Source organism: Eptesicus fuscus, chromosome 4 (genome assembly GCF_027574615.1).
Source record: "Eptesicus fuscus isolate TK198812 chromosome 4, DD_ASM_mEF_20220401, whole genome shotgun sequence".
Classification (NCBI taxonomy): domain Eukaryota; kingdom Metazoa; phylum Chordata; class Mammalia; order Chiroptera; family Vespertilionidae; genus Eptesicus; species Eptesicus fuscus.
In genome coordinates, this window is record NC_072476.1 from 87,737,740 (window position 1) to 87,809,828 (window position 72,089).

Here is a 72,089-nt window from a genome sequence, read left to right on the forward strand (position 1 = left end):
TTCAGGGAATAGACCAGTGGATTTGCTGCTTCTTGGCAATGCTACACAGATGGCAGGCCTATATTTGGCCTTCCCTTTGTTCTTTTTCAGTTATTAATAACTGGGTTAATTACAATAGTATCAAAGTCACAAACAAAGTACTCTTAAAACACAAAGCCTAATTTTAACATTTTAATGTTCTCTTTTCAAAAGATTCTTCTATATTTGGCTTAGTCATAGATCCATTTAGGAAAGGAATGCACAATTTCATTTTTTGTTTCAGTAATTTCAGAAAAATCAGTTTATAAGTACAAAATTTTGTCTTAAGGAGGAAAAAAAAAACACCTTTCCTTATACTTGGCCAGCCTCTTTGTCCTATATTTGATTTTTTTACAGTAATTTTCTGAGCTTATAATTTGCTAATTATAAAATAATCCAATTGGAAGTTTAAATAGGATGTTGGTTTTACTGCTTAGTATACCATGGTCAGGATTGGGCAGTAGAAAAGGGAATAATTCTTACATTAATTGCTTATAAGAGCACACTGAGTTTATTTCCAGTATTGATGCAGACATAGATAAGTCTGGAAAATGAATTTGGCCTGTAAAGTACTTCAACAAGCAATTTTTGTTTTACTTATTTTGAATTTTTTGGAAAAAACTCTGAATAATCTACAAGTTAACACCTTGCCTGACCATGATATTTTCTTAGCCCTCTAGCCTATAGGATTTGACCTTTTCTTAAGAGTTAAGTGTCTTTCTATAAATGTGTCAGGAAATAAAAGAGCAGCAGGTTTTATTGTCCCCATTTTAGACTGTGGGGGAAAATTGACATTCAAGGAACAAAATGCCATTGTGGAGGCCGGGTGAGCCGACTCACTGTCATGCATTAGCCATGATTCCAGATGGGCTCTCTGAAGTAAACCTCAGAGATGACCATGGACTTTCAGACTCATGGGATCTCACTGCAAGGAAATCACTTGGGTCAGTCTTTAATTACTTTTTTTTTGTCAGATTCTGACCATCCTGTGCAGATTGATCTTTCCTTTAAGATGCCCAATGAAAGAAAACATTTCTGTGTAATGTCCTTTTAATAGTTCTTGTCTTGAATGTTGATCACTTCTATCTCTGTGAGTGGATGCCAGCTGCTCCTTTAAGGTACATGGTTTCTGCATGTATATAAGGTTTATGTGTGTGTGTGTGTGTGTGTGTGTGTGTGTGTGTGTGTGTGTGTGTGTATACATATTCCCTGAAGATCCTGGGGATATATATATATATATATATATATATATATATGTATATATATATACACACACATGCACACATATATTATATATGATATGTATTGCCAATGAAAAAAGGTCCAGCCTAAGAAAAGTCTTAGAAGAGTTTATTTGAGGCAAACTGAGGACAATTTCTGGGAAGCAAAATCTCAGTGGGTTGAGGAAATGCTCTTGTGACTAACAGTTTTGCAGCTTATTTTGTACATTAGAATATAAGGAGGGTTACATAAACTGTATTGGTTGTAAATGAAGGGGGTGGGAAAAAGCAATGTGGGCAAATCTCTGAAATTGGATTAAAAAATGGAGAGACACATACTTTTACTTTGGTGGGTACAGGATAGTTAACATTTACAGCACATGGGGATAGTGTTCTGGCAATGAGATAACAATGAGGGGTTCTGTGGACTCCTGGTCTGGTGCTGGTGTAGTGCCTGAGAGGTCTGGAAAAGAAGGTTACTGTGACATTTCAAAGGTATGTTATCTTAGATGCACAAAGACAATAGACAGGCTCACTTAAGGTAAAAATCGACCTTTGTCAAGGAAGCTACAGGCCTAGGGTGTGACTACCCGCCATGATCCATGTTTGGTTAGAAATTTGTATGCTCAGACCACTCTGTTTTTTTGTTTTTCAGTTTCTAAGTTTTTAAAGGCCCATCATAAGGGCCACCCCTGAGCTAGTCGGGTTTAGTATGTGGCCCCCCCTTTTTTTTTAACCCATAACGTACTTTCAAACTATATGCAATATAAGAAACCTTACTTTATGTTAATTTCCCAATATTTACCTTCAGCTCCTGATCTGCAATACATTCATGAACAGCAGAATACAGTAAATGATAAACCCTTAGGTATACAATTAATTTTTCCCTGTTCTAAAACAGGTAAACAGAGCCCAGTTTCCATCTCCCTTAATGTCTCACTGCTGAATAACAATGCACTACATACCACATAAAACACAGGAAATGACAGTGACAACATTTCAGAGATGACAGGTGACTCCCTGGAGAAGACAGGTGCAGTGGGTGTGGAATGAATATGTACGAAAACTTGGGGTGTATTTATTGCAAGCAATAGAGGAAAACAATAGTCAGCGAGGGAAGGAAATGCTAAAAACAAGAATAAAGAAACAGGCTGCAAAAGAAAGAAAGAGAAAACATTTTAAAAAAAAAGAAGAAACACAGGCTGACCATAACAAATGCACATGAAATAAGAGCAAGCAGGTATTCAGAAAAAAATTTGTTTGGTCTGGGGCTGCCTGGTTAAATGGCCTCCAAAGTTCTCTCTCTGAAGACCACCTCAGACCAAAAAAAGAAAAAAAAAATTACACATTCGTACAGTCTTATGAGCTTCTCTCCTCACTAAATCTTGGAGAATTTTTACTCAGGTATATAACCATGTGTGGCTTCGTATTTTCAATATGTGTATGTTTGCCTTTGCCCAGAACATATTCATGAGCCCAAGGAGTCAAAACCACACTCTACATCTCATTCATCCAACTGAAACTCTCTCCTTCCTCTTGCTTCCAAACAGAGGGCCATTCTTCTACAGGTTGCAGAAGAGTGATGGTGGCATTGAATGTTGTCATTGTCCCCTTCCGTGTTTGACCAGCAGATAGACATGGATCACTGATATGCAGGGTCATCAACATGGGAAGGTATGAGTGGTTGCAGGGTTTCAGGGTGTTACTCTGATTGTCAGCATGTGTTTTAGGCTCTGCATCAGGTACACTTTATAACATGACCAGACAAGGTGCTTCCTAGGTCTGTATGATTTTTCCCATTGCCTAAACTCAATCTGTAATGATGAAATCCACTTCTTAGCCTAGTTATAAGGAAAGAGAGAACCCTGCTTCAGCCACCTCTTTGCTTTGGAAATTGTTACTGAGCTGCTTTCTCAGATTTCTCTTCTGTTGAATCTGCCATCCATCACTGTTGAGTGCCCAGCATGCCTGACCCAGTGATCGGGCACAGGAGGGTGATGCAGAGAAGAGTTGTAGACATCCAAATAATAAACACTATGCACCAGGTAGGACCCAGAACTATAATGAACCACACAGTATTTTTGTGCAAAATGAATGTGTGAATGTTGGCACAGAATGGAGGCGCTACTGAAGTCTGAGTGGAGACCATCTTTCTTCACCTCAACCTTACCTCAGGTGAACCTGCTTTATTTCTAGTGTCCCTTGAGGAGTCAATACTAAAGGATGGGCTTTTCCCTAGATTTCTTTTGTACTTGACAAGCAATAGCCAAAGACTATCGAATCTAGTTCATATATATTCCCTGACAAACTGTATTTCCACTGTCATAACATTCATTGCCCTGAATTTAATTTCCTCTTTAGTGGTCCCAATTGCACTGCTGACTATGGATAAAGTCCATCCAGATCATTTCTGGCTCCTCATTATTATTATTATTATTTTTTTTTACCTCAGTGCCTGTTATCTACTAGTCACTCAGGAAATAGTGTTTTAAATATTAGTTAATGTTCTTATGTTGTTTGCTATAAAGCCTGACACAAGCTATCTCTAAATAAACTTAACAAAACAAAAATGAGGCTAGTAGAATCTTCAGGGAACAACTAGAAATGAAATTAGCTGTCAATTGACATTCCAAGAATACTGTTTAGTTTTTCTTTTCATGCTGAGGTCTGAACAGACCTTGTTGTAAATGGGTCGTTCAGTAAAGGTGTTCTTTACCTTATGGAATCACTCCTCTGGCTGATGCTGAGCCAAGCTAACAGGCTCCTTGAGGGAAAACAGGTTGAGCTTACTTGAAAATTATGAGTTTGTGGTAGGAGGATTAAGTAAAATGCTTGTTCTTGGTACGTTCATGGAGTTGAAGCCAATAACCCAATGATGTGGTCATCTTTCCACTGATGTCATTGTGACAGTGGGTGAATGACTTCTAACTGCCCTATGGCAGATATATATATATATATATATATATATATATATATATATATATACACACACACACACACACACACACATACATATATATATGTATATATATACATATATAATATATATATATGTATATATATATATATATATATATCAGTATTACAGAGGTCCCCATTTCCCCTCCTTTCCCCTCCTCCATCCAGTCCCTCCCCTCCCCAGGCCTTTACCACCCTATTGCCTGTGTCCATGAGCTATGCATATAAGTATATAAGTTCTTTGGTTTATCTCTTCTCACCCTCCCGCCCCACACCACACATACTTATACACATGCCAGTCTGTTTGTTCCATGCCTCCATGTCTTGGGTTTTATTTTGTTGGTCAATTCATTTTGTTCATTAGGTTCCACAGATAAGTGAGATCATCTGATATTTGTCTTTCTCTGATTGGCTTATTTCACTTATATAGCAGTTATTATTTTTTAAAATATATTTTATTACTTATTTCAGAGAGGAAGAAAGAGAGACAGACAGACAGAAACATCAATGATGTGAGATAATCATTGATTGGCTGCCTCCTGCATGTCTTCCACTGGGGATTGAGCCCAAAACCCCAGGCATGTGCTCTGATGGGGAATGGAACTGTGAACCCCTGATTCACCTGGTTCATAGGTTGACACTCAACCATTGAGCCATACCAGATGGGCTAGCACTTATTCTTGATGGAGGTATGGGATGTAGCCACCTCAACAAACATTTAATAACATGAAAGGCACCATGCTAGACATTTTGGTTGGGGGAAGAAAGAAAGATGTAAAATGGTGGGAATAATATTTGAACTCAAATTGCTGACAGTCTTTGGTTTATCTCTTCTCACCCTTTCTAACAAGGAAAGAAAGGAGTGCTAATGCACAAACAGACATTATTATATAGTATGGGACAACTATTATAAATACAGTGTTCTGGTCATTCATGGCAGGGAAAATTGCATATGGTGGCAGATTCAAGAAAGTCCTCACAGAAAATAGAAAGTTTTGTAGTTCTTGAAGTGGGGCTGGATTTCCATGGGTGGCCACACTGGTAGGAGGTAGTCATCACTGGCAAAGATGATAAAAATCACAGATATAAGAAAATGTGGGATGGTGCCAGAAAACTGAGTGGCAGTCTTGCATTTTAGCCAAATGAGTCAGCTGCAGGAGGTAAATCTTTTGGAAGCGCATGTTTTATCTTAAAATGTCTACTTCATAATGCATCTGTCTTTAGTTAAAAGCAAATAAATATTTATTACTTATAATTGACTAAAATAGGTACATCAAAGATTCTGGAGAGTATCCTGTGGTGCTGAATCCCCCGTGGCACATTGCCATGTATACATGGGATAGTAGTTCCTAATGTGATAAACATGACCTTTCATTTACTCATCAAATTCATCTGTAAAGTTTACTGTATTAACTCAAAACAAACTTATCCACCTTTTAAAGAAAATCAAACTGAGGCTCAGAGATGATAAAGTGCTTTCCGAGATCATATGTCTAGAAGAGAGAGGCCTGGGATTCAAAACTGGGCAACAGAGCTGTGCACTGATTAGAAAGCCTCTAATAAAATTATACAAACTTCGAACTTTTTTGGAAATTAAAATGAGCCATATAGCTAGACTAGTACATACTTATTGAGTCTAAATTTGTTGCTGATATGCAAAGGGTATTTTTCCTAATACTGTTTGTACATACTGCCTGTGCAGGTACAAGTGTGGTATGTTTTTATGTCCACATAAGTTGCAGTTTTAAATCATTCGACTTTACCAGCAATTATGATTTTCACTCCAACAATGTAAATTCTGAATATAAATACCATCTGACCAGAATGTTTTAGGGTTAGCAGTTGGCTTCAAACACAGGATGTGCCAAGGCAATCTAACTCTAACGTGCAGCAGAGATGCTCAGAAAGTGCAAAGTCGGGGCATGGAATGCATTCCCTGAGGCTCGTCAGCATTTGCGATAAAACCCTTGGTTAGATAGCTGCTGGAGATGACCTGTCCGTCACAGTCCCTTAGGAGAAACCACACTTCTTTGCCTGGGGAAGGCGTCAGCAGACAGAGTGTGGTCTTTATAGTCTTGTCTTTTGTTGGACAAGAATCTTGGGAAGCTCAGGTATTCTAGTCCCAAAATCTGTCTAGATATAAAGCCAGAAAACGATGCTGCTGACAACCTTTAATGGCCCAACATGGGACTGGCAGAGATCTAAGCCCTACAGAGTGGCCGATAATTGGTTCCTAGATTTTCTTTTCATACTTCTATTGATGACTCTGAAAATATTATCAGTCTCCATGGGTTTTAGTTATTATATTTATGCTTTTGAATATGGCTTTCTAAGCTGATTTTGCCAAAACATTTAAAAAGCCATCAAAAAACCCTTGGTCATTTTCCTAATTTTTATCAGTAATTAGGCTATAACAGGACCTCACTTTTGTCTATTTTGTAGAACTGTTACATTGATTTTCTTGTTCCTTTGAACATTAAGAATGATTGTTTTCAAATAAGTGGCAAAAATTATTAAAGTCACCCCAGAGAGTGTTTCACATTTGAGAAGAGTGACAAGAACAATCCAATTTTCCTTAACTGAGATGGAGAAAAAATAAGGTGAAGTTCAATATTAATTATCACCATGTGGAAATATAGGGCTCAAGAGGTGAATCTTGGTTTGAAGGCCAGGCTGCACAGATGAAGGAGAGGTTGAGCCCTAGAAATCATTCATGACCAGACTTAAGGTCCTAGGATATGGGATCCCACTTCTGGGAATATATGCTAAAATCCCTGAAACACCTAACAGAAAGAATATATGCACCCCTATGTTTATAGCAGTGATATTTACAATAGCTAGGATCTGTGCCCATCAGTAGATGAGTGAATAAAAAAGCGGTGGCTCATTTACAAAATGGAATACTATACAGCTATAAAAAGAAGGATCTCCTACCCCTTGAGGAGGCATGGATAGAGGTGGAGAGTATCATGCTAAGTTAGATAACCAGTCAGAGAAAGACAAATATCACATGATCTCAATAATATGTAGACTCTAATGAACAAAATAAACTGATGAACAAAAATAGGTTTAGAGACATGGAAGCATTGAAGAGACTGACATATCTCAGAGGGAAGGTCGGGGGAGAGATTAAGCAAAGAACTTATATGCATATATACATGGCCTGTAGACACAAACAATAGTGCAGTGAAGGTCTGGGGTGGGGCTGGAGCCAGATGGAGGAGAACCAAGAAGGGAAATTGGGGGACATCTAGTAATATTCTCAACAATAAAATAAATAAATAAATAAACTCCTTGTTTTGCATACTCACAACTATAAACCTATATTTGCCTACCCTTGTATTTAAATTGTTAATAGGTCAAGTTTTTGAAAACTTCTAGTTTACAATGTCATCCTATCAGGTACTATCCAATTGAAGTTGCACATTGAAGACCATTACATTCTTTCATGTTTCTCTCAGTTTTGTTATTAGTGTATTATCATTATTGTTAATGTCCTCACTGTGAATAATGTCTTTTAGACAACATGATTAGAGAAAATAATCTTGGTTCAGCTATATGCTTAACATGACTTATGTTAGAATAATTCTAAACTTAAATGTAATGACTTTCCACTAGGAAATATTAGGTTTTCAGAAGCAAATGGATATGTATATACACTTGATATTTCCATAGAGGCTTTTTCTTAAATGGCTTTTTTATATTCTCTGGCTTTGACTAATCGATTTTCATTAGGCAGTGAAATTGAAGAATATATGCTATTATACATTTAGTCCATATGAATAGTGTAATTTAGGTTTTGAGAACACTCCAATGAGCACATTTATATGGAACATTATGTGGTAAAAATTCTGGGAGGCAAATGAGTCAACCCACAGGAAATGAACATCTCAAACTCTATGTAGTGCATCTAAGATGTCTTAGAGAGTTGGGATAATTGCTAAATATAATGATCTTTTGATTATTATTTAACCATTGATTAACTATACAGCAATATGGAGACATCAACAACCACCACATAAAATGAAGGCTGGCAAAGCATAAAAGACATGGAGAAAAGAGTAAGTTAAAATGTCAGTTGGTACACGTGCACTTTCCAAAAGGGAAAACTTGCTGTACTTGACTATTTATAGCTTTGACTTATGCTTTTTTTAAAAAAAACGTATCTTTGGAGGAAAGAGCTGTATAGGGAGATTTTATTTATTTTCTAGCTTTTTTTTTATTTCATGAAGAAATAAAAAGAATGAAAAATCACCAGGACTCCTTTTTCTGGTTCAGTGATTTTCCCTTTGTTGATAAAGATAAAAGGCATGTGTGTTTGCTTGCTTGTGTGTGTGCGTGTGTGTATGTGTGTGCATGCACATGCATCAGGTTAGGTAGAGGACGTGGGGGTGTAAGTAGTAGAATGCGGATTTCCCTCTCTATGCCTGTTTCTCTTACCTTTAACAGTGTCTTCTTAAAGGAATTGAAAATAAAAGGAATTGGACCATGTTTGGAATTGGGAAGGCCTACAGTGGTTAATGGAGTAAAGTGGGAAAAAGGAAACCTTGGTGTCCTCAGATGGCACTGGGAGTTGACTGCAAATGCCCCCAGAGGAAAGTCATGTCCACTAAAGAGAAACTTCGTATTGGGCCTGAAGAGCTCCGTGGCCTGCCTGTCATGAATAGTTTGGAATCTATTTTCCCAAGGAGTCAGCCTATTTGCCTTTCTCAGCTCCTCACCTAAAGAGGGAAGAGGCAGCACCCACAAGCAATTGACATCCATGTCAGGACTAAAATTAGAGACCCTGGACAGGGAGCTGCCAGCCATCTGGCTGCACCATCCCATCTGGTCTGGGCCACTTGGGAGGTTTCCGAAGCTACAGGAGCAGATGGCCAGCACCTCCCTCAGGTCTGCCATTAGAATCATGGGGGGCTGATTAGTTTTCTGGTCTTAAGAGGCTGGTCATCACACAACTCAAGAGCCAAAAGAAAAATTCCCCAGGTGGGGGCATAGGCACGAGGAACCACCTCCCTCCCAGCAATCTCTTCAAGGACAGGATGAAAAGGTAAACATTAAATACCTCTTACTGGGAAAGAGTAGATGAGCATAAATTATTTTCTTGAATTCCACTTAAATATTCATGGCCCTGTGAATCCTAGTTTGCCATAGGACATCTTAGATTTATCTGCCTTCTCTGGGAAGAACTTTATGAATGGCAACATGCATGTATAGTGGTTTTAAAATATTGCAGGTAATTCATTTATATTTCACTTTTCCAATATATGATATTGTGAGAGAAGGAAACTCTATCCTTTTAGCTCTATTTTAAATATGAACCAGCAAAGTGGCCTTATGTAAGTGGAAAAGTACCAATATGGAGAGTTGGAAAATTTCCCTGAAAAATAGAGGCTGTGACCTAATTGTGAAGTGTTACATCTTAGAATTATTTTTTCATATTCCTCTAACTCTTGTCTAAAAATTTTATACTATATCCTCATAAATCTTACCTAAAATGCATGGATACTAAAATCAAACAAATTGATTTTCACATAAAAAACTTATTGTAGCAAGGAAAAAAACATGTAAAAAGGAAAGTGTGCACTAAATGAATGAGAATTTTATCTATTTTGGACCTACAAATGTATTAGCGATAAATAGACCTTAGCCCAAATCCTCACTGAAACATGATATTGAATTTTAGCTCTTCTGGGAGATAGAGTTTTAGTTCATTGTAGATTTAATTGGCATCTCCATGATTGTAATTTATCTGGATCACATAAATTACAATATGTTTATTTGAAATTTGATTTCCTCTTTTGCATATGTCTGGTCAATTCACTTGCCTGTTCTGTATTGGGATATCTATCATTTTGCATATTGATGTGTAGGAGATCCCTTATTTGAAATATACACCTTTTCTGATTACAAATGTTGCAAATATCTTGTCTATTCTTTGGATTGTCTTTTCACCTTCTAAAATTTGTGCTTTTTATTAATAGAAAGTATTAAATTTAGCTAAAATTACCCATATTTACCTTTACAGTCAGTGAATTTTGTATTTTATTTCAAGATATGTTTCTATTCTGAAGTCATAATGACATTCCTCTCTAGCAATTTCTAAGAGCATACTTGTTTTTTGTTCACATCTAGTCCTACAACCCTCTTGAAATTGAGTTTTTTATTCAATTTGAGGTAGGAGTCAGGTTTCATTTTCAGATGGTTGTTCAGCTGACTGAGCACCATTTGTTGAAAAGACTCCCTCTTCTCCATTGCGTTGCCTCTGTGCCTTGGTCAAAAATCAATTTTCCATGTTTTTGTGGCCTGTTTATGGACTCTATTCTATTCTATGTATCTGTTTGTCTATCTTTGTACCAATACAGTACTGTATTTCCTATTGTGGCTTTGTTTGGTTTTCCAGTAAAATAAGTCCTCTCACTTGTGCATTTTTTTCTTCTTCAAGAGTGTCTTTGATATTCTTAGTCTTATGCTTTTAAATAAAAATTTTAAATTGGCTTTTTGGCTCATACACATGCATCCAAAACCTCATTTTTACTTATTTGGGTTTGCATTGACTCTATACATTAACTGTAGAAAGTTCTCACTATAAAAATTTACTTTATAACTAGAAGCCCAGTGCATGAAATTTGTGCACGGAGGGGGGTTGTCCCTCAGCCCAGACTGTACCCTATCCAATCTGGGACCCCTGGAGGGATGTCCGACTACCCGTTTTCCAGGTAACAGAGCAAGCCAAGCTTTCCGCTAAACGGGCAGTCGGACATCCCTCTCACAATCCAGGCCTGCTGGCTCCCAACTGCTTGCCTGACTGCCTTCCTGATTGCCCCTAACCACTTCTGCCTGCCAGCCTGATCACCCCCTAACCACTCCTCTGCCAGCCTGGTTGATGCTTAACTGCTCCCCTGCCAGCTTGTTTGCCCCCAACTTCCCTCCTCTGCTGTCCTGGTCACCCCTAACTGCCCTCTCCTGCAGGGTTGATCACCTCCAACTGCCCTCCCTTGCAGGCCGGGTGCCTCCCAACTGCCCTCTCCTGCTGGCCATCTTGTAGTGGCCATCTTGTGTCCACATGGGGGCAGGATCTTTGACCACATGGGGGCAGCTATATTGTGTGTTGCAGTGATGGTCAATCTGCATATTACTCTTTTATTAGATAGGATAGAGGCCTGGTACAGGAGTGGGGGCCAGCTGGTTTGCCCTGAAGGGTGTCCCAGATCAGGGTGGGGGTTCCCTTGGGGTGTGGGGTGGCCTGAGTGAGGGGCCTGTGGTGGTTTGCAGGCCAGCCACGCCCCCTGGCAACCCAAGCAGAGGCCCTGGTATCTGGGATTTATGTATCTTCTACAATTGAAAATTTGTAGCCTGGAGCAGAGCCAAGCCTGCTGCTCCCTCCAAGGCCAGCAGCTATTTCTGTGGCAGTTAATTCACCTTCTATAATTGAAACTTTGTAGCCTTAAGCGGAGGCTGGGCAGGACAGGGTGTGCAGAAAGCTTTGCTTCCCCTGTTGCTGCCGGCAACCCTGGCTTGCTCTCTCGAGCTCCGTTCTGCCGCCATTTCTGTTTGAATTTGTTGACCTTCTATAATTGAAACTTTGTAGCTTGAGTGGAGGATTTAGGCCTGCAACAGCTCGAGGAAAGCTTGGCTTGCTCTGTTACCTGGGAAACCTTGCTCTCTGTGGCTGTAGCCATCTTGGTTGGGTTAATTTGCATACTTGCTCTGATTGGCTGGTGGGCGTGGCTTGTGGGTGTGTTGATGGTATGGTCAATTTGCATATTACCTTTTTATTAGGTAGAATTGCTAAACATGGAATATATTTTTCATATAATTTTGTGCTCTGTAATTTTTTTAAATAATGTTTTCTGCAAAGAAGTCATACATATATTTTGTTAGATTTGTTTCTTGGCATTAGATTATGTCTTTTCATAATGTAGTTAATGACACACACACTTATTTAAGATATTCAGTTCTGCTTATTGCTAGCATACAGAAAGAATTAAGAAGTATGAACAGGCCTATAAGAAGTAAAGAAATTAAATTAGTAATTTAAAACTCTCCACAAAGTCTAGGCCCACATGGTTTAACTGGTGAGTTCAAGCAAACGAGAAGAATTAGAACCAAATCCACAAAATCTTCCAACAAATAGAAAAGGCTGGAACTCTTCTCAACTTATTCTCTGAGGCTGGTTTTACCTTGATACTAAAAGGAGACTATGGCATTGTAAGAAAAGAAAACTATAGGTGAGTGCCAAGCAATATCACTTATGAATGTAAATGTAAACATCCTCAAGAAAATACTAGCAAACTGAATCCAATAACATATAAAAATAATTATACAGTATGGCCAATTGGTATTAATCTCAGGAATGCAATGTTGGAGTAACATCTGGACGTCAATGAATATATCATATTAATAGAATGAAAAATAAATAAAAACACCACATTAAAATTAACCTCCCTCAATAGACAGAGAAAATGCACTTAAAACCCCCAATATTCCTCCAGGATGAAAACATTTAAGAAAGTAGGTATAAAAGAGAACTTCCTCTTCTGGTAAAGGACACCTACAAAATTCCCACAGATAGCATCAGACTTAATGATGAAAGACAGTGCTTTCCCATATAATCAGGACCAAGACAAGGATCTCTGCTCTCACCACTTCTATTTAACATTGTAGTGGAGATTCAAGCTAGAAGAAGTAAAATTACCCACTAAAATACTATTATGACTAGTGAATGCATGAATTAGGCCTGCAAGGTTTCAGGGCACAAGAAAATAAGCAAAAACCAATTGCATTTCTATACCTTAAAAGCAAACAATCCTATACAATAAAGAGATAATATGCAAATTGACCCTCACTCCATCACACCGTCACAAGATGGCTGTGCCCACAGCGGAGGCGAGGTTCCCGTAACAAGCGATCAGTAGGGACCTGAGGCTGCGTGGTGCTCAGGGCAGGGGACCTGAGACTACACCTCCCGCCCCACGGGGCTTGACGGGGGACCTCAGGCCATGTCCCCCCACCTGGCAGGGCTTGACAGGGGCCCTGAGACTGCGCCCCCCACCTGGTGGGTCTTGACGGGGGACCTGAGGCTGTGCCCCCCACCTGGTGGGGCTTGACAGGGGTGGGGCCGGCCAGGTCTGGGTCTTGCGTGATTTTGAGGTGCACGCAAATGGGTGGGACTTGACTCTAGGTCCTGTGGCTTGCCCCAGATTTTGACAGGAGGAAGATTTTCATATACATTTTACTAATTTTCTTTCATCACTGATACTTCTATTATTGAAAATAGCAATATTAAAATATTTCCTTTTAATGTGCACAAATTTCATGCACTAGGCCACTAGTTTTAAAATAAAATTTTAAAAAATCACATTTACAGTAACATCAATAATAATAAAATATTTAAGAATAAGTTTAACAAAGGAAATGCAAAGCTTATACTCTGAAAACTATAAATTATTGTTGAAAGAAATTAAAGAAGTCCTATATAAATAAAAAGATATGCCATATGTACGTATTGCAAAACAATGTTAAGATGATAGCACTCCTGCAGTGGATCTACAGATCCATTGCAATCACTACCAGAATTCTAGCTTGCTTCTTTGTGAAAATTGGAAGACTGACCTAAAATTTATATGAAAATTTAAGAGGCCCATAAAACATAAAAGAAATCTTAAAAAATAAAAACAAATTTGAAAGAGTGACATTTCTTGATTTCAAAACTTACCACAAAGTCACAGTAATCAAGACAGTGTGTTACTGGCATAAGATTGACACATTGACATACAGAACAATGGAATAGAGTTGAGAGTCCACCCACAAACCTTCAAATTTATGACCAGTTGATGTTTTACAAGTGTATCAAAACCATTCAATGGGGAAAAATAGCTTTTTTCCCCCCACAAATGGTGTTGGAACAACAACATATCCACATGCAAAAAAAGGAATTGGGCAGCTACTTTACACCATACATAAACACTAACTTGAAATGAATCTTAGACCTAAATATAGGAGCTAAAACTTGAAAACTCAAAAGAAAATATAAATTATATCAATAAACTTTTTATATAAAATCAGTAGGACATTAAGAATAACATGTGTGTGAACTTTTTTGAAAAGCAAACCATTTGTCAAATACATCACACATCTGTTGTGCAGCTGGCCATGAGGGGCTTTGTTACTAAATTCAATCGCACTAGCCCTTGTTCAGTGATAAGGATAGGTGCAATTGGCTTTACTGCGTCTCAGCTACACTTTAGGCATTGATTAGGGGTTCTGGTTAAGGTATAATGAATGATAATTTTTCCCATTAAAAATAATTGGTAGTAGACTTCTCATTAGCATTTTTGTACAGAGCTTTTGATTTTTAGGGGCATATTATTGTTACTAAGCTGGTGATAGTTGGATTTTATATGTCCCTTTATAAGTGCAGAAATTATATACAATTTTACTACTTTAGTTTTAGTTGTTTCCTCAGAGATTGTACCCTTCAACCTTGATTCATTAATGTCTGACATTCATTGGTGTCTCACCCTCTTGCTTGATGATGCAAGGACCTTAGAGTGCTTTATCTCTAACTCATTTTCATATATATGTGTATATATATATATATATATATATATATATATATATATAATTCAATTGCCCTTTGTGTTTCAATTGTACACATGTTAAAACATTTAAATGTTATTATTATTTATTATTAAATATTTCTTCAGTTTTACCCATATATTTACTCATTTTGTTGATTTGCATTTCTATTCTTTCTTGCATCTTTAACTTTCTACTGAAACCACTTTTCTTCTACCTGAAGGCATTTTAAATATTTCTTATCTTGCAGATCTGTTAGTAATAAGTTATATGTTTTTGTTGTTGTTATTGTTCAAACTGTATACTTCAAACTGGAAAAAATTTATTTTTTGGATGTAGATTTCTAGTCTGTTGTCTTATTTTTCTTTACACAGCATGAACATATCATTGCATTTTCATCTAGTTTTGTTTGTTATGAAGTGAGTTCCAAGTCTTATTGCTTCTTCTTTGATGGTAATCTCTTTTTTCCTAGCATATTTAAAAATTTTTTTATTTGATTTTCTTTAGTTTTACTCTGAAATTGTGGCTTTCTTTTTATTTTTCTGGCTTGGGAATTCAGAGACTTTTTTCATTAATTTTTGAAAATCCTCATCCATTCTTTCCTTAAAATTTTTTTCTGCATTATGTTAAATCTTCTTTTTCTGTGGGACAATTACACATGTGTTAGATATATTCACTTATCCTCTTTCTGTTTTTAATTCCCTCCTTAAAATTTTTCACTTAATTCTGGACTTCTTTTCTGTCTCATCTTTCAGTTCACTGATTTTTCTCCTTATAGTGTCAAATGCTGATAATCCAACTAATGAATTCTTAATTTTAGTCATTTTAATATTAATATTTTTTATTTTATAGTTTCTAGTTCTTTTCTCTAGTTCCCATTCTTATTTGAAAATGCAGATCTGTTTTTATTGTTTCATTGTTTCTTCATTTTAATTCATGTTATTGGTCTGATTGCATGCTGGTCATTTTTAATTGAGTATAAAGCATTATATACAGAATTGTTTAAATACCCTTGAGGCCCAGAATAATGGCTCTGTACTCCAGAGAGTACTTAATTTTTTAAATTTAATTCTGCTTTTGACAGGCATTGGCACTAAATTCTAGCATCACTTTAATTAGTCTCAGGGTGTGAGACTTTAAAATGATTCAAAGCTTGGCTAAGTCATTCCTAAGGCTAGTTCATGTCTTTTTAAGCATCACAACTTAGGTTGTGGATAGCTTGTCAGGACCTCTCTCCACTGATTGTATGACTCACAGTTGATTTTTTTCCCCATTGTCCTATAAGGTTGTCAGAAATACTGCTTATATTTTTAGCCTTTCCCCCTACCCCCAACACTTTCCAGAATTTGGAAGATGCCATTAAGTGAAAGTAGAGTCCAGATCCTCTCCTCCTGAATATGTCAGAACCTTATCATCTTTCTCTTATCTCTTCCAGCAGACTTTTAAAATTATGTCCAAGTTCTCTGGTTGTCCTTAGCAGAAGTATTGGTCCAAATTTTCTAGTCCATCCTCTATTAATATTAAATCTACAACGTTCTGAAATTTTGTTCAATTAACAAATACTCTTGCCTGCTCAAACCACTGGGCTGGATACTGTGAGGGATTCTGTCTAGATTTGACCAGATGCAGTAGAATCTGTCTGGATTTGACCAGGTCTAGATGAAGTAATTCAACTTGGGCATGAAAGGGTACAACACAGAGCACATCATCGTACATGCCAGTTGAGAGACCCTCATCATCTATACTTCATCATACCCCTTCATGCCTGAAGTTTCCTGTTTTCCAAACCAGAGGAGTACATAGGAATGATCAATTTTACTGTTCATACTACTGCCGTATAGTATGTAAAAGCGATTTTAAAAATATATCCAATTAAAATGCAAACTCAATTTCAGATGTATTTTTATACAGGTTTTCAATACAAACCTAACTACATTTAGGCCAAAAAATTTATCTTTTTATTTTTAATAAAAGACTAGGTTTAGAGTTGAAGAAATTCAGGGTTTCTTTCTTCTTCATCAGGATGCACTTATTGTCCTCACAGATGGAAAACAACTATAAATTTACAGTGTGTGTGGGCTTATTCAGTCTAAAAACGCTGTGTCATTATTTATATCTTAATGTAAGAAAGACCTTGTCTGGGGAGAAGAAAAACAGCCTTAGGCTGCCAAACCTGGTTGATATAATTATTAGAAAAAAAAAAAAAGACTGAGGTTTTATTCCTGCTAAACCATAAATATAAATTTATTACTCCACACTTTCAGCATCTTGAAGTCCCTGAACAGTGTTTGTGATGTGTAGAAAAACAGACATTTAACTCTCTTACCGTCACCAAGCTTGCCAGGAGCTTGTCATTTTACTGGACCCAAGGCCTAAGCATGGAGGCCATATAAAACACCACCAAGGTCAGTCTTGTCACATTTTTTTGAAGACAAATCCCTTTGACCTTAAATGTTATTTTCAAGAATTGTATGGTTTTTCTCTTATTTCAAAGTAGAAAGCAGAAGTAAACAGAACAACAAAGCAATAAGTAGGATACTGAATGAATAACAACCCTCATTCTTTCCATGAACATATAAAGAGTCCCTACTATGTACCACATATAGTGCATAGTACCTGGCATACAAAGATCAATCAATGTGACAGAATTCCCACCCTCTAGAAGCTCAGAGTCTGTAGGACTCTATTGTGATTTAAGTCAATGACAAAGGCTTGTTGATATCAACTGGCTGAGTCATTTTGCCTACTGGGTTGCTAAGAACATCTTCTGTGGTATATGCTTTTATGTGATGCAAAGATTATTCTACTTTGTGTCCATTCACTCTTGTTTGCCCTTCCACATTTCCTCTATCCAGACTTCCATTATCCTATCTTCTTTCTAGCTAACTGGTCAGGCTATTCATCTCTGTCCCACTAGTCTTGAATATATATTACACATTATAGTCACTTCTCTTTCTATATACAGAGGATGGCCAAGTACATAGCCCAAAGCTCTGCCCACTGGGTGGATTTCCCTCTTCACAGTCTTCCAAGGCCACACAGAGATGAGACCAGAGAGCGGCTAGGGCCATGGTGAAGAGCTCTGCTCTGGGACTGCAGCTCAAGTGCAATGGCCAGCCCTTGACAGGGTGGTCAGTAGGTGAGAAATGGCCAGACCTGTGGTTTTTAGAGGCAACTCTGGCTGCTACGTGGTGGAGAGGAGCACACACACATGTAGTTTGTTTGTCCATGGAGCTCTCAGCACCTACGTATCACCTGGGCAGGCTAACAATGTGAAATATTTGATACAAAGGTTGAACATGAGCTTTTTTTCTCTTCATTAATGCAGCCTTGGAGATGCTCTTCAAATGGTTTGAGTTACTGTTTTCTAATTTTAAAATATTGAATTGATAATATTTTAAATTATAAAAATTCTGTTGAGAAGTGAAAAAATCTGTAAGAGTTATAGGAACTAGAATTTGGGAGGAGACATGAAGCATAAACACACTAAATGTGTGTTTGAATGCCTGGATGGCTTTATGAGAGATGGGACTAAGTGCCAATTTAAATCAGTTCTTTACAAGTGACTTCTTTTCAAGGGAGCTTTTAACTTGATTGATGTTTAATGGTTCTATGAAACTATAACTTTCCTAGGTCTTCTTGAGATATATTATATATATATATATATATATATATATATATATATATATATATATAGAGAGAGAGAGAGAGAGAGAGAGAGAGAGAGAGAGAGAGAGAGATGGATATGTAGCCATAAACATAAAGCTTTATAGTTATAGATATGTAACAATAAAAATAAAGCTCTTGAGGATTTTTATTGGTGCACACACTTTATTTTATTTTATTTTTTTATTTTATTTTTTTTAAATTTCTTTATTGATTAAGGTGTCACATATTTGTCCTCATCCCCCCATTCCCATCCCACCCCTCTCCCCACGCATGCCCCAATCCCCTGTTGAACTTAACCGTTGGATAGGCTTATATGCATGCATACAGGTCCTTTGGTTGAACTCTCCCCCTCCCCCTACCCTCCCCCTACCCTCCCCTATCCTCCCTCTGAGGCCCGATAGTCCGATCGATGCCTCCTTGCTTCTGGTTCTGTTCTTGTTCCTCAGTCAATGTTGTTCATCATTTCCTCTAGATGAACGAGATCATATGTCACTAGATATATACTAATAAGAACTGAATGTGAGACGAGCAATAATATTTATGCTGACAGGCAAATGAATCAATCTGTAGCGAGCTTCCCCCTGGACCAACAGTTCTTTTGAGACCCAATTTCGATGTCCAGTAGTTCCTTATGTGTACATGTCAGCACTGACCCCTCAGCTCTGGATGGTGGACAAATGGTGGTAACGGAGGTCCGACTCCCTCTGGTTTGGTCTCGGCCGAACCCAGGGGCACGGCGTCACCCGGACTAAGGGGCACGTGGCCTCACCCATACCCAAGGGGCGCGTGGTCTCACCCGGGCCTGGGACCCAGCCTCACCCGGATGGATCCAGGGGCGCACGGCCTCACCCGGACCCAGGATCTGGCTTCACCCGTACCCAGGGACGCTTGGCCTCTCCCAGACCCAGGGGCACGTGGCCTCACCCGGGCTTAGTTGCACAAGGCCTCACCTGGATCCAGGGACACATGGTCTCTCCCGGACCCAGGGACGCTTGGCCTCTCCCAGACCCAGGGCCACTTGGGCTCACCCGGGCCTAGGTGCACGAGGCCTCATCCGGATCCAGGGACGCATGGTCTCACCCAGACCCAGGGACGCTTGGCCTCTCCCAGACCCAGGGCCACTTGGGCTCACCCGGGCCTAGGTGCACGAGGCCTCACCCAGATCCAGGGACACATGGTCTCACCCGGACCCAGGGACGCTTAGCCTCTCCCAGACCCAGGGCCACTTGGGCTCACCCGGGCCAAGGTGCACGAGGCCTCACCCGGATCCTGGGACACCTGGTCTCACCCGGACCCAGGGATGCTTGGCCTCTCCCAGACCCAGGGCCACTTGGGCTCACCCGGGCCTAGGTGCACGAGGCCTCATCCGGATCCAGGGACGCATGGTCTCACCCGGACCCAGGGACGCTTGGCCTCTCCCAGACCCAGGGCCAATTGGGCTCACCCAGGCCTAGGTGCACGAGGCCTCACCCGGATCCTGGTGCACACACTTTATTTTAAACAGTAATTTTAATGGACTTTTAAAATAACACTAATAATCTATACTACTGTCTGTCTAATTTTATTCCGATTCCCACTGGTTGAGGGAGGTTGGTAATTCCACTGGATAGTTTCAGGCAAAGTACTTGCCCAAGGCCACACAGATACTAAGGGAAAGATCTTGGCTTTACAAATAACAGGAGAGTGTTAGTTTTAAGGCTGGCAAAGGTCCCGTAGCAAAGACAGGTCCATGAGCTGCATGAACAAAGCCCAGTGTATTGTCTGCTGACCCGGTATTGGCATTGGTCATCACATAAACACCTTGTGCTGCTTGCTGTGACAGCCTCTGATTTTCCTCCTGGAATATGACTCAGTTTCATGAGTTAACCCCATTTGAATATTTTCGCTCCATTTGCTTTGCATTAAGCATCTGTGGTAGAAATTCAAATGTTCATTTAGGTTATGTGGAGCAGACATTCTTTTAATTATGAACTGCTCTGTTGCATAATATTTGGAAATGGGCGTTTGAGTTCACATAGCCTTGTTCATTTAAATAAGCATTGCCCTCAGGGGTATAGTTACATTAAATTATTCTGAGGTGGGGAGCTGAATCTTTGCTTAATTAAAAACCCTGGAATCATCAATTGGATCAGGACTCATTTGAACACAGTCAGACACCCACAAAGTGGAAGGAGTTTACAGAGCAAATGGGAGCAGTGCTACTTGGGGATGGTGGGGCTGCTCCTTCCTCAACCAGAACAAAACACCCTGGTTTTCTAATCTCAGACCTTTCAAGAATCCAGAGAAGGTAAGAAATTTCCTCTCAGCAGTGGTGCCAGGTAAACCTAAGGCAGCATATGCATTCCTCCATTTAGTAGCTGGTGTTTCCAATGTTAATAATCTGAATGACTTGCATTGTTGCCCTGTACATGCCCACCTCCTTCCCTGTGCAGCACGAGGTCTCTCTGGGCGAAAAACACGTTTCAAAGATGCAAAAGTTTGTACTCCTGACATTGTACAAACATCATTTTATCATCTGCTCAGATTCCTGTTCTTGAAAATCCATAGAGCACACACTTAGCAAAATGGAAATGTATTTGCATATAGGAAAACATTTCTTTCATATAAAGAAACACCGATATTAAAATGTAAGGAGACTAAAAAATGCAAGTCAGAATATCTTTGAAATTTCTGTCTCCTTTTCCTGGCAGGCTCCTCATGGCAGAACAGCTTTGAATAAAAGGCTTGTGCAAAATGACTTTCTCCCTGATGTTTTCTGCTCTCTGTTGTTATAAAGCTAATTACTTTAGAATATCAATAATTCTTTCCCAATGTCTCAGATGGAAGCCAACTGTACTAATGCTCATCCTGCTGCTGGTGGCAAGAATCTGAAACAGCCCCTGGCAGGGGAGGCGGCAGGAACTTCTGCCTCTGCACTTACTGTCACATGATCCTGAGAGGGCGTGGAATGGGAGGGGACGAGATGCACTACAATATTTGGGCTTCTGAAGTATTGGGGAAAATGTCTCACTTTGGACTTGGTTTGTACACAGTCTCCCCCCACCCCAATATATATTTTTATTGATTTTAGAGAGGAAGGGAGAGGGAGAGAGATAGAAACATCAAAGATGAGAGAGAATCATTGATCAGGTGCCTCCTGCACACCCCCTACTGGGGATTGAGCCCACAACCTGGGCATGTGCTGTGACTGGGAATTGAACTGGGACCTCCTGGTTCATAGGTTGATGCTCAACCACTGAGCAACACCAGCCATGCTGTACCCAGTTTTACTGGACTCCTGTGTTTTAGGGTGCACATCAGGTTGCTAATAAATCTCTCTTTATTCTTCCAGCACAGATGTCCCCACTCTTTTTAATCCACCAGCTGCCTCAGGCACTCACCAGATTCCAGGCAAAGCTGTGAGCACTTTCTGGAATGCCTCATTTAAATCAGCCCAAAGAACCGCCACCACGAGCGCAACACAAGAAACAGGCCCTAAGAGCTTAGCAATTTGTTGGTCAAAATTGCTGCAAAGAATGCTCTCATCTTAATGGGGTTAATGTCTCCTCTTTCCAGCCTGCAGGCAAAGGATCTTTAAATTCATGGATTTCTGTCATTACTTGCACATCTTGTGAGTCGGTTGCCGCAGGAGAGATGGCCTATGCTGCTCTAATTATCATTTGCATTCTATTGAAAACAAAATTGACAGACAGAAATGTAAACGTTTTCTTCTGCGTAGGCCATTTCAGAAATGGGGTGAACTGTTTACCACCTGCCAATAGCAATCTTTTAAATGAAGGATTCTGCTCTTCAGTGAAGGAGACGTTTCAAAATTGAGTTAGAGGTTGTGTCATATTATCAGAATGATGAGGGCAGCCTTTACAGCTTCAGGGAAAGAGGGTCAAGTGGAGATGTTGGGTACAGTGGGGTCATGGACAGGCCGTCAGGTTGGGCTTTCTGCCCAGTGTCCTTCTTCTTTCTAATCCCAACTGAGAAAAAGGGCGATCTTGGCTGCCTGCCCAGCAGGCATTGTCATTCACCCAGGACCTACCCTGGGGCCAGAAGAGGCTGACTGTGTGTTCAAATAAGACCTGTGGTGTAAAGCCGTATCCTTTGCTTGTCCCAGGGTCCCACGACTTTAACAATTACCAGGATAAACTGCTGGTTCTTAGAAGGAAATGGAAGCAGATTGTGGCAAATGTCTCAATTCCCAATTAATGGCATGAGTGATGTTTGAATGCAGAATCACGCTTCTCAAACCTTTGTCTCTCCAGAGCGTGCTGAGCAGCATCTCCACATCAGTTCTGCAGTGTCGTGAAGAAAGGTATACATTTTAATTTATTTCCATCACAAGGATGCTGTATATCTGGCACACTAAAGAGGGAAATTGGGTCCTTTTTAATGAGAGGAAAAGCAGAAAGACTTTCGTGTGAGAACACAGTAGCCAAGGATATGTCATCTTTGCTGCTCAGGAGCTGTAATTGCTTCTCTCCCGGACTGCCTGCCGATTTGAGAGCACCAGTTTACTTAATTCAACACAGAGCAATTGAGGATGCTGTTTTGGTCCTTGACTAGAGAAAGAAACTACCTTCAGAACAAAGTCAACTTAACTTCTTAAGACTCCCTTCTAAAATGAATCCATTTTTTTCTTTTTTGGCAATATGCTTCTCTATTCTTACCTCCATTTCTCTCTGATTATGCCCTTTACCATGTTATTGTTTTTAACTTGGTGTTTTCCTTCAGCTCTCTTAAACACAAGTGGTCGTGACCGGGCTCGGTTTACCTGTGAGGCTATGCTTATATGAATCGTGTATTTATTTATTTATTGCACAAAACTTCTTGGAATCCATTTATGGGCCAGGAATGGTGATGAAGATGGACAGATAAGACTCCCAGAAAGGTCTCAGTGGGGGAAACAAAAATAAAACCAGAGGTGTCTATGCAGGGTGGGGTGAGGGTCATAGTGCGCTGAGACTGGAGAGAAGGGGCGGTCCCTCAGCAAGAGGGGTTCAGAAAGGGCTTCTCTGAGACTTGGCCTGAGTGGAGAAATAGAGGAAGGTGAGATTCACTGGGCAGAGTGGCAGGGGAAGAACATTTCTGACCAAGGAAATAGGAATGTCTTGGGCCCAAACCGGAAGACAGGAGAGGGCATGCCTCACTCAGGGAATTGTAGCTGGAATGCCTTGATAATAAGAGCTTAGCAATTTGTTGGTCAAAATTGCTACATGTAGCGATGCCAAGTGCCTGTCAGGGATGAGGAAAGATCAGGAAAGACCCTGACCACAGTATTTGTATGGGAACAAAGGAATCTCATTGAAGGACTTTAGATTTTGTTTTTGTAAAATTACAGAAGATGAACTGAAGTAGAAGGTGGGGTTGAAACTAGAGAGGGCCCCAGGGGAGCAGGCAAGATGACATCACAACACTGAACCATGGTCGATGGCCAGGGCAGGAGAGAAAGTAAGGGCCTGGAGGGAAGTACCTGCCAGCATTTCCTGCCTCTCTCTCTCTTTCTCTCTCTCTCTCTCTCTCTCTTATATTTTTGTTGATTTCAGAGAGGAAGGGAGAGGGGGAGAGAGAGAGAAACATCAATGATGAGAGAGAATCATGGATCAGCTGCCTCCTGCACACCCTCTACTGGGGATCTAGCCTGCAACCCGGGCACGTGCCCTTGACTGGAATCGAACCCAGGACCTTTCAGTTCGCAGGCCAATGCTCTATCCACTGAGCCAAACCGGCTAGGGCCACTCTCTCTTTTATAAGGTTACATGTGATTGCATTTAGGGCCTACATAGATAATCATGGATAATGTCTCCATCCCAAGATCCTTAATCACATCTGCAAAGTCACTGCCATATAAAGGAACATTTACAGGGGCCAGAGATCAGGATGTTTATATCTTTTGGGGCATTTCCAGCCTACCACATGACCTCTAGTTGGGTCTCTTATGAGTACTGGTGAGCCCTGAACATGCAGTCCCACTGTCTGCTCAGACCTCTGCTTTCTGCTTTCCAGTACCCAGTCTGTGTCCCTGACGGTCCTCTTCTGTATGCTCTGCTACATTTTTTGGACCAGAGCTATAATATAACCTACAGAAAACTGGTTATAGATGCAAGTGCTGCCATTCAGGCTTTAAATGAAGCTCTCACCAGCAGTTTCTCTTGCTCTGCCTACTTTTTCTTTGGAATTGCACAAAACCTACAATTGCACTTATGAAGTCCTTCTGGGTCCAGGTCCATTCCCGGCAGCTCACCTGGGCACAGCCAAGACCTCAGAAACTTTGGCAAATTATGACTGGTTTAGTGATGAACACATCACACTGTCTAGACAGATGTGACTATACCAGGAACAGGGTTAGTTAGTCATTTTGTTGCTCTTGCCATCAATTTTTAGCAAATTGAGGATATAAAAGGAAATGGATCCATAAATTATAAAAACCACAAGAAAAAAAATCAATAGGCACTTTTATTGTCTCTTTGTTTCTGAGCTAAAATGATAGATTCTTTTATAACCTTTAGCCAGGATTAACTTCTCCACAAACCTTACCTAGCATGGTCAACACTATTGCAGGTAAACTTGTTCATAATTAACATTTATACATTTGTAAAACTATTGGCACAATATTTCTGCTTTGATACTCTTTTTATCATGTGCAAGGAGTGTTAAATTGCTAAAAATCTGCATTCCGTGAATTGTGTGTTTTATGACCATTTGCAAATGAGAATGAGTTTGACTCATAATGGTGGTTTTATTTGTAAACGTATTTTGTATCTAAGGGAAAGGCATTGTTGAGGCCCAATATCTCAGATCTAGTTATGAGCCCACTCAGTGTTTCTTGCCTTCATTTATTGTGACTTGTTGCCCACATGAGCCTTTTCTATCACTTTTCTTTGTTTTTGTTGCTTCTGGGACCTTCCTCTATCACTCTCCTGCTTCAGGAACAAGTCTGGAGAAGGGGCATCCGAGTGTGCATCATCACAGTGGGTGACATTGATACTGGCCATCGCTGACAAAAGGATTCCCTTAATTTGCACTCAGAAGGTGATTATAAAACATTCACCCAACATATTCAATGAGAAAAATCTGTATCAAAATGCTGCTGTTGAGCTTGGGGACTTCCTTCCAGAGAGAACCATGACATCACCTGTTCTGAAGACCCATGGGAAAATGTTGAAAGGGGCCTATGAGATGATCGCTTTTGGAAGTGAACCTAATTTCTGCTGAAATGCCAACTACACCAGATTAAAAAATAAGGGAAAGACACCAAGTTAATAGAAGCAAGTAGATAGATTTCTTGGTGATATGCTCTGACTGCATATGTGGGCAGCTTCATCTCTTCTCAAATAATTTATTAAAAATGAGATTTATTTCTAAATTCATATAGTTTTTCAGTCTTTAGTAGGTATTTTTTTTGTTATTCCACTAATAAAAGAAATAAATTATGTTTTGAAAAATGAGATTTATTTCTAAACAGTGTAGATTTCTTGATAAGAAATAATAATAATAAAAAAAACCAACAGAGAAACATCCAGATTTTCACCAATGGCTCCCTTCAGAAGAAGGCAGAGTATCTTAGAGAAAGACAGACATTGCACTGTCAATACAAATAAACTGACTTCCCATCTAGACTTTGACATTTTTGAAAATACGGACAAAATAGTGCTAAAACCAGCTAGAGTTTTAGTATACTGCACAAAAGTATTGGGATGTTTATATTTTGTTGGTTTTTTTCATGACATTTTAGTAAGTTTTTTCTAATTATAAAAAAATATGTTCACTCTAGAAAAAGTGGAAAATTCAGAGGAATATAAAGAAAAAGATAGCCCTAGCTGCTTTGGCTCAGTGGATAGAGCGTTGGCCTGCAGACTGAAGGGACCCAGGTTTGATTCCAGTCAAGGGCACATGCCCAGGCTGCTGGCTCCATCCCCAGTAGGGGACATGCAGGAGGCAGCTGGTCAGTCATTTTCTCTCATCATTGATATTTCTATTGCTTTCCTTCTCATTTCCTCTCTGAAATAAATAAAAATATATTTAAAAAGAAAAGAAAAAGACACAAGTCATCCAAAATTCTTCCACTGGGTGCAAACCATAATGCATATGCAAACTTTTAAGCCTTTGGCTGTATATTTAGAGGTTAGTGTTATGTTTTATTTATTTTTTTGACACATAACACATTTCCAATGATTTGGGAAATGTGACACAATTGCCCAATCTGCATAGTGATATGATTGACATGCCTACATAGTCAAATTCTTCTCCTATGTCTATAAAAAATGTAGCTGATTTTCTTAGCTATTATTAATAACACTCAATGAACAGTCTTAGCCACACATCTTTTCATCAACTTTTCTAATTAGCCTCCCAGGATAATGATAATATAAATTTTAATAAGACCCTGAAACTTTCAGTTCAATTATAGACTCTACTAGAGTTGTGGGTTAATTTGACTTCCAGCTATGAGGGGAAGGGATGTGTGCCAATGAGCCTCTGTGGCTTCATAGAGAAACGTATTTGATCCTTTCAGAAAACAGATATGCCAGTTTATGTCTTGTTATGAGAACACATGTAAGCTACACAAACAGAGCTTCTGACTCCAAGGTTATCAGTCACATTTCACAGGATGTAGCAATAATTGCTAAAGTCTTTGTGTCCCTGTTTCATAAAACCATTTTCAAGGGCAGTTTTCATAACAGAAACAGAATAGGATTACATATTTTAGCATAAGGCATCACATTGGACAAGAGAATGAGAACTGAAAATTTTCTAGATGTTCTCCATTTTTTTCTGCTTTATAAAAACCAGACTGTACATTAGCATGTTCACAGCTTAGTGTTAGCTTTTCTCCAGTCGTAGGGAAAAGGGGACATTTTTGTCCTCTTCTTTTGTTCCTGAGATTTTTTTTTAGCATCAGCACTTTAGGAGGCCTTTGGTTTCCAGGGACATGTAAGGGCATTCCATTATTTATCCCTGAAAGAGAGAAAACAATTCAGAAATGCTCCAAACTTACAATATGCAAAGGAAATAAAAAAAGTTTGCAGCTATAATACAATCTTAAAAATAAAATTCAGGATCAAAATGTATGGAATTGCTTAAAAGCTTTTGCCTCAGAAGCCAAATTAATCTCAAATCATTGCATCAACTTACATTTCCATTAGCAGCCTGTGTGAATTTTCATTTCATTGTATCATGCTTTTAAAAAATCTTATAATCAATTGTACTTATTTCTAGCAAAATAATGTTGCATATTTCTGAAAATACTCCGTCTGGGCTAATATGGAGAACCAGAGAAACACATTTAGTTGAAATACTAAATTCTACTTAAGTTTGAAAGACACTGGTTAGTGACTTCTCTCAGTAGCTTTCACTTCCTCATTAGGTTTGGCCCACGTCATTTAAGAGTTGGTCTCTGTTGGGCAAAAACAAGATGTGAAAGTTGGTAGAGTTACTGCCGAAAAATACATCCAATACAAGAAGTTCATGTTATAAATTGTCCAGGGAAAAAGCCCCAAAGACATCATTCTTACTTTTGATGTTGTTGATAATACCAGCTCTGCAGAGCTTTCCTACCCTGCCTTCCTGTAACCTCCACGGCCATGGTCATCAAGCCAGAATGTGGTGCATCTCTTATGTCGGGTACAATTGAGGAAGTCAGCTTGATTGATTTGCTCTTCCTCGGTGATGAGGGCACTTTCTACACTGCCATCATTGGACAATGTATGATGGGACAGCCATCAAGCCTTCGAGCTGCTCTGACAGCCTCTGCATCCTGCCAAGACTAATATTTGACACTGTCAGAATGGGTTGTGGAAAAGCAAAATGGGCTCCCAGAAGGCATTATAAATCTTCAGCTCTTTGGCTTCTGGGATCTATTTTACTGCTAATGAAAGTCAACAGGAGAAACACGTTTTGAAGGAGATCCAAGCATTTCATTTAAACAAATTAAATGAAAAATAACAACATAATTCAGGAAAGTTGAATGCCAGTATCTCCCTAATCTATATCCCATGTGCCCTGGCTATTCTGTTTTCAAGGGGACATTACAGAATCTGCACCAAAACTTAATCTGTAAAAAGAGAGCATTTTTTTTTTTTTCAGGAAATGTGCTGCATTGGAAATGTTACATAATGGTCAGCTTGTGTTAGATTTTTCTTCTTGAAGTCTATCAGAAAAAATAAGTGTTATAATATCAGAAAAAATCACCTTTTAAAAAAAGAATATTTACATGTTAACAAACGCGACGTATAATGGCTATTTATGTGAGGTAATTTTAAGGACTGAACAGTTGAAGTATTGCTGAGACTAAATTTTAGACCTTTGGCTTTAAGACACAAACCCACAGAACAATAAAAGTGGTGGTTCAAAGTTGGGATAATAATGCCAAATATGAATTTGGCTTCCATTGATATTCTGTAAGCCAAAAGTCACTAAAAGGAAAAATATTAAAGGTTGTATTATCATTATTATTGGTACTCCTGGTACGGGGAAGTGGCCAAAGGACTTGGAATGGAAGAAAACCATAAAAGGCTCTAGTGTCATGAGGATGGAAACTGTTTTGTTTCCTACTGTATCAACATTTTCTACCCAGAGTGCTTCTGGGTACTCAGTAAAGATTTATTGGATGAGTGTGTTAAATGAATAATTGAGTGAATGAATAAATGAATAAATGAGTGAGTGAGTGGGTAGTGCCTGGCATGTGTGGGAAGAGCAAAGGACCACAGGAAATATTAGGTCTTCCAAATCCATACTTGAAGGATGACAGTAAGAGCTACATGATCAGTTGAGATGGACCCCTTGAGGGGCATGAGCCGGATATTGTAATTAATCATGAAAATCCCTCAGCCCACCTATAGTATTTCTCTGTTCTAGTAGAGACCATAACAATATACATACCCCAATACATAGTTACATGAATCCCAATATAAGCTGAAATACACTGCAGCAAGTAATTTTAAAACATATGTTAAGTATATGGTCATAGACATTTATCAATATTTGAAATAGTTACCAAGAAACTAAATAGAAATACATATTCACACACAAAGCACAGGAAACTTCTGGTTCTTTGTATCAACTGGACTACTAGTCACAAGCATTCACTACTTGTAGCATTGTTTTTGACAATTTAACTTTCGGAGTGTGGCCCTGTAGAAGCATTCACTAGAATGACCAAGATAACTAAGCAGCTAAACTATGGAAGCAAGTGAAATGGGCCTTAGCTCCTTCAGTGTTTTGTTATTATCAACTTTGGAATTCAAGTTGCTGAGCAATTCCTTTTATAAATAGCACTGTTTAGAAATGTGCTGTTATCTTATTCTCTTTCATCCTAAACAATTAGGAGGGCCTATTCCAACCTATAGCCAGGAAGTGGAGCCTGAACATCTATTCACCCTTAGGCTGCTTGAGGCCAGACTCTTCTCCAGGATGTTCCTCCAATGAATAAAATTTTCCTCTGAAAATGACAGAGGGGACATAGAAATATGAATGTCCCAGTATATTCACTCTCCCCAAGAGCACAAAATCATATGCCTCAAAGAGAAATCATGCACATTTCTAAAGGCTTCTGTCATTTTTTTTTTCCTTTAGACATCTCACTGTCATCATTGTCAAAACAGATGTCCCTGAGCTGCTGCAGCTACCCAATAGGAGCTCATTTATTTCTAAATTGATTTTGCTACATGAAAAACAGCCTTGATAATACCTTCATGTTTGTCTATCTCCCACCCAGGTGCACACTGTTTATATAGATATCCGGGATCAACTTGACAATCTTCCAACTGCATATGTTCTCTAGGACTGAGAGCTCAAATACTTTCTGCTAGAGATCTAAATTTTAAGGCTAATAGTGAGGTTATCACTTTATCTGTAATGCCCTTGGGTTATTTCCTTAGAAATTGCAACGTGGATTTAAGCAACAGTGCTTCAAGAAATAACCCTATGTGCATTTTCATCCTCAAAAATTATGTTCATATCCAATTGGAATATCCTGTCATGAAAGTGGAACCTGCAAAACCAGAATAAGCTACTCTGACATAAATGAAAATCAATATGCCTTGCGCCATCTTTGTAGTACTTGAACTAGCCTATGGCTTTGACAATTCAGTGGGCTCCACAGAATCCTAAAATGATGCTCAATTTACGAGGTTCCATTCTATTTATAAACCAAAGAGGAAGATGAGGTCTTAAAGAGAAGAACAAATCTCCCATAAGCACTGACAGTAACTTTCCACATCTTGCTATTCCAATTTGATAGCTAAATCCCAACTGCCTAAGGCAGAAAAAAATGCTAACAGCAGAGGAGGGAAGGTTCAAAGCTGGCCCTTGATTCTGAGCTTTTGAGTGGCATAAGTCGATCTCCCTGCTGGTTAACGTTTCAGGTCCAGTGACTGAGGATACAGATGGTCTCACTGGAGAAAGGCTGGAGACTAGAGGCTTCTTCAAAGGGCTTCTGAAAGCTGCGTTGAGTAGCTGCTGTCACAAGAAAATTGATAGCAGAGGGTGAAGGGACCACTTTCCGTAAATTTTAGAATGTGAGTGCATCCCGAGTTGCATCACAAAACATTTCAGATATTGGAACTAATAAAAAAAGTTTCATGCCCTGTTCCAAACCCAAGAGGTGGGAAAATCAGTAAATGCAATAGTGTTGTATTGGGTAAGCACCCAAAATAGAACAACACAAAAAAGGATGAGCTGATCTTGGTAAGAAATTCTTCACCACCGTGAATGCCAGTTATGTCAGAGAGTGGTAGCAGAACTTCCAAATGCCTACATAGGCAGGAACGTTGGTAGAAGTCATTGATAGTATCTGTCATTTCCTTCTCACTAACATCCCGAGAAAATCTTTGCCAAGGCTCCTGTGTGATCCTGGTGGATATACACTAGAAATGGCAGACCATTTGTGATGGCTGGAGAAGTGTAGCACCCTCTATTTTAAGACACTGAAGTTATCCTGGAGCCCAGTGACAACTATTGACTGGTCAACTTTGAGATGCTGCAGGACCCCAGAAAGGCTCAGGACTCAGGGACTAGGTGACAGGTTTATTTATTTTTTCTTACAAAACTCTTCTATTACACAAATGTGAGTAGACTAAATAGCATAGAATTTCCTCAAATCCGAAGTCTTTACTGTAGATGAATGAAAAGAGTGGCGAGTGTGAATGAATAGAGACTGAGACAGACCTCTCTCTCTCTCTCTCTCTCTCTCTCTCTCTCTCTCTCTCTCTCTCTCTCTCTCTTTTCCTCTTGCATTGGTTCTGTTTCTCTGGAGTACCCTGGCTGATTTAAGCAGTTTATCATACAGATTAAAACTCAAACCAGGTAAGTTATCTTTGAATCTCATCTCCACTACTGAGGTACAGGAAACAGGGCAGTTACATAACATCTCTCTGCCTCCATTTCTTTGTTTATACAATGGAGGTGATGTTAGCACCTACCTCACAATTTTTTGTGTGAAGATTAAGTAAGGTCACACATTTAAAATGTGTAGACCAGTTGGGGCCCCATAGTAGACATTTAATATCTGTTAGGTGTCTGTATTAGTGTTGGTACATGCAATCACTTATTAATAACTCAGCAAGAATAACATATGGTGTTGACTATTCTGTGAAATAAGATCAATCTCCTTAACAAATCTGCTTCAGGGATTCCTAGCAGGCTCCAGTACCCCCTAAAACTGACAATTTGCATGAATTACTTTAAAGTGTCAGTCCACACTTTTTTCCCAATCTTCTGTGAGAAAATTCAGGTTCTGGAAGTCCTGCATAGTGAAATCCCTGTGCAGTCTTGTGATGGTGGCAACGGAGGTTTTAGGAGGGGTCCGAGAGCCACACAACCATTTGGAAAAGAAGTCGGTCATGATTTAAAATGTTGTCACCCTTTCCCGGCCAGAGTGGCTCAGTGGTTGAGCGTCGTCCTGTGAACCAGGAGGTCACAATTTTATTCCTGGTCAGGGCACATGCCCAGGTTTCAGTCTCCATCCCCAGTGTGGGGCATGCAGGAGGCAGCTGATCAATGATTCTCTTTCTTCATTGATGTTTCTATCTCTCTCTCTCCCTCTCCTTTCCCCTCTGAAATCAATAAAAATATATATAAAAAATAAAATGTTGCCACCCTAAAGTTTTTCACCACAATGAAATGATCCTTGCTTACTCACACATCATTGCTCACTCATGGAGAAGTAGAAGTCTTTGACAGTTTATCCAGATCTTGTCTGATGTTCCACTCCCCTGTATTTTTTTTATCCAACCCCAAATTTCAGATATGCTTTGAAATGAGGTTTTCTTTTTCAACTTAATTTATAAAAATCATACATGCTTATTATAGAAAAATTAGTAAATGTAGAAAACTTGAAGGTAGAGATATTACAAAGAATTCCAGCCTTTTTCTGTACCTATTATTAAACACAATTGTATGGTGTTCTCAGGCTAGTATGTTTTATTACATTTTAACTTAAATGTTTGTTTTTCTGATTGTGAGTAATATATGCCATTGTAGAAAAATGGAAAAACGTAGAAAAATACATTAAAAATTACTCAGAAGCTCATTCAACAATAGAAGACTCAGTTTTAATTGGTGTGGAGTTTTAGTTTTTCCCAAGCATTTAAAAATTTTGGAGGTCATAATCAATATTCTGACTGTAAGGAAAGGTTAGCACAGAAAGAAACACCAATTTCTGATGAGAGGAGCTGTACAGGGGAGGTATATGCAAGAGGGTAAGTCCCTTTAATTTCTGTAAAAACATTTATTCAGTCCAGTAAAATAGTTTTGAATTATGTCTCTGCTCCTCATCGCTGTTGTAATTGTTCCAGTTCCTTCTATGAGAACAATTTACAATCGTCAGCTTGGATGAAGCCTTCCTTGTCTTTCATCTCTGCCACTTTCTCCAACATTTCCCAACATTTCCTTTTCCTGTTCTTATTCATATAGGATCGCTTGCCAAGTCAGACCCCCCTTTCACTGATTTAACTGCAGCAAACCTTGCCTCAGTCACTCCTCTAGTCCATCTGCACCATTGTTGAGCTTTCGGCTTATCTGAGCCCTTTCGTTTGTGGCTCCCCTGGTCGCCTTTTGCTCTTGAAGGCTTTCCCCTCCTCTGACAGGGCACATATCAAATTGGGTTTTAGAGAGTGCACTCTCCACAGTTCTTGATTATCATCTGTTTATGGTGCTAATATTTCTAAGAGACATGCTCTTCCTCTGAATTTCTCATTTCATTTCTTTCTTGCAATATTTATTTTCCTTAGGTTCTATTTTTGCAGTCTTTCTTTTTCACAAGTCCTGTGTTTTTTTTTGCAGTATTTTTTTTCATACGTTCTACTTTTTCCCAATTACTGTCTGACTCTCTTATACTCCAAAGTCTAAACAGATGATGCTCTTTATAATCTCGTCTCCATTGGCACCAGGATACTTACTGCTCTTGTTCCCACCTACACTGCGGAGACTCAGTCTCTCAGACACAACGTGCTACCTCCTGTCCCCTTTGCTTGCACGGTGTGCATGGCTGTCACCTCTGGGTGGGTGTTGGCAGTGATGGAAATCAGAATCTCAGCTGCTTCTAGGACAAATAACCAAGTTGAAGAGAGACAACTAAATAATTTTCTGATTGGTAAAACTCTTGTATTTTTAAACCCCAGAGCACAGGAGTCCAAAGCGATTCACGCTACCCTATATAATAAAAGGCCAGTGACCATAAAGGTGTAACGACTGTAACGACTGATCGGCCAGTCCCTATGAAGTGCCTAGACCACCTCTCGGTCCCTCCCCCTGGCCCACAGGCTCTGATCACTGAATGGCCAATGGGGAACCACGGGGAACTCAGGGTGGTGGTGGGGCGGGACTGAGGACTGGCTAGCAAACAGAAGATGGCCCTGATAGCAGGCTAGGCCTAGGGACTCTACCTGCGCAGGATTTCATGTGCTGGGCCTCTAGTTGAATTATAAACCCATTCTAAAATGTAGCTAAAAGAATTTTTAACAGAAATAATGCACATTTTGGTCAACACGTTCCTGATATAGTAAGAACGAAATATTGACACAAAGCCTTGATAGAAAAATACTCCACTAATTATTACTTTGTTTTATAGATGAGTGGTTTTTATTGTGCTATAACATCACAAATGTAGTGGTCTAAACAATCTACCTAATAAAAGAGAAACATGCAAATTGACTGTACCTCTGCTAGGCCCACAAGCCAAACAGGAGCGAGTATGCAGATTAACCCAACCAAGATGGCCACGGCCACGGAGCAAGCAGGAGGCTTGGGTTGCCCCAGTGATGGAGGAAGCCAAGATTCCTGGCTGGCCCTGGCCTCCGCTCAAGGCTACAAAGTTTCAATTATAGAGGATAATAAATCCCAACAAAAATGGTGGCAGCCACAGAGCTGGGGAGAGCAGGAGGCTTGGGTTGCCCCCAGCGATGGAGGAAGCCAAGCTTCCCACCCGCCCTGGCCGGCCCTGGCCTCCGCTCAAGGCTACAAAGTTTCAATTATAGAAGATAAATAAATCCCAGATACCAGGGCCTCCACTTGGGTTGTTGGGGGGTGTGGTCATCCTGCAAACCACCACAGGCCCCTCGCCCAGGCTGCCCCATGCCCCAAGGAAACCCCCACCTTGATCTGGGACACCCTTCAGGGCAAACCAGCCGGCCCCATTCATGCACCAGGCCCCTATCCTATCTAATAAAAGAGTAATATGCAAATTGACCATCACTCCAACACACAAGATGGCTGCCCCCATGTGGTCAAAGATGGCTGCCCCCATGTGGACAAAAGATAGCCACCACAAGATGGCCAGCAGGGGAGGGCAGTTGGGAGGGACCAGGCCTGCAAGGGAGGGCAGTTGGGGGTGATCGAGCCTGCAGGGAAGGGCAGTTTGGGGGACCAGGCCTGCAGGGGAGGGCAGTTAGGGCCAATCAGGCTTGCAGGGGAGAAGTTAGGCATCAATCAGGCTGTCAGGGGAATGGTTAGGGAGTGATCAGGCTGGCAGGCATAAGTGATTAGGGGCAATCAGGAGTCAGGCAGGCGAGCAGTTGGGAGCCAGCAGTCCTGGATTGTGAGAGGGATGTCCGACTGCCCATTTAGGCCCGATCCTACCAGGACCTACCTCGAGGGGTCCCAGATTGGAGAAGGTGCAGGCTGGGCTGAGGGACACACACCTCCATGCACAAATTTCATGCACTGAGCCTCTAGTATAAACATAATATCTTCAGTTCTTTAAATTAGAAGTCTGACAAGGATCTTACTGGACTACAATTATGGTATAGACAGTGCTGTGTCTCTCTCTGAACAATTTCCCTCAGGAAGAATTTATGTTCTTGCCTTTTTCAGCTTCTAGAACCCCCTGCCATCCTTGGTTCTTGGGCCCTTCCCTCCATTCAAAGCCAGCAATGACAGGTTTAGTCTTACATCAAGATGTGTCTTAGATCACATCTGCCTGGCATTTCTTCAGTCAGCACACCTCTCTCTAACTACAGATGAGACTGCTGAGGACTCATGTGATTACATTGAGTCTACCCACATAATCAAGAATAATCCTTTCTTCTCAATGTCCCTAATCTTAATTGCAAAGTCCTTTTTGCCCAGTAGGGTAATATACTCATAGATTTGGGGATTAAGCAGTTAACATCTCTGGATGGCCATTATCCTGTTTATCACAAAGAGTAAAGCTGGAAAACATTAACAATGTAAGAACAACCATGACATTGAAGGGTGAAGAACTCCCCATCAAATTTGTAATTATTCAGTGTCTTGTCTTCATATAAGAGAATTATTTGTTTGTAGGAAGCTCTTCTACAATGGTTGTTATATAACCTCTAATCCTGAGTTGCTGTGATCTTCTTACTAGTTTGTTGTTGGAAAGTGTATTTTTTCTTCAAAAAAATTTTAAGCACTTTATTGAGGTATGATTAACATGTAAAAGCTGTATGTATTTAATGTATACAACTCCATGAGATTGGAGATAGGTATATACTCATGCAACTATCTCCCATATTATCATCATTTTGTGTGTGTTTGTTAAGAACACTTAACATAAAATCTGCACTCTTAGAAAAGTTTAGGTATACAATATAGTCTTGCTAGCTATAGGCCCTATGCTATATAGTACATGTCTAGAACATATTTATCTTGCATAACTGAAATGTTATACTTTTTTGCCATTACTCCACTATCCCTTCTTTTCAGCCCCTGGCAACCACCTTTCTGTTCCTTGCTTTTATTAATCTTGCATTCTATTAATTAGTATTCAGTATTTTTTATGTTAAAATATACAGGAAAAAATACACACACACACACACACACACACACAGGGTGGGGCAAAAGTAGGTTTACAGTTGTTTGTTTAGAAAATAATATAAGAATGAATAAGTAATAATACAAGAATAAACTCTGTTTCATGTACTCACAACTGTAAGCCTACTTTTCCCCATCCTATATATAATGTAAATTATCCCTCTATATAAAAGCCTAAGCTACCGTCCAACCATTCGACCATTCAACTTATAACACACACTGACCACCAGGGAGCAGATGCTCAATGCACAGGCATGAAAACATGGAACAGACTAATGAATCTTAGAGGGGAGCGGGGAGGAGGCATGATGGAAAGAGATTAATCAAAGATCTTCTATGCATACTAGAGACCTGGTGCACCGGTGGGGTTCCTTGGCCTGGCCTGTGGGAATCAGGTCAAAACCAGCAGTCTGACATCCCCCAAGATGCGATTGGGGGATGAGAGAGGGTGCAGGCCAGGCTGAGGGACTCCACCAGTGCATGAATCTGTGCACCAGACCTCTAGTGATATCTATAATTCATTAAATGAAAAATAAATATATATGTAAAAAACAGTTAACGAAACAGTATATGTAATATATCCCCATGTAAAATATATTAAATGTATGAATATTCACAAGAGAAATTTACAAATAATCCTCTCAGATATTTAATAATGGAAGGGAAGTTACAGGTGACTTTCTTTTCTTTTCCTTCAATTATATTTGTGACTTGGATGGAAAAATATTAGCACAATAGTTACCCTTAAAAAGGTTTCTGAAACAAACGTAAGATGGTATAAGTTGTAAAAAAAAATCCTAGAGATATTTTAAGGTTAAGGTAATTGTTCTCTGAGATAAGTAAAAATTTAAAAATTTTAAACTTGTTTTTTAATTGATATTGTTCTGAAAAATAAGCTTTGTCACTATCTGGCATTTCTAATAAAGAAAGATAAAGTATAAAGAATAAATAACTCCAAAATTTTCCATACATTTTAATAATTTGCTAGCATAAATTCAGATATGAATCCATGGCCTTTTGGGTCACACCCACAGCTAGAGAATTCAGCACTATGGGTTGCATTTTGTAACTGATATTGGGGTTATGCAGCACTCCACCCTGTGGAGGAAAATATCAGAAGTCCTATTGGAGGAGATGGTGGAGTGAGACCTCATCTTGGGTGACGGTAAGCCAGAGGTGTTGATGTTGCCAGGTAGGCAAGTTACGTATTTCACATCTCCTGTTCTTTTTTTTGATGTAGCAAAAACACTGAGGAATTTCTAGAATTTGATATCCTAGTTGCCGGGGTGTTATCCAGCATCTACTAGGGTTCAGGAATCTGGAAAAGAAGCTGCATGTAAATGGATTAAGAGACTAGACACGAAATATAAATTTGGAAGGCATTTTGGAGGGCCAGATGGAAACTTAGTTCTAGTGACTAAGCTCCTCGAATCTCCAGGACTTTTTATTCACACATTTTGCCATCAAGCAAAGCAGATATACATATCAAAGGTAAGGTTTGGTAAACAATAAAAAGATGATCAGGTTGGGGGAACTGCCTTCGGCTGTTCCAGCAGCAAGCAATAATATATGCAGATTTTCAGCCCTGATGAAGCTGTCCATCAGCCTTCTGATGAACTTCTCGCATTTATTATGCTAACTACTGGAATTTGCTTCCAGCACTAGTGATCTTATGAGAGAGAATTGGAGTTATTATGCCAAACAAGACCTCTAGAGTGAAAACTCCCTACCACCTTTCCCCATGAGATCCAAAAATGTCTTGTGAAATGCTGAGTCCCAATTTTGAGTGTCTGCAGGGCATTATCCATAGTCAATTGGAACTGTAGTCAAGGCCAAGTTCAGAAAGGCTCTTCCCCCAGAAAAAACACCCAGGAGAGGCACAGTGCATGTGGGTTTTACTCATATGTCACAAAGGCCATGATAATCCCCAGAAAGTATCAAGTATTTTGGGGGCTTTGGTAGAGATTACTGAATGAACATGTTCCCTTTTATACATATTTAAAGAAATGTTTATAACTTTCAAATGACTTGGGTGGGTGTTCATATTCATATAGTCTAATGATTATTGGTTGATTCTTTAAAGTAACTCCATTCTTGTGAGAATCACAAGAGAAATCCCAAGATATATTATCATATAGGGGCTGGTCTCCATGGATGGGTGCCTGTCTGGGGTGTCAGGTCACTATGGGGTGAACCAGTTATTTGAAAGAGATTTAGCACTATGCCTCTCACTAACAAGCAAATTTTCAGATACATTTCACAACTCTACTTCAATCATCTATCTAATAATAGAATATGCAAATTGTCTGGGACACAGTCATAGTAACAGTAATGACCAGCAGGCTGCCTGGGGCAACAAGGCCAGCAGGAGGGTTAGTGAGGGACAACCAAATGACTGAACAGCAGGCTGTATAGGGTAACCCAGGCTGGCAGGGGGGGGGCAGTTGGGGGTGACCAGGCCAGCAGGAGGTAGTTAGGGGTGATCAGGCTGGCAGTGGGGGGGGGCAGTTAGGGGTGATCAGGCGGGCAGGCAGGTGAGCAGTTAGGAGTCAGCGGTCCTAGATTGTGAGAGGGATCAGGCCTAAACCGGTAGTTAGACATCCTCCGAGGGGTCTCGGATTAGAAAGAGTGCAGGCTGGGCCTCTAGTGATAATTATAATCATGTTGAATACATTTTGACATCAATAGAGTTGGAAAATGCCCTTGTGGAAAAAAATATTACAGAAGGCATCATCACTAAGATCACTCCTGTGGTCAACTTGACATTCCTTTTTATCCTGAGTATTTTCAACCCTGTATCTTGGTAATAGAACAAGAATTCAACATTTCATTTTTACTTGATAGTGAAGACCATGTGATGCTAGAGAATGATCACTCAGATCACAGTTCCTGGACTCCATCTTAGTGTATCAGATAGGACTTATTTCTGAAGGAATTCTTTCTTCCTAAAAATAGTCTACATTCTAAAAGTCTGGAGCATGTGTGGGTATACAACTCCATAGACAGACAAGGTTCGGAAAGTCTGAAATGACATCCAAGTATTTCAAGTTTGTTCTACAAGCTCCTTCGTGTTCTTTCAATATCAAGGGCATTTCATTAGAAGCTGCTACTTTAATTTCTAAGACACGTTTGAACCATTTCACTGGCAGTAGCTTCCCTTGAGCCACAATTCATGTCAATCAAGCTGCCTTGAGGAGACATCAATGAATTTCTTAATCACCGCTGAATCTACAAGGCAATTCTGACACAGTTCATCACAAAGAACCTAATTTTCAAAACTGAGCATATAATTTAAGATAGGCTGGATTATGCTAAACTGAAAAATGAGACACCAATGTCTCTATTGAGCAGCATAAGAGTTTCTACATTGCCACGGGTCTTAGCGCCTGACCAGGGTGTCTTACCTCCATGCTGTGACTCAGGTTTTCAGGCTGTTTGCTTGGATAGTGGGGCATCTCATTTTGACTTGTGCTCTCACAGCCATGGCAATAGGAGAAGAGAGAAACAGGGAGGTAGTACCAGCAACTGTAAGCTTCAGCCTGGAAAGAGACACATGTTACCGTTTGCTCTTCACAAGCCAGAAACAGTCACATGGCCAGGACTCTCTTTGCAGGTAGGGAGTTTACTCCTCTGTAAACTTGGAAATAGAAAATAAAGGTGTGCAAGTCAGTTGAAGACTCTCTCCCATCCTGAGAAATAGAATATGTCTAAGACACAAGGCAATGACTTCTGCCTTGGATTTGGTGCCCATAGACTGTGCCTTCAATATCCATATAAATCTCCCTTTGATGAGATTTTTCATTGGCAAATACTTTTCCTCAAGAATAAATAAACTTCAATTTAGGATCCTGTCTCAGATATTATAAAATAAAAGCTTCTCAGCATATAAATTCCAGTAAACATGCTGATTAACATATTTCTTAAATACAAGCCTCCCCCCCCCCATGTCAAACAGCAGTTTTGTGTGGTCTACATTGAGCTATTTTTCGAAGTACATAAAACAGCATTTTATTTACTAGGCTGTAGGCTTTAATAAGTTTCTTTGTAGTCTCTAGCCATATTGTTGTGTGACATTTTTTCTGATTATTAAATAGCTTGTGTTCATTATTGATTTCAAGTAAAGGGAAATGTGAAACATGAAGTAAAAAGCACCCGTGGTTTCACATCTCAGAAATAACCATAGTATTTTGGGCTCTTACAGCATAAATAGGGTGACATTGACCCACCAGTGGTGTAGAAGCCCACACAATAGGTGCTGGGAGTCACAGAACTAACTGCTTTTCAGAATCACAGAAGAGGTATGTATATTACAAATAGGTCCATGGGCCACTCGCCAGGTTGAAGACAGCAGAATTACCAGGTGTGAAACTCAAGAATATGTAATTTTAACAAGCTCCCTAAACATTTCTCATAAAGCCAACTCAGTTCAATTCCCAAAACAGGTATTGGGAAGCCACTGGTATGTATCATGATTATTGATTCTTTGTAATTCATTTCTCTCTTTCCCTCACATGCAATATTCGACCCAACTACAAGCTCTGTATATTCTACCAACATCACATATCTCAAAAAACTGACCAATAACACCACTTACCCACTCTGTAACCATCATGGGCAAAGCAACCACCATCTCTTGACTGGACAACAAAAACAGCTTCCTCAGTGGCTTTCGTGGGTTCAGTCCTGCCTGGAATCATTGTTGAAGTACAGATGGGCAACATCACCACACTGTCCATTACCATCCGCTGGTTCCCACTGCGGTGACAATGACCTATAAACCCATTTCCCAGGCTTGTAATATTCTACAATAGCGGTTCTCAAACACCCCCTTTCAGTTTTGCACCCTGGGAGAGGCCAGGGATGCTACTAACCATCCTACAAAGCACAGGGCAGCACTGAGAGTAAAAGTCTTGCTCTACACAGCCTGGTTCTTCTACCAATCTTGTGCTTATTCACCATTATTGCCATCTTTTCCATTTTCCAATCTGTAGAATTTGCCAAGCTCATTTCCCTGTCAGAAATGTCCTAATTGCTTATAGAAGAGCCAGAGTGGAAAGACGCTCCCTGCTCCAGCCTGCATTTAGGGTTTGTATGAGCATGAAATAAGCTTTGAGTGTGCAGACCCACTGAGATGCAGGGGCTGTTTGTCCCCATAGCATACCAGTACACTGTCCTAACTGAACTCCCACTATTGCACACCTAGTGAAACATAACTTTTAGATGCACTGGGAAAACCCAAAGTTTGTGTGATTCACTTTATTGCACTGTTTACTTTATCATGATGGTCTGGGACCAAACCTGCAGTGTGTCTGAGGTATGCTTGTATACTGATGCATCTATGTCCTCATACATTTGTCCCAACCCATAGATGTACAGCACCAAGTGTGAGCCATCATATCAACTATGGACTTTGGGGGATTGTGATGTATGGACTTAGGTCCCTCAACTGTAACAAATGTACCACTCAGGTGGAGGATGTTGATAGTGGGTGGGGTGCGAGGCTGTGCATGTGTGGAGGTGGGGGGTGTATGGGAAATCTGTGCCTTCTACTGAATTTTGCTGTGAACCTAAAACTACTCTTAAAAAAATTAAGTCTTAAAAAAAAAAAAAAGAAATGTCACAGAAGAAGTCGTATTTTCCGCCTGTCTGATCCCTGCGGGGTTAAGGCATATTTTCTTTGTCTCCCAGGTTTGACAGGGAGTTTCCAAATGCTGGTCTCCTGGGACTTAGTAAACAAACCCATGTTTATATTTCCCATAAATTTCACTATTTGTAATGTTTGAGCATGAGACAAGGAATGGCCCCGAGCTGCCTGTAATAACATTTCTTAATATTTCTAACCAAAACTGGTGAAAGAGGGTGTTGGCCCTTGCTTCAGTGGGTGGCTGAGGTTAATTGCAGCCAGAGTGCCCAGAGGAATCGTTCCCCCACCTCGCCCCCGCACATAGCAGGCTCTCTGTAAGTGTCCTGACTTGTGGTCGCTGTGTTTGCAGCTTGGTCTGGTGGGGCACAGATCAGATTTTCAAGTGCTGAGCAATTGTGGGGAATCAGGGAAGGGAGCCCCCTTTGCTGAGATTTTCTACAGAAAAGGAAAGAGATAGACAGAATGAAACCCACAAAAACAGAGGACAAGGAGAAAAGGCTATGTATTCATTTTGCCTTAGGCAGATTTCAATTGTTTTGAAACCCCCTGAGAGTAATTCAGTCACCCGACTTAGATGTTGATGCTGGTGTCCACTTTGTGAGGACTTGAGGTTTTTGGCCACTATCCTAGGAGCTTGGAGGGCATGACCGTTCAGGTGAGCAGAGAGGATACAAATGTTTTGGGTGGTGTCCTGCTCTCTCTGTGACCCAGCAGACACCAGCAGGGAATATTTTAAGGCCAATTTCAAAGCAGGGCCCTATATCCAATCTCTTCTTTTGCCAATCAAGTGACCATGACTCGTCTGTAATATCTGGTCAGGTAGTTTTATAAAAGAACAAAGTTAAACTAAAATCCTCAGTAAGACCAAGAGACACTTATGATCTAAATTGAAGTGGTTTGCAAGTCATCGGTCATGAACCTTTTTGTAGCTGTAAATTAGAATTTTGTTTGTCTAGGGCATCACAGGAAACTATAAATTGTGTTATGTTCTCCAGTGAGGCAGTTAAACTTAGATGGCAGTGTTTGTTTCAGAGGAGAAAATTGGAGCCATCTAGAAGTTTCAATCAAGTAAAGCTTAAAAGTTTGGCAGAATAGACTTGTAATTTGCAATTATACTAACAGAAACCTAAAGTGCACTGAAATCTAAAATGGACAGATTTTCAAATTTTCCCCCCAAAGGTTTATAAAGTGTCTTGGGCATCTGTCATGTCTATTGCCATGTACAATAAATTTGATAGTCTTGGTTTGGTGATTTGATGGAAAGAAAGCAAATAAATCAAAATAATGTGGGTTTTTTTGGTATTCCGTGGGTTGCATATCTGATACTCCTTCCAGGGGTTTGATTTTGCAACATTTTAGCATCCTAATGAGATATGAAGAAAGCCTAGAAAACAAGTGAATTTCCATACTGGCATGGACAGAGCAATGTTAGCTGAGAGGATGTTGCAAGGACTCTCAGCCTCACTGGGGTTTTTCCTGACCCAGCATTTTAAAGTGTCCTTATTTTAAAGCATCTGATTGCAGACTATTAGAAAGTTGGCATGGTGCACCTTCTAGAGTGGAATCAGCAACATGACTGCAGGGCTACTAATGTAAAGAACTTGCTTAACTTCAATCAAAGCATACTGTGTGTGTGTTTTTTTTTTATGGTTTTAAATATTCAGAAAGAAAAGGGTTGGATAACATAAGAAGACATTTTGTAGAGAACAAAGTAACCTTTGTCATGTTGGCTGAAAAAGGCAAGGCAAGAAAATTAGGTAATGGTATTAGTCCAGGGACAAAGAAAGCACATCTTTACTTTGAGTGAGTTCATAAAAATTAAAACAGCATAGATAAATAGCCCGTGTGTGAATGTTATGATTTATGGTGGTATTTTTTTTTTTTTTCTGGCGGAGGGCAGAAGAGCTCACAGTTTTCATCTCATATACGATGCAAAGCACCTTGCATATCCTGGGGGTCCATCAGCTCTTAAAATCCCTGTAATAAAGCATGTGCCCCTACTATTTATAGATGAAGCAACTGAGTTGCTGAGAGGCTGAGGAGCGTGCTGGACCATGCCTCCAGTCCGTGCTGGGGATGACCTCTGTCTGGGAACCCCTCTTTGTTAGACAGCAGCTTTTAAGAGACTGGCACCCTCGGGTTGTTGGGGGTCAGGGTTAGTTCAGGGGGCTAATACACCATTTGTGCAGTGGTTCTCCAAGGCACAGGCCTGGAGGCCATCTGGGAGCGGTTAACAAGGTCATTTTAAAATTCTGCTAATCTTAAGAACCTCCTTTTTGAAAAGACAGATATTTTTCACCCTATCTTCCAGGAAATTTTGGTTCAAGAGGAATCAAAATTGTGATCTAGGAATCTGTAATTTCGAATGCCTTCTAGAGACAACCTCCAATGAGCAGGACATCTCTGGCCTTGGTTATGTTTTACTGCTGTGACTTACATCTGGCAACTGTGCCAATGGTTGTCATAGTTCCCTAATCTCCTTTATCCTCTTCATCTTTGCCTTCTCAATCTCTCTCTCAAGGTAATAAATACAAAAAGTAAAGAGAATGACAGAACCAACTGTCACGCACGCATGACTAGAAATGTCACTGTTTCCTCTCCATTACCTAAGATGAGCACAGCATTGGCCACAAAGTTGAAGTGTTCCTTCTGCTGCTGCTATTTGCTCCCCATTTTGGCCCTTTCTTAGCCAGAGTTGTCTTCTCAGCGCTATCATACACCATTGCAAATGAAAAAACGGTCACCTGGTTTGCTTAAAAATCAATTTCACTCCTCAAGCCTCATTTGATCGAGGCCTCACCTGCAAAGAAATAGAGGCAGCCATAAAAGCTCTCAAACTAGTCCCCACCAAGAATCAGCTGACCACTGAACAATCAGACCCTCCTTCCTGCTGCTCAGAGGAGCCAGAGGGCAAACAAGACACCCCAGGAATGACCCAGCCTTCCTACCTGGGGAGAAGATTTCCTAAATGATGGGAGACCAACATAGTTTTGCAATCTCAGCTCTTCGAAAATTCATTTTTGTGGTCTGCTGTTAAATACACATGTAAACACGTACACTCTTCAATTAGCATGGCACAACTCAGGCTGAAGTTTCAAGTCCCTCAAAATATACCTTTGATCAATTCAACACAAATTTGTGTTACCTCCCGTGGTCAGCCTGAATTCACAGAAATTGCATTTCATGATACCCTGTGGTCACTGAAAATTGCCCACCATTAACCTTCTTTACCAATAAATCACTAGAATTGCTGAAAGTAATTTCGGAGACCTGTGGGTGGGCTAAAGCAATAAAGGTTGAATGAAGGGCCAGCATTTTCGCAAGAGGCCCCTTAATGCAGATTTCTTCTAGGGACGTTAAAGAGATCCCATTTTTAAAATCTGAAGCTTGTCACCACCTAACTTACAAGGAAGTGCTGAGCACTGCCTTCAGAGATGCTTAATACCATGCTTTTCATTTTTCAATGTAAATCTCATGTTACCTATGATCCCGTGTGGATGAAGCAAGGGGAACATTTCCATCCCTTCCATGCCCATTAGGAAAGTAAAGTACAGAGAGGAGACATGACTTAGTGGAGACCACAGTTAATAAGTGATAAAAATCTAAACTTTCTCAAGCTAGTGTTTTTTTTCCTCCTGGATTGCTATACTTCACTGGAAACTCTCCTTAGATTATCTCTATCTGAAAATAGACAAAGATAAAAATTGAGGGACTTTAGCAAGATCCTTCTGAAAAGTTCACTGGATTGTTACTAGAGAACATGGTTGCTGATATCTTACTGTTGCCAGGAAGGACTAAGAATAACCCTCGTAAACACATGTTCTTGGTGTTTGCTTTTCTATCTTTGAACTCCTATATGGATAATGATGGGGCAAAGTACCTCATCTGCTTAGCTTTGGTGCTTGTTCCAGGAAGTTGACTATACAGTCCTCATACACCCACGCACATATTTACACTCAGATATGCACTCATAGTCATGTACATACATATGCATACCCACATGAACCCACACTCATGCACACACCCTTGCACATTCATGTATCACACACATGCACACCATACACACTCAAGGACATATATATGCACACACCTCACACATACACATACACTGACACATATACTCACACCATACATACACATAGTAACGCACACACACACAGCGTTGGTCATAGTAAATGGCACCATCCCGGGGACATGAGCCTGTTCTGAGGCCTTCATAAGAAAAGGCCTAATTCCCACTGTGGTGCCCACTGTGGGGCAGCCTGAGGCCATTGTGAAGGCATGGATGATGATGCGAAGACACGGTACAGGTCATCTCTTTCTGATTTCAGTGCCAAGGGTCGTTGCAAATCCTCAGGGCTCAGATTGATCTAGATTTACATCATTTGTTTGTTTGTTTGTTTGTTTCTCTTTTGTACCTTTGACCCCTTTTACCCATTTCTCCCACCTTCTACCTCCAACCTCTGACAATCACCAATCTGCTCTCTGTATCTGTAAGTTGTTTTTTGTTTGTTTTTGATTCCAATATAAGAGAGATCATACATATTAGCCTCTGGGAGAGCCTCTGGGCTTCCGTGAATATTCTTTTTGAGATAAGCCTGAAGCAGATAGCTACACAAATTTAAATATCAAATTTTGACAGGTTTTGGGAAACCTTCCATCTGAGTCATAATACGAGAAGAGATCACCTGTTGAGCAGTAGTTACAAAACTGGATGTTATGATGGCAAATGATGTGTGTTTTCCATAGGAGATCAGTTACGGAGACATAAATATTTCTAACAAGGCAAATCTTGTGTCCTGCTGGCTTCCACTATGGTGAGTGAGGGAAGGAGGCAGGTCAGAGTGGGCTCCCCCTTGTGGACAGGGCGCACCCCTTAGAGCCAAGTTCCTCCCTGATCTCTTTCTCAGTGCCTTCAGAGGTTTTTATTATTATTATTATTATTTGCTTTGGGATGAGCAAGTCCAACAAGTTTTGTTGTGTGTCCATTGATAGTATTTCTGGGTGTGAACTTGCAGCCAAAATATGTGTAGCCCCTGTCTATTTTGTGGCTCTCTTCTTTGAGTGTGGGGTTGGCAATGGAGGCCACTGCCTTTGTTTCCAGTGGTCTGCACTGTGTTAGAAAAGAATTGAAACCTTTTGTTTGGATAATTAATCTACTAGGGGCCCAGGGGATTCAAACAAAAGAGGAGGAGCCAGGCAGTAGGGATTCTCAGAAGATATTCTTGATTTAACCAGCAGGGGTGGCAGGCAGATCTAGACAGGGTGCTGACAAGGGTAAACAAGCTGGTGTAAGCAGAAGGTAACCTGCCTAATGCCTCTCCTCTGATATGCTCTCCTAAATCATGTCTAATGTCACGATTATATCCTTTGAGGGGGCAATGTCCTTCCTCCAAGAAGTTTTTCCTGACTGACTTCACCTGACACTGGCCCGTTCTCTCCTTTTTATTTTATTTTTTCTCAGTCTTCTGTATAAAGTTCTCATATCCCACATTGTGCATATTTTCTAGTCATTTCTTTCACATTAGACATATCCTTCCTACCAGACTGAAAGCTCCTTTGTGCCCCAGTTACATCGTATATGTTCTGATTTTCCCCTAACACATTTGCCAGCCCTGCCAGATGTTCTTAGTGTTTATGTTCAATGGCATTGACACCCCTCCCTTGCGTTGGCTCCATGGGGAGGGGTGTCCTGTCTGCTTGACTCAGTACTACATACACCATTCGAGGCACAGGTCAGCAGCACTCAATGGCTTTTTGTTGGATGAGTGATTGACTGAGTGAATAAGTGCATGTCTGTGTGAGTGAATGGATGAATGAATGAATGAATGAATGAATGAATGAAAAATGGTGCAGATTAACTAAACAACACCAGAGTTATCACCAGAGGGTATTACTATGGCACATAAAACTCTCCTCCTGGTGATTTCACACCTTCCATCTTAACCATCATTGAAAATCCAGCTCACCTGAGTGGCTTCTAACTTTTAAAAGTTAAAATGGATTCTTGTGGTTTAACCAGAAAAGATGGGACTGCACCTTGCAATTTTTGAAAACCAACATCTGTAGCCTGATTTTTTATTTTTTCCTTTGATATATTAATGAATGCTCATTGTTTCTGTGTCTATATTCATTTACACTATGGGTGTCATTCTGCAGACACATCCTTGGGTTCTATTTCTACTCACCAGGTGCTCTTCCAAACTGCTGTGTTAGTTAAAATGTTAGATTACTGCCGACATGTCAATGCACCCATTGTTTAAATTTTGTTTGGAATCTCAAAGAACTCTGAAAGGTGTGAGCATGCCCAAGATGCTGCCATCTTCCCTAAAGACAACTTCTCAAAATCTTACAGCCAAAGACTTGTGTGGACCAGCGTGGCCACCTCAGTGACTAAGCAGGTTCTGCCACCTGACGTTCAAAAAATGTGCTTAACCACTGAAATACTAATTTTTTTATCTGCTATATTTCTGGCTACAGAAATAAATAGTACTTTCCCTTCTAAACAGTCTGCACACTGGAGAATACACATCTGTAATATCTATCCACTTCCCTGACATGCTCCCGAGGTAGCCTCTAGTTGTTTACTAGGGGAGACTGCAATTCCATGGGAATTGTATAGGGAGAACATCTCTTCCCAGGCGTGGAGAAAACCACGGTCTTTCATCCCTCTTCCTGTTGTTCTGGGAGGTGTTTGTTGTTTGTACCCACAATTAGACAGCCTTGTTTTAAACACTGCATCCTATTTTGTAACAACACTAGACTACATCCCAGAAACATCCATTATAATATTATGGTGGCAGTCCCGTTGGGTACATTTTCTGCATATTTGGGGAAAATGATCCTGGCCAAGTAATTTCATTTATAGCAAAGGCTCTTCATTAAAATATGATGTAATCTCTTGTATAAACTGTGCTTGACAAGTTTGGTTTAATTTTTTCTCTTCTCCTTGGCTTTTCTCTCTTAAAAAAAGAAGACACTGCTTTTTTTTTCTTTTTTTCTTCCAATGTTGCTTTCTCTTCCATCTTGTTTTTGGAAACAACATATTCACATGAGAGCTAAGGGTAATCACAGCAATAAAACATACTAGCAAGGGGACTAGAGTAGGGAGAAGGGAGTAGGAATAATGTTTCACTCTTTGGGGGTGCATATGAAGAAGCGTAAGCAATAAATAGTTTATAAGCAAAACATAAAACATCAGTTGCTGAACACAAGTCCTGGCCTGTGGGTATTCAACTCCGAGGAGGAGCTGCCGTCTCAGAGATCACAGCCATCATGGTCTTTGCCAAGCTGAGCAACAGGTCCACTCAGAGCAGAGAGATGAAGTCATCCCCCCTTGCTGTTTTAGATTTGCCAACACCTAGAGCGAATGCTCCTTCATGAGACTGACAGCAAAATAAGCACTTTCTTCATATTCATTCACTCAACAAAGAATCTCTTGAGTGTTATGCACTGTGCTGGGGGAAGGGGACAATGACACCCCCAACTCTGTGGAACTCAAGGAGTAGAGGTGGGCAGTACCTATGCTGCTAAGATTCAACATGGTAAACACTTTTGTAAGAATGGGAGCAAAATGCCCAAATGACACAGAGGAGAGAGGTGGATCTGGTGAACTCTGACCCCTAAATTCTCAAAGAAAAATTTGATCTCTCCTTATTTGGTTCTCACGATTAGAACTGGGCCTGAGGACCATGAATTTGGAGAAGAGGATGAACAAGTCAACTTAATATTCTAATGATACTGATACTAACACTTAAGCCCCCTGCTCTAACTCTTGTGGTTTGGTACAAAAAGATCTTTGTTCTCCTTTCTTGCTGCTGTGGCTCAAGGCCAGTTTCTCCAGATGTTGGTGAACAGAGAGGACCAGGAAATTTGCTGGGCCCCAGACATCTATTCCTTCACACATAAGATGATTCAAACTCACCCAGCTCAACAACTAGCTCCTTTTCCAAGTGTTTGTGTTCATCTGCATAGTGTCAGCTTTCCATTCTGCTGCCCAAGGATATATGTTTAAATTTAGAGATAATCTATATTTAGGCAAAATAAGTTAGATTTACATAGTTTTCCATTACAGTAAATTCCTGTGTTACATATTGAAGTTCTTAACACAAGCCTATTATTTTCCATTTCTTTCTGAAGAGTTTCCTAATAAGAACATTTTGGTAATAGGCTTATTGGTAATAGGCATAAGGTCTATGAAAATTTTATTATGCTTTTTTTTTTTTAGTTGACAAAACAAACTTCTTTTCATTCTGATTCAGTTTTATGATCCACTTGGTTCTACAGCCAGGGTTCTGCCTGTGTTTCATGCCCACATTCCTCATGGGTTGTGTGAGTTCTTTTTGGAGCTGCTGTGGGGCATTAGAAGGCTTTGTCGAGTCTTTATATGTAGTAATTTTCTGCAGTGGGAGGTTGTAATTACTTTCTGAATTCAAATAGTGATTGGTGCCTGTCCCCTGTCCCCACCCCAACATGGCACCCTTGAAACAATGGTGCCATATTTGTCCACATGCTCAGCTGCTCTGTGCATTATTCTTGGTAGGCAGCTGGTGACAATCTAACTCAAATACGGCTTCATTAGCATCATCTGAAATCACAGAAGCACTATCTCAACAACATAAGTGCTGGATGCAGCTGGTCATTACTTCCCTGAAGATGCCTGATAACCAAATACAAATGAAGAATGAGGAATACAGCCAGGGGCTTCAAATTCCACTAGTGCTAAAAACTGAAATTCTCTTATGGGAGATATAACTTTGGAATTTTGTTTGTTTGTTTTTTAAAACAACCACTCATTTGCCTCCCCAAACCAATACCCAATACCCATGTTATTGATTTGCGCATACTTTCTTTTTCTTTTTTCTTTAAAAAATACTTTTATTGATTTCAGAGAGACAGGGAGAGGGAGAGAGAGAGATAGAGACATCAATGATGGCAGAGAATCATTGATAGGCTGCCTCCTGCATGCCCCACATGGGGAATTGAGTCCACAACCCGGGCATATGCCCTGACCGGGAATCGAACCATGACCTTCTGCTTCATGGGTTGATGCTCAACCAGTGAGCCACACTGGCTGGGAGTGTTTTCTTTGTTTTTATATTACTTCTTATTTGTGTTTAGTTATATTTATAGACTATTATTTAAAGTTTTAAAATTCTGATTTTTCTTTCCCCAAAAAAGCTAACAGGCTCTGAGATTGCAGACATATGTTTTGTTGTGCACAGTCCTGTTGTGTCATCTTAGTAACATTTCTTTGGCAGAACCTGACAGTGTTTTAATTGGGATTGCTTGTCATTCAAGTTTTAGTGGTTTGCACAGAATGTCCTGTGGCTAATGTTACTAGGTCCCCTTTCATTTCCACTTCAAAGCCTTTTACTACAAGGATAAAATAAGTCTCTTAGGCAAACCAAACAAGGAGGTGGAGCCCAGATAAAAATCACTCTAGCCACCTGGGCGGTGACATAAATCCCCCTGTCCAAGAACACTTAGGTCAAGGAGACAATCACATTACCAATGTGGATTCTTTCCCTAAATTGCAGGGCCCCTAAATAGACATTGCTCAATATCTGAAATTCAGAGGGATTATTCAGGCTAGCCTTACTTTTGTTCTCCTGAGGAAGGTTAGCAATGCTGGTAAATGTTGGACCATTTTTATGTCAAATAAAAGCAAAGGAAAGCAAATCATTAACTCATTCATTCATTCATTCATTTGTTCATGTAATATACCCTGTGAACCTATTCTGTTCCAGGCATTATTATAGGTTCAGGGGATAAGGTAGAGAACAATAAAGTCTTGGCCTTCATGGCTATGGTATGAAGAGGAGGAAAAATTAGAAATACAGGCATACTTCATTTCATTGAGCTCCATTTTATTGCACTTACAGATACTGTGGCTTTGTTTTGTTTTTTTGTTTTTGTTTTTACAAATTGAAGTTTTGTGGCAACCCTGTGTAGTAATCACGCAGAAAATTCATTTTTAAAATATGATCCACTCTCCTTTTTGTCTGTCCACTCCCTTCCTTAATCATTAAACCATTAGGACATCAGATTCTGGTCAGCATCAAACTGTCTAAAGAACAAAGCCTCAGGTCTGTTGACCACAGAAACAGAGTTTTAGTTAAGCTAAAGATAACATCTTCCCTTCAGTTGTGTTTCAGCCCCAGATCCATGAAAGGAGAACAACCTTATGGACCACACTCTCAAGAAACTGGACAGAACAATGCCACAGCTGACATCAGGACCTGATACAATGATCCACTTCCCTACCCTGGCCCCATCTAATCAGCAGAGCCCAGGACTCCGACTCCTTTAGCCACCAGGATTAATGATTTTTCCCTATAAAACTCATTCCCTGGAAGCTATCAGAAAGCACCAATAACCTGTCACCCTGGGCTTGACACCATTTCCTCACTAGTGAACCCTTACTTTCATGGCTGCAATCTCCTGTTTGCATTTGTTTGGGCTTTGGTGCATGCAGGCAAAGGGACACCTTTAGCCTGGTAACAGTGTCAAGCAAATCTATTGGTGTCATTTTTCCAACAACATCTGCTTCTTTCCTGTCTCTGTGTCACATTTTATCACATATTCTTACAATATTTCTAACTCTTTCATTATTATTATATTTGTTGTGGGGATATGAGATCAATGATTTTTTATGTTACTGTTGTAATTGATTTGGGGCTCCACAAAGTGCTGCCAAAACAACTTAGTTGATAAGAGTGATGTGTGTTCTGACTCCTCCAACCAACCAAACATTTCCTGTCTCTCTCCCTCTTCTCAGGCCTCCCCATTCTTTGAGGCACAATGATATTAAAATTAGGCCAGTTAATAACCCCACGATGGCCTCTGAGTGTTCTGTGAAAGGAAGAGTCACATGCTTCTCACTTTAAATCAAAAGTTAGAAATGATTAAGCTTAGTGAGGAAGGCATGCTGAAAGCCCAGATAGGCTGAAAGCTAGGCCTCTTGCACCAAACAGCCAACTTGTGAATACAAAGAAAAAGTTCTTGAAGGAAATTAAAAGTGTTTTTCCAATAAACACACAAATGATAAAAAAAAATAACCTAAGGTTGGTTCAAGGTAAAGCAGCAAGTACTAATGTGGAAGCTATAGTAAGTTACCCAGAAGGACGAGTTAAGATCATTAATGAAGATAGATAAATACAGATGTTACTTAATGATGGGCCCATATAGAAAATCAAGCCAGTGATAAACTTCAAATGCCACATGCCAAAGGGAATGCACAAGAAAATACATCTGTTACACCTGAAGAAGCTCAGTGTAGAACAGAGGGCTTTGCCACTCAGAGTCCCTGTCTCAGTGGGGAAAGGCATGTTAGAGGTGGAAAGAAGGACTGGTACTTCTCCTAGAAGGTCTGTGAGGTACATTGGGAATCCCTGTTCAGGTAGAGAGGGGAGCTGTGGCTCCTGGAAGACCCAGAATAGCCTCACACTGAGCATAGGTGGTGAGGAGAGTCCTCAAAAGGAGTGTCACAGATCCCCCTCTCAGGAGGGTGAAGAGCATACCCATCTCTGTGCATCCAGGGTGCGGGCAGCCTGTTCACTTGAAATTATAACCACAGAATTTTACCTAGCAACATATGTCATCAAAAATCGTATTAGGTGGGTTTTTATTTGTAATATTCATGGCAGCATGTCATATTGTAGAGGAATGTGTTTTTAAAGCAAGGTCCTCTTCAGTTGTGTTTATAAAGAAATATGAAACAATAGTTGATAAAATACATGCTAAAGGGTTTAGGCATAACACATATCAATAACAATTTACTTTGTAATGCAGAAAAATTAGGGTAGATTGATAGATGGATTAAGAGATGGATAAATAGATAGACAAATGATGAAGAAAATATAGTGAAAAATAAAAAAAAATAGAACTTAGTTGATGGTTGTATGGATGTTTCCTATGCAATTCTTTCAACTTGTCTTTGAATATTTTCTAAATAAATATTGGAGAAAATATTTAAAAGACACTTTATATTATAGTTAGGGTAAATCAAATGTGTTTTTTTTCCAAATGAGGTAAGAATCTAATGGCTTAAAGTCCAAGAAAGTTGCAAAGAACAATAGTTTCTATTAGAAAATGTATGTGAATAAAATATTCTTTGGACCAGTAGGCTAAGCTATGCTCAGCACCAAGGACAGTAACCAACTCCAAAGATAAAGTTGCCTTCAGCCATTAGTGTAACACTAGAAACCTGCTACCTTTACAGAAGAAAATACCCAATCTTTAGATTGGATTTTATTTTCAATTCTAATAGAAATAGTCTATGAGCTATTTTTCCAGATTGCCCATTTGTTATACATCTAATGGGAACTGTGATCGGATATTATTTATTTCAAAAGAACAATAGGACTTGATCCTAAAGGAGCTTATAATGAAAAAGAAGAATGAGTACATATTAATCAAATGCTCAGGTGCTCAAAGCCCTGTGGGAGACTGGAGCTCTGGACTTACTATGAAGTACAACCTTGTCACTTTGCAAAGCTCATTACCTGAATATCCCTCTACATGTTAAATGCAATGTACATATGGTGAGGTCCTCGTATTCATGTGTTTTTGAATGATTTTTATTATATAATATATGTATATATATATAAAATAGACATATAATAAGTAATAATATATAATCAATACATATATTACATATAATAGTGATTTGTATTATACACTTGTATTATATATGACAAAATAGATATAGTAATAATGTTCAATAATATATTATAATCTAATAACCAAATTATATGTTACTCTAACATATTATTACTATAGGCCCAGTGCACGAAATTCATGCATGGGGGTGTGTGTCGCTCAGCCCAGCCTGCACCCTCTCCAATCTGGGCCCCTCGAGGGATGTCCGACTGCCCGTTTAGGCCCGATCCTGGTAGGTAGGATTGGGCCTAAATGGGCAGTCGGACATCCCTCTCACAATCCAGGCCTGCTGGCTCCCAACTGCTTGCCTGACTGCCTTCCTGCTTGCCCCTAACTGCTTCTGCCTGCCAGCCTGATCACCCCCTAACAGCTCCCCTGCCAGCCTGATTGATGCCTAACTGCTCCCCTGCCAGCCTGTTTGCCCCTAACTGCCCTCCCCTGTAGGCCTGGTCACCCCTAACTGCCCTCCCCTGCAGGCTTGATCTCCTCCAACTGCCTTCCCTGCAGGCCTGGTCCCTCCCAACTGCCCTCCCCTGCTGGCCATCTTGTGGCAGCCATCTTGTGTCCACATGGAGGCAGCCATCTTGTGTGTTGGAGTGATGGTCAATTTGCATATTACTCTTTTTTTTATTTTAATGAATCTTTATTGTTCTGATTACAATTGTTTCTCCTTTTTCCCCACATATCTCCCCAACACCCAGTTCCCACCCCTCCTCTGCCCTTACCTCCCCCCCGCTGTCCTTATCCATAGGTGTATAATTTTTGTCCAGTCTCTTCCCATACTCTCCACACAGACACCCCTTTCCCCCTGAGAATTATCAATCCACTCCCATTCTATGCCTCTGATTCTATTAAGTTCACCAGTTTATTCTGTTCCTCAGATTTTTAATTCACTTGACTTTTAGATTCACTTGTTGATAGATATGTATTTGTTGTTCATAATTTGTATCTTTCTTCTTCTTTTTCCTCTTTTTAAAGAATACCTTTCAGCATTTCATATAATGCTGGTTTGGTGGTGATGAACTCCTTTAGGTTTTTCTTATCTGTGAAGCTCTTTATCTGCCCTTCAATTCTGAATGATAACTTTGCTGGGTAGAGTAGTCTTGGTTGTAGGTTCCTGCTATTCATCACTTTGAATATTTCTTGCCACTCCCGTCTGGCCTGCATGGTTTCTGTTGAGAAATTAGCTGATAATCGTATGGGAGCTCCCTTGTAGGTAACTAACTGTTTTTCTCTTGCTGCTTGTAAGATTCTCTCTTTGTCTTTTGCTCTTGGCATTTTAATTATGATATGTCTTGGTGTGGTCCTCTTTGGATCCCTTTTGTTTGGGGTTCTGTGCGCTTCCTGGACTCGTAAGTCTATTTCTTTCATCAGGTGGGGGAAGTTTTCGTTCATTATTTCTTCAAATAGGTTTTCAGCATCTTGCTCTCTCTCTTCTTCTGGTACCCCCATAATTCTGATGTTGGTTCGCTTGAAGTTGTCCCAGAGGCTTCTTACACTATCTTCAACTTTCTGAATTCTCTTCTCTTCATGCTTCTCTGGAGGAGTGTCCTTGGCCTCTTTGTATTCCAAATCTTTGAGTTGATTCTTGCAATCCTCTAGTCTGCTTTTGGGTCTCTGTATAATATTTTTTATCTCAGTCAGTGTATGTTTAATTTCTAGTTGGTCCTTTTTCATATCCTCAAGGGTCTCATTGAATTTATCGGCCTTTTCCATGAAATTCTTGAAAAACCTTATAACCGTGGTTTTGAACTCTATGTCCAGTCGCTTGTTCTCCTCCATTTCTTTGGTTTGTGATCTGTTTCCTTGCCTTCTCATATTCTCTGCTTCCCTAAGTTGGTAGGGTAGTTTTGTCTACTAGGTGTCCTATTGGTTCAACGGGTCAGCCTCCCAGTTACCTGAGGTGGACACTCTTGGTGTACCCTTGTGTACTGTGTGTTCCCCAGCAGGAGCTACAGCAAGGGCTAGTTTTCTCCTCCTTTGCTTGGGCGGTTTTGGAGCAGTCTGGAGCTGTAGTTGGTTAAGCTGCCACAGAACAGGCCATTTATATGCAAAAGCCGCTGTGTGGAGCCTGGGCGGGTTTGTAGAATGTGCGGGGCGGGGTCTCAGGGCGGGGCCTCAGGGCTGGGCGGGGTCTCAGGGCGTCACTAGGCTGGGGCGTGGCCAACGGCGATGGCTGCCGTCAGCCGTCTCTGCCTTTCCTGTTTCCAAGTCCCTGCGCCCCGCGCTCCAGCGCAGTAAACAATGATTGCTGGGCGCACCTCTGCAAAAAAGTCACTCTCACTTTCCGACCCGATGGCCGAGAGTCCAGCTTCTCCCCGTAGGTGTCTGGGTCCCCCGAGTGTCCCCAGAAACTGGATTTCAGAGTGATCGGGAGCTTGTCTCCCTGCGGGTTGAAGAAAAGCCGCGCACCCAGCCGCCCGCTGCCGGCCCGATTCGAGTGCCTCCGTACCTCAGCTTTTCAGCGATTGTGCTCCTTTCTCTTCTTAGTTGAAAATCTTCCACTCAGCCAGCTTTCCCGTGGTTCTGGGTGGTAGACGTTTTTGTCTTTTAGTTGTGTTTTTGAAATTGTTGTGTGAGGCAGCAGATTAGTTGTTTAACTATGCCGCCATCTTGGTTCCTCAAGGGTCTTAGGAACTCCAATCTTAATCTATTACTCTTTTATTATATAGAATAGAGGCCTGGTGCACGGGTGGGGGCCAGCTGGTTTGCCCTGAAGGGTGTCCCGGATCAGGGTGGGGGTTCCCTTGGGGCATGGGGCGGCCTGGGCGAGGGACCTGTGGTGGTTTGCAGGCTGGCCATGCCCCCCGGCGACCCAAGCAGAGGCCCTGGTATCTGGGATTTATTTATCTTCTATAATTGAAACTTTGTAGCCTTAAGCTGAGGCCTGGGCCAGCCAGGGTGTGTGGGAAGTTTGGCTTCCTCCATCGCCGGGAGCAACCCTAGCCCTCCTGCTCTCTCCAGCTCCATGGCTGCTGCCATTTCTGTTGAGGTTTATTTATCTTCTATAATTGAAACTTTGTAGCCTTAAGCAGAGGCCTGGGCCAGCCAGGGTGTGCGGAAAAGCTTGGCTTCCTCCATTGCTGAGGAAACCCAAGCCTCCCTCCTGCTCTCTCCGTGGCCGCAGCCATCTTGGTTAGGTTAATTTGCATACTCGCTCCTGATTGGCTGGTGGGCGTGGCTCGTGGGTGTAGCAGAGTGATGGTTAATTTGCATATTACTCTTTATTAGATAGGATATGGTTTATAATATTGACATAAATAGATAATATGTAATATACATTATTATGATATAATGCTGTATATGTATAATAAATAACAATGACTATATTTTTGAAAGGTAATCTTGCCAAATAGTTGAGTGTAAACATTTTAAAAACATTCATTTAATTACAAAGTTCTATATGTTTATGTCATTTTGGTTCTTTGGTATATGAATGCCAAAAATTCCCTTGAGAGCTCTTTATGTAATTATTTTAAAATGATATGATGTGATTTGGATGAAAAATCTTGAAGTTCACACCAGGATTTAGTGTTATTGTTAACAACTAAGAAAATTACAATGTTATAAAATTCTTGTTTATGGAATCAATTTTTTAATTATCACTAAGATTAATGTTTTGCTAAATTAATGGGAAATGGATTTGCTTTTAACTTAACTGAAGTGGTACTGTTATTATATATGTAATATACAGTATATTATACATTTTCTATGTATTGTTATTTTATATATTATATATACACACATAATATATATACTATTCATTGACTTTTTTCTTTCAGATCGTCTTTGAGGGAGCTCTCACCTACTGAACTCACAGGAAGGAGAAAACAAAGTTTATTTTATTAGAACAAAGGACAATAACAACAAAGTAAATGAATTACCTTCTTCGGTTTGCTAGAAGGTCACCATGTCCCACTTTGATGTTCCCTTAATGTTTAATTCGTCTGGATGCCAAGCAAAGTCTGGCTGAAACTCTTTATCAACAAGATTCAAGCCAGTGAGGTGGGCCAAACAGGATCGTTAAAATTAAATCTGAGTCGGAGAACATTTAGTGGTTGCCAGGGGATAGGGACTGGGTGGGGTGGGTATCATGAGAGAGTGCCCTCTCAGTGACAGCCAGTTCTGCATCTTGACTGTGGTGGAGTCACACATGAGATCAGATGATACAGAACTGCACGTACACACACACACACACACACACACACACACACACACACACATATACACACACATTTGAGTGCATGTAAAATCTGCTGGAAACTGAATATGGTCTCTAGTCTAGTTAACAGGGTTATACTTACACTGAGGTCAATTTCTTGCTTTTGATACTGTCTGACACTCATATAAGATGTTACCTCTCGAAGATCCTGAATAATGGGTTCATGAGACTCTATGTACTGCTTTTATAAATGCCTGTGAGTCTATAATTAGTTTTCAAAAGTTCTTAAGTTAATATTCAAAGAAAGTAATGATATTTAATCCTAAAAATATTACTTTTAATGAAAGAATGGCAGCCTCCCATCCAATTTTATTTTATTTTAAATATATTTTTATTGATTTCAGAGAGGAAGGGAGAGGGAGAGAGAGAGATAGAAACATTAATGATGAGAGAGAATCATTGATCGGCTGCCTCCTGCATGCCCCCAACTAGGGACAGAGCCTGCAACCCAGGCATGTGCCCCCAACCGGAATCGAACTCAGGACCCTTCAGTTCACAGGCCAACACTCTATCCACTGAGCCAAACCGGCGAGGGCCTCCCATCCAATTTTAAAAACTCTGACCATGGAAATTGCTGAGAGGTGAAAATAATTATAACTAGGTGAAGTGTTTTTAAATGATTACCCAAGCTCATTTGTTTTCTTCTTTAGTTTTTTAAACCTTATTTATTTATTTTAGTTTTTCTATTGCTAAGGTTATCAGTAGCTAAAAAGTTATTTATTTATGATCCAATAACAAAATATTCTGTTTTAAAACAGAGTTGACAATTTCAATAGCTTATGTAGAAACTTTATGAGTTATGTGTGTTTAAAATGATATTCTAAGAAGTAAAAGGTAGATTTATAGTGGCAGTATAAAATATACTAAGGATGGCATAATAGAATTTCAACATTCAGTTCCCTTTTAATGCAAACAGAACTTCTCAGGTCAAAATTCTTTGTTCTTCACTCTAGCTAGTTTTGCTCAGTGGATAGATTGTTGGCCTGTGGACTAAAGGGTTCCAGGTTTGATTCCCAGGTTCGATTCCCAAGTTCGATTCCCAGGTTCGATTCCGGTCAAGGGCACGTACCTCTGTTGTAGGCTCTTCCCCAGCTGGGGCCCTGGTCGGAGATCCGTGCAAGAGGCAACCAATCGATGTGCTTCTCTCACATTGATATTTCTCTCTGTCTTTCCCTCTCTCTAAAACTCAATGGAAAAATATCCTTGGTTGAGGATTAAAACAAAAATTCCTTGTTCTTCATCATTTACAGTTACCTTTAATAATCTTTACCTGATAAGTGGTGCAGGCCCTAAAAGTAAGGACACTTAAGCTGTATTTTTCTTTTGATGCCCAGTCCCTGGTATAGGACCAGGCACACAATGCCAGCTCTAAGTGGCATGTTTGCTGAACCCATCGTAGTTTGTGTGAAAGCTCTAGAAGGAAGACTTTTCTGATTGCTCAGAGGCAGCAGTGTTAGAAATTGTCCATTCCCAAATTGCAACAGGCACTAAGAGTGACTTATGCTAAGAATGAGTTTTATAAATAGCACAGTACAGGTGACCTGGCTCTCCAGGCACAGAGAGCAAGGACTCTCAGTCACTTGAGCCTGACTGTTATTTCTGTGTCTGATCCTGTATTTTCCACCCAAATCTTGCTTCTGAAGCTGATTTCCTGCTGGCAAGTGAACACTATTTGACTTACTCAAACATGTGAACTGAAAATAATTTCATGTGAACTTCAAATAATTTCATCCAATCTCTTGGTGCCATCAGAGAAGGGAGGTGATCCCCTTCTCTCCCCATTTGAGTCCTCTGAGGTCAAGGCAAACCCATCTAACATGGTTTACAGAGACAAAACTCTATGAGAGGAAAACGCCTGTCAATGGGAGAAGAACAAAGGAGGACTTTTTCCATGGGGATTCCCAACCAGCTGTTCAATTAGACCAGCATTCTTGATCTCATCTCTGTGGTAGGTCACTCTCTCTAGCAAAACTGACAAGCTGACTCCTACTTGGAACTAGCGCAACTCTCAGAGACTGAAGCTTTCCCACTCCTCTGGGGGTTGGACCTGAGCAGGAAAGGACCTGTCCTGGGCTGGACCCCAAAAGGAACAATTAAAAACACCCCAAACAGCCACAAAGCAATCATTAACATTTCTTTCCCAGGTAGCAGTAAGACGCTCCTGCAAAGAAATGCTGACTACAACAGCAGCAAAACTTGTGCTTTGTTTCTAAAGGTTTTTATAATAAATATATATGGAGATCTGTTCTAGAAGAGTGGCTAACTCACCTGCTTCCCACACTGGAGAGTTCAGAGTGAAATGGATAAATGGGGCAGTGGGCTGTGCTAAGCTGTAGATTGGAACATTTTCTTCTGTGGCCACAGAACCTTCAAGAATTCAAACTCCAACCATCCACACTATTCCTGAGTGGTCAGGAGTAGAGTTTCAGAAGTGAGCCAAAATCAGAGCAATGGGCCACCATGGCCTCTCCTCTGCTTGTCACCCTGTCTTCATTATCTGGGTAGGATCACTTGAGTCTGGCAACACATGGGGAGGTCAGGGTTGATCTGAATGTATCACTGTGGGATGGGCACAGACACTGGGATGCCTGTGGATGGGGAGTCCTCAGGGTGATCACCTAAGTGGGAAGAGCTACCTGGGGTAGAAGAGCAGGGCTGGCAGGACCTCAGGGGAAAGCATGAGCCAGGAGAACTGAAAGGCTCTTGAGTCAGAGGTGGGCTTAGGGGAAGAGTGCAGGTGCTAGATGAGAACCTGAATGCCAAGCAGGAAGCTGGGGCTGAGGACCAGTCCTACAGACTAGACTGAAAAGGTAGCAGTTGCAGATGCTGGCAGGTGATGAGGAAATAACATGTGGGTGATGCAGATTGTCCCCATAGGAATTACTCCAGCCAGGGTGGCAAGGGGGGCTCTCTGAGAAGGGGCCAAGGAGCAGCTGCTGGAGAGCTGGGGCAGAAAAAGGAGGGAGAGAGAAGGACCAGAGGCAAAGCTGGGAGCTGGGAAAGGCTGTGGCAGTTTTGAGGAGCAGTGAGGAGGCCTGTGTGCCTGGATGCTGAAGGTCAGCTATGACACAGATGACACTAGAACTGCCAATGCACAGGGGGCTCTTGCTACTCAACAGTTCTGTTGGGGCTGATAAGGACCAGGCAGGGTTTGTGCACCAAGAGCATTGATGGCTGGGGAAGGAGGAACAGACCCTTTCTCACACACCTTACTAGTCAACCTCATCACCACAGGTTAAGGTCATGCAACCTTGTCAGAGCTTCAGTAAAGACAGTGGGAGGGGCGAGGAGAGGGAAAGGGACATTTAGATTCTATTTCTTTAGTTATGTTTTTTTTTAACATATAAAACAATAAACCTTTGCATCTAAACTTTTGCATTTCCCAACTCTACAATGAGAATTTATTATATTTATACTAAAACAAAAGAAATATAAAAATAGAGCTATTTACTTAAATCAGCCAAGGCAATTATATTATTAGCCATTGTCCCCAAAAGGGATCATTTGATTAAAAAAACAGAAAAGCTAAACATGCATAAAGATGCCCAAGATAAAGTGAAAGTCAAAGTAATATATATATTACTGTATAAAGACACAGGAGATTTGCTGTAAAGATAAACTTGCAATTTAAGGTAGGGAATTGAAATTGCATTACACAATTTATTTTTGTACTTAAAGAGCAAAAACATAATAGAAACCAGAAGCCTAATCCCAGAGTACCTACAGCACCAAACACAGAGATGAATCTAACCCAATTCCATAAACACCCTAAACTTGAAACCAAAGAAAGAAAGTGATTTTGAGTAAAGTACAGCACAGTTCACTCCTAACTCTGCTCCAGTTTCACCCTCTTGGCTTGGCAAACTATGAGATTTTTGTGTCTATCTCCCCCAAATATGTGGAGACTCAATGTAATAGGCATCCTCATCTTTCTTAACCAAAGAGTATCGGAAGGAGCTGCTGGGGATAAATTGGTGAGAAGGGATAAGGGAGAGGAAAATAAGGATTCCATGCTTTACTGTTTGGGGTTCAAGTCCAAGGCTTTGGGACATCTTTCCTGCCCAACTTGGTTCAGGGCACTCAACACACAGAGCAACGTGAGAGGACACTGAGCAGGATAATAGAGAATTCTATGGGAAGTCTACCATCACACCTCATCTCAAAACCTACAAGAAAGGAGGTACCATGTAAACGACAGACTATGAAGTCAAAAGTAAAACAAAATTCAAGGAGCACTAGAGAATTTGTCACAATAGTGTCAAACTGTGTGACAAGTTAATGAGACATGAATTCAAAGAAATAGTAGTTCAAAGACAATATGAATAAACAAGAGAATGAGATGAAAAGGGAGATGGCATGCCCAAGGAAACATATTTGAAGAACAAAATATTTTTACCAAATTTATAAAACAGAAACAGTGAAAAAATAAATGAAAACCACACTAAAGTCAAATCATTCACCAACAAGATTTGCAATGATCAGAGGTGATCAAAGTGCAGATAATTAAAACAAATATTTTATTATAATAAGAGAAACTGTAAAATATACTAAAATGATCTAATATAATTTCTGGTCTTGTGGATAAAATCATAGTAAACTTCAAAGGTATCTGAAAAATCCCCAAATTGGTAAAATAACTGAATCTACAGTTTGGAAAATTACACTGGGTTCACAAAAATTGGTATGCACTTTTCAACACCAAGACAATTCTGAAGAGAATTTCAAGGACAAAGAGCAAGAGAACAAGTTATCCTGAAGGGGGAAGTTGGGGTGGATCCTGATTGTTGCAGGTAAGTTTCAATATTTGCAAAGTGCAATAGAAACAAAATAATGAATGAATATTAGTGTCTCCTGAATCATCATTGAAGAATAAAGACATTTGAGCAAGGAAGAGCTTAGTATATACAAGTAAAATACTTCTTTTTTTTTTTTTTTTTTAATATTTTTATTGAGGTATTATATGTGTACATATCTTACTATTACCCCCCCACACCCCACACCCACACATGCCCTCCCCCCCCAGAGTTTTGCGTCCATTGTTTATGCTTATATGCATGCATACAAGTCCTTCGTTTGATTTCATAACTCCCCCACCTTTCCCAAACTTTCCCCCTGTACTTTGAAAGTCTGTTTGATGCTTTACTGTCTCTGTATCTATCTTTTTGTTCACCACTTTATAATGTTCTTTACTATCCCTAAATGAGTGAGATCATGTGGTATTTTTCTTTCATTGACTGGCTTATTTCACTTAGCATAATGTTCTCCAATTCCATCCAGGTTGCTGCAAATGATGAGAATTCCTTCTTTTTTATGGCAGCATAGTATTCCATTGTGTAGATGTACCACAGTTTTCCGATCCAGTCATCTGCTGATGGGCACCTAGGCTGTTTCCAAATCTTAGCTATTGTAAATTGTGCTGCTATGAACATAGTGGTGCATATATCCTTTCTGATTGGTGTTTCTAGTTTCTTCGGATATATTCCCAGGAGTGGGATTACTGGGTCAAATGGGAGTTCCATTTTCAGTTTTTTGAGGAAACTCCATACTGTTCTCCACAGTGGCTGCACCAGTCTGCATTCCCACCAGCAGTGCACGAGGGTTCCTTTTTCTCCGCATCCTCGCCAACACTTGTTGTTTGTTGATTTGTTGATGATAGCCATTCTGACAGGTGTGAGATGGTACCTCATTGTTGTTTTGATTTGCATCTCTCGGATAATAAGTGACTTTGAACATGTTTTCATGTGTCTCTTGGCCTTCCTTCTGTCTTCTTTTGAAAATATTCTGTTTAGGTCTGTTGCCCATTTTTTTATGGGATCATTTATCTTCCTCTTATTGAGTTGCATAAGCTGCCTGTAGATGTTGGAGATTAAACCTTTATCAGTGATAGCATTTGCAAATATGTTTTCCCATGCAGTGGGCTTTCTTGTTGTTTTGTTGATGGTTTCTTTTGCTGTAAAAAAGCTTTTTATTTTGATGTAGTCCCATTTGTTAATTTTCTCTTTAGCTTCCATTGCCCTAGGGGCAGTGTCAGTGAAGAAGTTCTTGTGGCATATGTCTGAGATTTTGTTGCCTGTGGATTCCTCTAGTATTTTTATGGTTTCCCGTCTTATGTTTAAGTCCTGTATCCATTTTGAATTTATTTTTGTGTATGGTGTAAGTTGGTGATCTAGTTTCATTTTTTTGCATGTATCTGTCCAGTTTTCCCAGCACCATTTATTGAAGAGACTGTCTTGACTCCATTGTATGTTCATGCCTCCTTTGTCAAATATTAATTGAGCATAGTGGTTTGGGTCGATATCTGGGTTCTCTATTCTGTTCCATTGATCAATATGTCTGTTCTTGTGCCAGTACCAGGCTGTTTTGAGAACAGTGGCTTTGTAATACAGCTTGAAATCTGGTATTGAGATCCCACCTACTTTATTCTTCTTTCTGAGGATTGCTGAGGCTAGTCGGGGTCTTTTTTTATTCCAGATGAATTTTTGGAGAGTTCTTTCTAGGTCTGTGAAATATGCTGTTGGTATTTTGATGGGGAGTGCATTGAATCTGTAGATTGCTTTGGGTAGTATGGACATTTTAATGATGTTGATTCTACCAATCCAGGAACATGGTATGTTCTTCCATCTGTTTACTTCTTCCTCTATCTCTTTTTTCAGTGTCCTGTAGTTTTCTGCGTATAGGTCTTTTACCTCCTTAGTTAAGTTTATTCCTAGGTATCTTAATTTTTTTGGTGCGATGGTAAATGGGATTGCTTTTTTAGTCTCTCTTTCTGTAAGTTCATTATTGGTGTATAGAAAAGCCATAGATTTCTTGGCGTTAATTTTGTATCCCGCTACATTGCCGAATTCATTTATTAAGTCTATTAGTTTTTTGATGGAATCTTTTGGGTTTTTTATGTACAATATCATGTCATCTGCAAATAAGGACAGCTTCACTTCTTCTTTTCCAATTTGGATGCCTCTTATTTCTTCTTCTTGCCTAATTGCGATAGCTAATACTTCCAGTACTATGTCAAACAGGAGTGGTGAGAGTGGGCATCCCTGTCTTGTTCCTGTTCTTAGGGGAAATGGTTTTAGTTTTTGCCCATTGAGTATGATGTTTGCTGTGGGTTTATCATAAATAGCTTTTATTATGTTGAGGTATGAGCCTTCTATTCCCACCTTGTTGAGAGTTTTTATCAAGAAAGGGTGTTGGATTTTGTCAAATGCTTTTTCTGCATCTATTGATATGACTATGTGATTTTTATCTCTCAATTTGTTTATGTGATGTATCACGTTTATTGATTTGCGGATATTGTACCATCCTTGCATTCCTGGAATAAATCCTACTTGGTCATGGTGTATGATCTTTCTGATGTACTGCTGGAGCCGATTTGCTAGAATTTTGTTGAGGATTTTGGCATCAATGTTCATGAGGGATATTGGCCTGTAATTCTCTTTCATTGAGTTGTCTTTATCTGGTTTTGGTATTAGGGTGATGCTGGCTTCATAGAAGGAGCCTGGAAGTGTTCCTTCCTCTTGAATTTTTTGGAATAGTCTGAGGAGGATAGGTTTTAGTTCTTCCTTGAAAGTTTGATAAAACTCTCCTGTGAAACCATCTGGCCCCGGGCTTTTGTTTGCCAGAAGCTTTTTGATGACTGCTTCAATTTCTTCCATAGTTACTGGCATGTTGAGCTGTTTAGAATCTTCCTGATTGAGTTTTGGAAGGTTGTATTTTTCTAGGAATATGTCGATTTCCTCTAGGTTGTCCAGTTTGTTGGAATAGAGTTGTTCATAGTATTTTGTAACAATCCTTTGTATTTCGTCGGGGTCTGTTGTTATTTCACCTCTTTCATTTCTGATTTTGTTTATTTGGGTCCTCTCTCTTTGCTTCTTGGTGAGCCTGGCTAGAGGTCCATCAATCTTGTTTATCCTTTCAAAGAACCAGCTCTTGGTTTTGTTGATCTTTTGTATTGTTTCTTTGGTCTCTATGTCGTTTATCTCCGCTCTGATCTTTATTATTTCTTTCCTTCTGCTTACACTGGGCTTATCTTGTTGCTCTCTCTCTAACTCTTTGAGTTGTTGGGTTAGGTAATTTATTACCATTGTTTCTTGTTTTTTGAAGTAGGCTTGTAGAGCTATGAACTTCCCTCTCAGGACTGCTTTCATTGTGTCCCATAGATTTTGGATTGTTGTGTTTTCATTGTCGTTTGTTGCCATGATGTTTTTTATTTCTTCCTTGATGTCTTTGGTAACCCAGTCATGGTTTAATAACATGCTGTTTAGTCTCCAAGTGTTTGATTTCTTTGGGTTGTTTTTATTGTAGTTGATTTCCAGTTTTATGCCACTGTGATCTGAGAAGATACTTGATATGATTTCTATCTTCTTGAATTTGGAGAGACTTTGCCTATGTCCTAACATATGGTCTATCTTTGAAAATGACCCATGTGCACTTGAGAAGAATGTATATTCTGTGGCTTTGGGGTGAAATGTTCTGAAGATGTCGATTAATTCCATCTGTTCTAGTGAGTCATTTAGGATTGATGTTTCTTTGCTGATTTTTTGTTTAGAGGATTTGTCCAATGGTGATAGTGGGGTATTGAAGTCTCCTACTATGATTGTATTACTGTCAATCTCTCCTTTGATATCTTCCAGGAGTTTTTTAATGTATCTTGGTGCTCCTGTATTGGGTGCATATATGTTTACCAGAGTTATTTCTTCTTGTTGGATTTCTCCCTTTAGTATTATGAAGTGGCCTTCATTATCTCTTGTTATGTCCTTCACTTTGAGATCTAATTTGTCAGATATAAGTATTGCAACCCCAGCTTTTTTTTCATTTCCATTTGCCTGGAAAACCTTTTTCCATCCCTTTACTCTCAGTCTGTATGCATCCTTTTTTTTGAGGTGGGTTTCCTGTAGACAGCAGATATCTGGGTTTTGTTTTCTTATCCAGTCTGTTACCCTGTGTCTTTTGATTGGGGCATTCAATCCATTTACATTTAAAGTTATTATTGATAGGTACTTATTTGACGCCATTTTTATTCTATACCCCTGTGTACCTTCTTTGCTTCCTATTTCTTTCTTTCTTCTTTTTTTTTACAGCAGACCCTTTAGCATTTCTTTCATTGCTGGTTTGGTGGTGATAAACTCCCTTAGTCCTTTTTTGTCTGTGAAGCTCCTGATTTCACCTTCAATTTTGATTGATAGCCTTGCTGGGTACAGTATTCTTGGATTTAGACCCTTCCTTTGCATGACTTGGTATATTTCATTCCATTCCCTTCTGGCCTGATGAGTTTCTGTTGAGAAATCAGTTGCTAGTCTGATGGGGGTTCCTTTGTATGTAACTGTCTGTCTCTCTCTGGCCGCTTGTAAGATTCTTACTTTGTCGTTGGTGTTTGCCAACTTAACTATAATGTGCCTTGGCGTCGGTCTTTTGGGGTTCATTTTGCTTGGAACTCTGTGAGCTTCTTGGATTTGTGTGGGTTTTTTCTTCCCTATATCAGGGAAGTTTTCTGTTATTATTTCTTCAAACAGGTTTTCTATTCCTTGCTCAGTTTCCTTTCCTTCTGGCACCCCTATTATCCTGATGTTGTTTTGTTTTGTATTGTCCCGAAGTTCCCTTACGCTCTCCTCAATCTTTCTAATTTTTGTTTCTAGAAGCTGTTGTAATTGGGTATTTTTTTCCATCTTGTCTTCTAGCTCACTTATGCGGTCCTCTGCTTCATCTAGTCTACTCTTGATGCTTTCTATTGAGTTCTTTACAGCAGTGATGTCATTTTTCATTTCTTCTTGGTTCTTCTTCATTTCTTCTTGGTTCTTACTCATATTGTCGAATTTGTCTTCCATCCTTTTCAGCCACTTTATGACCATTTCTCTGAATTCTTTCTCTGATAGGTTGTTTGCCTCTAAATCGTTTACTTCCTTTTCTGGTGATGCCTGCTTCTCTTTCCTGTTTGGGCTGTTTCTTTGTCTCCCCATGGTCTCTCTTCTCCGGATGTCTGGTTATATAGATTTCTCTCTCTGGCGTTGATTTAAAGGTATAAAATACAACACAACCAGGCACAACAGACAAGGCACTGAACAGAATTGTATTCACGATATTAATAACCTCCAATAAAGGTAACCACCAGAGAAAGACAAATTAGGGAATAGGAGTGGAAGAGGGAGAGTAAAAAGAAAGAACAACAACTAAGAAAAAAAAAACAACAACAAAGAGTGTGAATCTGAACTTGGGAAAAGAGCAGAAAGAAAGAAAAGAAAAAACAGAAAAGAAAAAGAAAAGAAAAAAAAGTAAGAGAGACAAGAATGATACTAAGAGAGAAAAGGGGAACAAACTATATATATGGGGAGTAAACTCCACTAGAACAACCACTATTCCCAGCAAATTCCAGCAACACGAGCCTGGAGATTAATACAAACTGCAACAGCAGCTAATATCAAGTGAGGCAAGGGAAAACAAAAGTAAAAAACAAACAAAAACAAAGCAAACAAAAGAACCAACCAAACCAACAAAAAGAATAATCAAAACAATCTCATAAAAAAGCATAAAAATTCAATCTAATCAACATTCAAGCAAACAACAACAAAAGGCCCGAGAGAAAAATAATTTTTTAAAGGTAGCGTAGAGAGAGGTTTGTATGGATTTGGAGCAGGGGGTTGGGAATTAGATATATAAGTAGGGTGAAGTTTTAGCAGGGAGTAAACTGAAAAAGTAGGGAAAATCTAAAGCCAGAAAGGGTTAAGATAAACTGGGGACCCAAAGGGGAAAGGTTAGGAGGAGAGTGATGGCATAATTTTAGCTTTGAGATAGGGTAAAGCGATTGTAAGGGAAAGATGCAAATCGAATGTAGGACACTAATCCAAAAATAAAAGAAAGGGAAAATCTAATGACATTAAAAAAAAAAAAAAGTAAAATAATAGTAATAATAGTGCTGATTGAAAATAAAAATGTAATAATTAAAAAGGTGAAAATCAAGTGAGGAAAAAGAAAAAAATATTAGTTTCTTAAGTAAAAGATGCAAAAATGAAAATAAAAAAATATGAGAATAAAAAAATTAAAAAATAGGAAGACTAAAATGTGCAGTAGCGGCTGTCATTCACTTCCTCTATTATTCTGTTTGGTACGCCTTTTTCCCAGTCTGGGCGGTATTTCAGTTTAGCTTCATTCCAGGGCTCCTCAGTGTTGGAAGCCAGTCCTGCTTTTTAAGCCAGCCCTGTCTTAATTTCTCGTATTTATTTTTGATTACACCAGAGACAATTAGCGTTTCAGCCCCTGGGTGGCAGTGTTTCTGAATTGACTTCCGGGCCTCTCTAGCTCTTTTTTCTTTTTTTTTTTTCCCCCTTCTATGGCACTCACTACCAGTTTGTGGAGGTGTGCGCCTCAGAGCTGCCTCTCTGATGGTCACACGCAGCTCTGGTCCCCAGGTTCCGAAAAAACACCTTCCCCCTGCAGTCTTTCAGGGTTTCCACCTGGGTTTACCTCTGTATTGGGCTTAGCAATCAGAGTCGGAAAGAGCCCAGGTGTGCGGACCGTGGGTCTGTGCCCCAGATTAAGGAGCCTGCACTCCTTTGAAAATTCTTAGTCTGACCCTCCTCGTCAGATTAAAATGAGTTGCTTTCAAGAGGTCACTTCTGTCAGCAGCTCAGAAGACCCCCCTCCTCATTCACGGATCACGGCAGTTCCAACTGCCGCTGATTTTTCTAGGCACAGACCTCCCGGCTCCTGCCGGTCCTGCGGCTGCCGCACTTCCCTCACCCAGCGCTTCCCTCACCCACCGCGGGGATTAGAAACCGCAGCTTATTTCAGACAAAATCTGACCTTTCCGTGGTGCAGTGAAGAGTTTCTTTGAATCCGAGTGTTTGCGCTGATAGGGGACCGGTGGTCTGGTGCTCCCAGCAGTTCAGTGTTTGCAGTTGTCGCGGAAAGTCAGGTTTCCACTAAAATCCTCCTTTCCTTGCAAGATGGCGAGGCGCCCGGCGAGCCCGCAGCTCCAGGAGGGGACCCAGCCCCTGTGGGTGCTGCGCGGTCAGAGGAACACTGCCCAGCACTCCCCCGCCTTCTCCTGGAGTTTAGCTGTCCCTTGGCTTGCCCACATACACTCCCTCTGCGGGCCTCTGCTGCTCCGACTCTCCGCCCCAGGAACAGACTCCAAACCCGACTCTATTCCGTCGCCATTTTTTCCCCTCTCTCTAAAATACTTCTTAAAGTAAAATCCTCTTAAACAAAAAACTAAATGATGAAATCTACCCAATTAACAAAGAATCAAAGTAAATAACAGGTACAGAGAAGCCATAGGAAATGCATGGAATTCATAGAACTAGGAGCAAAAATGAAGTGTGGGCTTGGGTGAGGTGTGTTTTCATTTCTACAATATAAAACTTATGAAAATTTCTCACAGTATTGGGCTCTTTCCTGGGCCCAGCCTCTGCCTGGTCCCCATAACCCACCTGACACATAGCTCCAGCTTGTTGATCTTTTCTCATCCCGGATAGTTTTCCCACCCTAAAACCATTCATCTAAGGTTTCTGTGTATCTTCCTTCACATTCCTGAAAGAGAGAAAAAGTCTTGGTGGTACAACTGCTATTGTAATACTACTGGGAAGCCATCCTTCCTAGGGATTTAAGTGGTCTACCCCATAAAAGGGGGATTTATTAATTCTAAGGGAGTTACAATATTCAAATCAAAGCTAGTTTAAAACATCTGAATTCTTATGTGTAGATTTTCATTGATCCTTAATTTCTTCAATTCCATATTCAAGCTAACAACAGCCTTGATTAAGAGCAAATTTTACTGTATCGCTTCACGTCTGAGAGTTGTTTCTTTGGAGCTTTCTACAACGTAATGAATGATATCTGCTTATCCTTTACACTAAAATTTAGT